General features: G+C 43.1%; 2 protein-coding genes across 2 annotated transcripts; one reads left to right on the top strand and one right to left on the bottom strand.

Annotated features, from left to right (window-relative positions):
• Positions 1-20,743: 20,743 nt before the first annotated feature.
• On the bottom strand, positions 20,744-21,226 carry LOC145417536 (uncharacterized). Its single transcript, XM_080286246.1, has one exon. The coding sequence runs from the start codon at positions 21,224-21,226 to the stop codon at positions 20,744-20,746; it is 483 nt and encodes a 160-aa protein (XP_080142372.1).
• A 1,333-nt stretch (positions 21,227-22,559) lies between these two features.
• Positions 22,560-59,252, top strand: LOC145417535 (uncharacterized). The gene is made up of 4 exons (XM_080286244.1): positions 22,560-22,698; positions 34,076-34,194; positions 57,116-57,199; positions 58,248-59,252. Exons 1-4 carry the CDS (start codon positions 22,560-22,562, stop codon positions 59,250-59,252), a joined length of 1,347 nt encoding a protein of 448 aa, XP_080142370.1.
• The last annotated feature ends 12,837 nt before the right edge of the window (positions 59,253-72,089 follow it).

Genomic DNA, 72,089 nt, shown 5'->3' with positions numbered 1-72,089 from the left:
GTGATGGGTTTAATTACGTACCAGTGTCAATTTGCATGACGTGTCCCTCTTACTTTTTAACGTCTTCAGCACGATGACACCGATCATAATTCATTAGTGGAACCATCATATTTAATCAGCTGAAGGGAATGTATCAGCCACCGAGGGAGATCATGAGACTATCTTTTACGCCATTACGTTTTTAGCTGACATACTATTTTCATCTTCGCAATTGCACGTTTATAATTTTTAAAATCTTACTTACACATCGTTTTTATCTTACGTACCATCTTCACCTTTGTAATTCTGAGTTTTTTTATTGCGAACGTTTATTTATTTTCTAAAAATACATTCTGTACTTTTACTTTCACCATATTCGTTTTCAGTCGTCAGTTTTTGCAATTCGTATCTGAGTAAAATGTTCACTGTTGATGTGGGAGAAGAAAAAAGCAACACTGAAGCCTTTCGACCTTATGAAGCTTTCAAGAGTGTACAAGAGTGAGGAGATTGAAAGAAGGAGAGGAAGAACGCGAACGAGGTGGAAAGGAAGGAGAGTGAGAAACTGACTGGGAGTGTGTGAGTGACGAGGTTGAAGGGAGAGAGAGGAAGCCGCGCACGATATGGAGTGGATGGCGAGTGTGAGACTGACTGGGAGAGTGAATGCAAGTGAGGTGTTGAAGGAAGAAGGAGACGGAGACCGAGACCGAGAGTGAGGTGGGCGGATGAAGGAGAGGGATTCCTAGGGATGAAATGTGAAAAAATTCGTAAGATAGTGTGTCATGTCTGGGTCACCCCTCACAGATCGAGGCGTCAGGCAATGAAAGAAAAACAAAACTAAAGGAGAGGATGAATCAATCTGGTCCCTATATTTCGATGCCAGTTCACTCTTTCTTTTCCATTTCTTTCTCATTTATTTACTTTTTCTATCCCCTGACTTTTTATCCACGTCTGGGTAGACCTTTCACAGTGAAGGAGTTATCGGAGAATGTGGAATTTCTAACCCCTGCACTGCCAGAGGTTTCCTGAGATTACACGAAAACGTCTGGAGGTGGAAAGACCAAAATATAAATGACGTCATTATTGGTGAAGGGATGAACAACACCTTTTTTATAATCGATTCTTGTTCTCTCCCTCTCTCTCTCTCTCTCTCTCTCTCTCTCTCTCTCTCTCCAAGGTGGTGAGGAGATTATTTAAGGCTACATCTAACATCCAGTCCCAAAAGCTAAAATAAAATCGTAGAACAAATACTAAAGGTGCTATTACAGATCAAGGGTTAATTAATTTCTCCTCAGCTCAAAAACTCGTAGCATAAAATACAAAATGCGTCATCGTGGTTCAGGGGTTAATGATTTCTTTTTTTTTTCCTTTTTTTTTTCTTTGGTTTGTTGTCTCCTGAAAAACTGGCAGTATGAGAAGACTATGAATTCGGACTTTGCAATTTTGGTACCAGGATATAACACTAAGCCTTTCACTGCCATTGCCCCTCCCCCTCCACCTGTCTCCCTCTCTCTGCCATCATCATTTTCTTTTCTCTCTGTCTGTCATCATCATTTTCTTTACTCCCTCTTCCTGCCATCATCATTTTCATTTCTTCGTCTTTCTGTCATTATTTTCCTCCCTCTCTCTCTCTCTCTCTCTCTCTCTCTCTCTCTCTCTCTCTCTCTCTCTCTCTCTCATCACTTTTATCTTTTCGGTCCTTTCTTCCTTTCACTGACAGATTTGAATTATAGCACTGCTAGAATTGATCCTTTCACTGTTTGGCTTTCTCTCCCCTGAACAAAGTCGTCTGTCGTTACCCTGAATACCACAGTCAAGTGTATCCATAACAGAGAGAGGTTTATAATACGTCATCGCGTTGTTTCGTCCATATTGCGATTTATTCAACCGATTTATTCAGCCTTGTTTAATTTGTGTCTACCATGGAGTGTCAACCTTATCTTATTTCTGTTTACCCGGAGACCCTGGCATTATGTACGGTTGGCAAATATGAAGCCTAGTGAAGGGAGGGAAACTGTGCGGTTTTAACGCAGTCTTTAAAGCATTTTCCTTGCAGTATGTTCCTTTCTGCTAGCCTTGGAGTGGTAAGGGTTTTTTTCCGCTAGCCAAAAATAAATGAAGTGTGTTGTTAAGTCAGAATAAAATACCCAAGAGCATCTGTAGTTGTCAGTGAATTAAATCTTCTTTTTCAAGGAGTCAGTCATTTACTCTCCGTCAGTCGATTATGTCATTACTATAGCTTTTTTACTTTCCTTTTTGTGTGCTGCTAAATTCTGACGATTATGCTGAGTTAAGGAAAGCTGTTAGTACATGAAGGGGCATGATATTTGTGAGTGTTGCTTGGCGGTTAATATTTACAAAATTAGCACTAATATATATCGTAATATAGGCGGGTGATTTGAAAGTATGACGTGTCAGATCCAATTAAGATTACAGTGACTGCCATATTGAAATAAGTTACCTTTCACTAGGAACATCACCCTTAACCTCACCATCACCATCACCCCCTCCCGCACTCCCTCCACTCAACACTCCATATCCTCAACCTCAACACATCCCCATCCTTACCCACGTCTTCATTTCATCTTGCTTTATCCTTATCCTGTCTTAAACCCACATCCACACCTACCCTCACTGCACTTTCAACGTTACCCACATCCTCACTCTTACCCTCATCCCCACTTTCACTTCATCCTGCCCACATCCACACCTTCATCCTTCACATCACTTCACCCCATCACCCCCCCTCCCCAAGGTCGAGTGGGCTGTGTGGCAACTTCAAGAGACATGAAGATTTTATTAACTCATTGAAATTTGCAAGTAAGGAGGGACGGGCAGCAAGCAGGACAATGGAGAAAGCAGACACCGGTGATATATTTGCCATAATTCTTTTTTTTTTTTCCCCTTCCCCTGCCGTCCTTGTGTTCTATTCCTGTCTTTATTTCTCTCTCCCTTTTCTTATCTTATTTCCTCTCTCTCACTCTCCTATCGTTACTTCTTTTTCTTATTCTCGCTCTTCTGCCTCGATAGTACAGCAGTAGAGTTATGATCAGAGGCAGCCTTGTTCTAACGCGCCACGGTTCAAATCCAAGAGATGGCTAAAGGTTTTTCTAGGATATAAACACTATCATGGATGATTGATTGGTGTGGTGGCCCAACCATGGAACCTCGCACACACCAGGCCCACCAAAGGGGTATTGAGCCATCCTCTACTGCCGTTCTTTTCTTTTTTCTTTTTTTTTTCTTTTTATTCCTGCTTCATCTCCTCCATCTTCTTCCGATTAAAATTCTCTGCATTCTCCTTTTCTTCCTCCTTTTGCCAGTTTCTTGCCTCTCTTCTCTCCCAGTCGTTTTATTGTCTTCTTCCTCCACCCTTTCGGTTAATCTTCAAGCGTCCCCCTCCTTCCTTCTCCTTCTGTTTGCATTTTCATCTCCCCCCCCCCTTTTTTTAATCTTCCACTCCTCCACCCCTCTTCGTCTTTCTCCTCCTCGTCCTCCTCTTCCACTTGCCGTTGCCTTTCCTGTCGTTCCATTCTTGTGTCGTTCTAACCAGCTTTCACCTGTTTTTTTTTTTTTTTCCTATTTTCATCATTCTTCCTTTCACTTCTCCTATCTTCGCATTCCCACTCTTCCTTGTCTCCTTCCATCTGGTTTTCATTTTCATATTCTCTACCTACTTGTCTCTCCTTTTCCATATTCTCTCTCTCTCTCTCTCTCAACTTTTTCTTTTCCGCTCCCACGCTCTCTGTGCCTTTATCAATTTTATACCATTTTTTTTTTTACCCCTTCCACCTTGCACTACCCCAGCACCCTCACCTCTCCTACCCCTCCTTCTTCCTCCCTTCACCTCTTCCTCCTTCCTCCCTTCACCTCTTCCTCCTTCCTCCCTTCACCTCTTCCTCCTTCCTCCCTTCACCTCTTCCTCCTTCCTCCCTTCATCTCTTCCTCCTTCCTCCCTCCTTGCTTCTCTTCCTCCTCCTCCTGTCTCTTCACTTCTTCCTCCTTCCTTCATTCCTCCCTTCATTCTTCCTCTTTCCCTTTTCTCTCCTTTCGCCTCTTCTTTCTTTCCTTCCTTCCTCTCTTCGCTTCTTCCTCCTTCCTTCCTCCCTCTCTTCACCTCTTCCTCTTTCGCTCCTCCTTTCTCCCTCCCGCCCTCCCTTCGCCTCTTCCTCCTCTTCCTCTCTCCCTCACGTCATCTCTTTCTCCATTCTCTCTTCCTCCCTTCCTCCACCTCTTCCTCCTTCCTTCCTCCCTCCCTTCGTCTCTTCCTCCTACATCTCTCTCCCTCCTCATTCTCCTTCCCCACATCTCTTTCTCAACTTCCCGTCACATCTTCCTCCACTTCCTCCTCCTCTCTCTTTTCACTTCTTTCTCCTTATCGTCTTTCCCTTCGCCTCCTCCTCCTCCGCCCTCCATTCATCTCTTCCTTCTCCTCCTCCCTTCATCATTTCCTTTTCCTCCTCCCTCCTTTCATCTCCTCTTCCTCTCTCCCTTCATCTTCTCCTCCCCCTCCTCCCTCCCTTTATCTCGTTCTTCTCCTCCCTCCCTTTACCTCTTCCTCCTCCTTCTCCTCCTCCTCAAACGATTACTTTGCGTCTGATTTTACAGTAGAAAACACCACCGGAAACCTACTGTTACCCACAAACCAAGCAAATAGCACAGTCCTTGTAACTATGCTATCCATAATAACGATATCCTTTCAGCCATAAATAGTACGAACATAAACAAAACCCCTGGCCCCGATAAAATATCACCGAGAATTCTCAAAGAAGCAAAACATGAGTTACTGCTGCCACTCTCTGTCTTATTCAATAAATCATTAAGTACTGGGAAAGTTCCATGCGAATGGAAACTAGCAAATGTAACACCAATTTTCAAAAAAGGAAATGAGTCGCACCCAGGAAATTACAGACCAATCAGCTTAACATCAGTAGTGTGCAAGTTAATGGAAAAAATCATAAGAGATAAAATAGTTAATTATCTAGAAGAAAATAATATAATTAAAGACTCGCAGCATGGATTCAGACATCGTCGTTCATGCTTAACTAACTTACTGGACTTCTTCCATGATGTTTACAAATCATACGATGACTCAAGAGCAGTAGATATAATTTACCTCGACTTTCAGAAAGCATTTGACACTGTCCCTCACAAGCGTCTCATGAGAAAAACAGAAGCACATGGGATAAAAGGAAATACGCAAAAATGGTTACAAGACTGGCTTTCAGACCGAAAACAGCGAGTTGTGATTAACGGAAAGGAATCCAAATGGCGTAATGTGATCAGTGGCGTTCCCCAAGGCTCAGTACTTGGACTGATACTTTTTATTATCTATATAAATGATATTGGTGAGAGTCTAAATTGTAAAGTATCCAAATTTGCAGATGATACTAAAATAACCAGTAAAGTCACTTCAAAATTACAGTGGCAGCAGTTAGAAAATGACCTTAATACTTTAGCAAGCTGGGCAGAAAAATGGCAAAAGAAATTCAACACAGAAAAATGTTAAGTACTTCATATTGGAAGTAACGATGTCAATGCGAATTACAAAATGAACAATATTCAGTTATCAAGTACAGACAGTGAAAAGGATCTTGGTGTGATAATATCAAATGACCTAAAACCAAGCAAGCACTGTACCAATGCGGTTAAAATTGCAAACAAGCTAGTGGGTTTTATTGGAAGAACTTTCGAGTTTAAATCGGAAAAAGTCATACTTGCCTTGTACAACTCGCTAGTGCGCCCCCATCTTGAGTATTGTGTGCAATTCTAGTCTCCGTACTACAGAAAGGACATTGAAAAATTAGAGAAAATTCAGTGAAGAATCACAAAAATGATACCACGACTTAGAAACAAACCATATGAGGAACGCCTTGAAGAACTTAAATTATTTAGTCTAACAAAGCGTAGGTTAAGAGGGGACCTTATTGAAGTTTTCAAAATCATGAAGGGATATGACAACTTAGACATGAATAAATATTTTGATATAGACCGGTCGAGTCAAACCAGAAGTAATGGCTGCAGATTTATGGGAAAGTGATTCCAATCCCACGAAGCAAAATACTTCTTCTTTAACAGAGTTGTAAATATCTGGAACAGATTACCCTCAGATACCGTGAACAGTATCTCAATTGAGACATTCAAAAACAAATTAGACAAGTATTTGCACGAGAATCCTCAGCTGACTCTTTTTCTGTCCGAATAACTTGCTTTTATAGCCACGGTACATGTAAGTTCATGCCCCTTTTGTCTACAAGACACCCCGTAAACAACGTACCCGTACATAGTGTTGCGTCACGTTATTATACATTTTCAATTTATTCAGTGCAAACAAAGCAATATAAGCACAGATTAGGATCTGCACAGATAACCCTGAGTTAACGGTCACTACTCTTACTTTCGACCTGTGATGAGCTGTGGATCACTGAGGGTCCCTGTTAGTCAAGCGACCACCATCAGGATTTTTTTAATGTACCAGGGGTCACTGCTCCAGGATGAAACTTGTGTACTTGTCCCATATGGGAAAGTTCCCTGTCTCAGTGGAGTGAACGGAGCTAGGGCCTGATTGACTGCTGCCTACCTTAAAAGCGCCAGGCAAGGCTGCCGCACCACCCCTAAACATCCACACTGTGCAGTCCCCTCGTGTCTACAGGACACCCCGTAAACTTAACATAGCGTCACGTCACGTCATTATATGTTTTTCGATTTACCCAAAGAAAATGAGGTAATATACAGTAAGCACAGATTAGGATCTACACAGATAACCCTGAGTTAACGGTCACTACTCTTACTTTCGACTTGTGATGGGCTGTGGATCACTGAGGGTCCCTGTTATTCAAGTGACCACCATCGGGATTTTTTTTAATGTACCAAGGGTCACTGTTTCAGGATGAAACTTGTGTACTTGTCCCACATGGGAGAGTTCCTTGTCTCAGTAGAGCGAACGGAGCTAGGGCCTGATTGACTGCTGCCTACCTTAAAAGCGCCAGCAAGGCTGCTGCACCACCCCTAAACATCCACACTGTGCAGTGTGTAGCTTCCACGTTATGTCCACAGACTTCCCATTAACTCAATGTACCGGTTTATAATGTCATGCCGTAACTATTATCTTATTTGTTTACTTTCTCTTTCAGGTTACTCAATCGGGTAGCTTATAGATAAAATATTATAGAATGTGACTTTTCCTTTCCAGTGTTTCCTATAAAATTTCCATGTCAGTTCTTCTATGCTGCATGGTGGTTTTTCTCACTTTTTCCTGGAGGGTTTGGTGGTGGGGGGAACCTTCTTGCTTTACTATCCTTATCCTTCAGCATGTAGAGTTAGATCTTGTAGTCATAGTTTTCTCTAACAAGCAGCCTCGAAAGGACCATAAGGTCTGTTGCTGTTTGCTTTCCTGTGTAATCCTGTGTAATCCTCCTCCTCCTTTACTGCGGCCTTCCCTTGGCCTCCACTCTCTCATTTTTCACGCTTTCCCTCCTGTTACTTTCATTTCTGTCTACTTTCCTTTACTTTCTTGCTCTTCTCCTTCCTTCCTTCTTTTTTTTTTCGTCCTTCAATGCCTGGAGCCGCAGTCGTGTATTAGATTTTTTATTATTATACAGCTACCACGCACTTCACATCCAAACGAGAGTGAATACTGGAGTGAAAGAACTTGAAAAGCAAAACGCTTTCTGACAGCAGTAAACTGCAATGGAGACCTGTTTATCCTGCAAATAAGAGACAGTAAAGTGTTAAGGGTACGCGTTTATCTTGCCAATAATGAACAATGAACTGCTATGGACACGTGTTTATCCTGCAAATAATAAATAGCAATCAGCTATGCAGACATGTTCTTCCAATTATAAACATGAGGTGGTATGAGGCCGTGTTGAGTCTGCAAATAACAGAGTAAACTGCGATGGAGACTTGTTTATCCTGCAAATAAGAGTTAAATGCTAAGGAAACGTGTTTATCATGCATATTATAAACAGCTATGTGCTACGGAGACGTGTTTGGCCTGCAAAGTTGTAAACAGCTATGAAGATTTGTTTATCCCACAAATAATAAATGATAAATAGGGATGGAGACTTGCTTATCGTGCAAATATTAAACAGTAAACTGGTACATAGACTTATTTATCCTGCAAATAATAAATAATAAATTGCTAGGAAGACTTGGTTATCCTGCAAATGATACGCAGCAAATTGCTCAAGATTCATTTATCCAGCAGATTTGTTAAGATCCTTGATTAATACGATCCCCGGTGGTGTAGTGGTTAGAAGGCGCTCACGGGCTCCAATCTCTCCGAGCTGACTGCATGGTGTTTTTCGGTGTTCTAACCCTAATCGTTGTGTGTGTGTGTGTGTGTGTGTGTGTGTGTGTGTGTGTGTGTGTGTGTGTGTGTGTGTGTGTGTGTGTGTGTGTGTGTGTGTGTGTGTGTGTGTGTGTGTGTGTGTGTGTGTGTGTGTGTGTGTGTGTGTGTGTGTGTGTGTGTGTGTGTGTGTGTGTGTGTGTGTGTGTGTGTGTGTGTTCTAACCCTAAACGTTTTGCACTGTGTGAGCCTAGCCCCGCGACCCAACACCTCGGAGGGGGTAATGGGACTGACAATTACTCTTTCCTGTCATGCTTTCTTTTTTTTCTTGATTCCTTCCTGTTTCCTTTCACTCTTTTCGTCTCAACTCTTCTTCCCTTCTCTCCATTATTTCTTCCGCTTCCTCCTTCCTTCTGTCAGATATCCTTTCCTCCACTCCCCTTTCACATTACCTCTAATCCTTTCCTCGTCTTTTTTTCTAACTTCTTTTTTCTTTCGTTATTTATTAATTACTTTATTCCTCTTCTACCTTACCTCTCCTCCCTTTCTCTCCACCTATTCTTTTTTTCCTTCCTTCCTTCTTTCTTTCTTTCCTCCATTTCCCTTTCACCCAATCTCTCTCCCTTCTCTCCATCATTTCCCCCCTCTCCTCCTTCACTCACCTTTCACCTTACCTCTCCTCCATTTCCTCCTTATCTCCCATCTCATCTTCCTCCCTTTCTTCAATCATTCATTCCTCGCTTCACTTTTTACCTTATCTCCCCTCCTCCATCTTTTCCCTTCTCTTCTCCCTTCCTCTCCTTCTCTCTTTCTCATGATATCTGTCACTTTCCGTTCCCATTTTCCTTTCCCATCATCATTGTCCTTTGTTTTCTTTACTTCATCTTCTCTGCCTTTTCTTACTAACCATCTCTCTCTCTCTCTCTCCCTCTCTCTCAACTCTTCTCTATCCTTCCTTTTCTTCTTCCTCCGTTCTCTTTTCCACTTGCTTTCCCATCCTTCCTTCACCCCATTCTCTTTCCTTCCTTCTTTCCTGTTCTTTTCTGCTCTCTCTCTCTTTCTCTCCGTCTCTCCTTTCAGTCTTGTCCCCCCTTGTCCCTTTTCATTCACGTTAGTTAGATTATTTCTTCAGTTATCGAAAAATTTATTGATATGTACCTCTCTCTCTCTCTCTCTCTCTCTCTCTCCTACCTTCATTCCTTCCCCTTTATCTCCCATCCCCTTTGCCCTTCTCCCCCACAGGAAACAGGTTGGGGGGATGGGTGGGTAAGGGGGGGCAGAGTGTGGGAAGGGGCTGGAGTGAAAGTGTGTGCCTGGCCTGGCCCGCTGTGCCTGCAGCCAGAAGGAGCGACTGATGGGCAGAAAAAAAAAAAAGGGTGTAAACAGACCCATGTGCTGCAGGGTAAACAAAGTGATGGCAAAGCTTATAGGCAGGGAAATGGTTAAAAGGTGTGGAGGACGACATGTGCTTGAAGGCAGCAACTGACAGGAGATGAAATGGGAGGTGGAAACAAGCACATGCAGAGAGTACCCCAGGCGGTGCAGGAAGCTGGAGATGCCGGGTGTGTTGGTATGCTGAGTGAATCAATGAGATGATTGAGGACAGGAATGAAAATAGTAATATGAGTCATGAATACTTAACAACATTTGACTTGTATTATGATTAACTGAAGAAAGTTTGTCTTTCTCTATCATGTGTGTGTGTGTGTATATATATATATATATATATATATATATATATATATATATATATATATATATATATATATATATATAAATCGCCACGCCCAGTCAGTCAAACAAAGGGGTGTGGCAAAAAGTGAGAGGAAGGAGAAAGACAATGGAGGAATAATTTCGAAGTACCACAGTGGGTTATGCTAAAGAGAGAGAGAGAGAGAGAGAGAGAGAGAGAGAGAGAGAGAGAGAGAGAAACTCAAAGAAAGACATAGAAGTTAATAGAAGCGACTAAAATAACACCAGCAGAAGCCGTAAGAGACAAAGGGAGTAGGCGATAACTCAAGGATTACGCAGCACCTCCCAGCTCACGCAACCCAGCCCATTCCCCCATCCCGACTTCCTCTCGCGCTGCTGTTACTTTTAATGCCTTGCTATAACGCACTCAGTTCCTCTTGCACGCTCCTTCACACGCACGCACGTATGGCATATATCAAGAGAGGAACTTATTCAATTCACGCTTACAAACCCAACACACACACACACACACACACACACACACACACGTCTATCTATCTGTAGCCAGACGCCTTTATCCCGTAAGGGGTGGCCACAAGTAAATCGCCTCCATATCGCCCTGGCCTCCGCCATTTCGCTGCCCTCCCTCCAACTTACACCTCCCTCTCTCATATACTTCTCTTCTCCATACCTCCATCTCATCCTCGATCCTCCCCTACCTCTGCCCCCCTCCATCTTCCTCACATACACTCTCAAAGTTAGTCTCTCACTCTCCATCCTCTCCACATGGCCAAACCACCTCAGTGAATTTCTCCTAACGCTTTCTATCACATCCACATCCACACCACAATGCTCCTTCACTTCCTCATTTGTTAGTCTGTCTCTCCATGTAACTACATATGCTCTTCTCAAATAACTCATTTCCACTGCTCTCACTCTTGGCTTGTGTCTTTTCATCAAGGTCCTAGCATCACTTCCATATGTTAGAGTGTGGAACACAATACCACAATACTCTCATGCATCGACTTTTTTCCTTCCATGTTCACTTCCCTATTTCTTATCACTGCTTTCAATGATCCAGCAACCTTTCTCCCCTGCTATACCCTTTAAAGCACTTCATCCTCCAACCTTCCATCCTCACTCACCACACTACCCATTGCTTAAATGGACCCATATTTTCCATTTCCTCACTATCCAGCCTCACTGTGCATACAGTGACTTCATCTCGAAGACAACAACTTTACTCTTCCCTACATTTCACCTTTAGATTCCGTTTCTTACATACTCTCACAAATTCATTCACCAAGCCTTGCAGTTCCCCTTCGTCTTCACTTACCAATACAGTATTATCTGCAAACAACTGAGCAGGAAGTTTCCAGACGCCCTCCTCTCTCATTAGGGTCGCTCCACCATCCACTGCCCTACCTAGTATCTCTATTATAATTCCATCCATATAAATCTGAACAACCATGAAGACATGACACATCCCTGAATCAATCAAACATTCAAATAGAAAAATTGACTTCGTTAATCACCTTCACGCACTGCAGCCCTAACATCCTCATTTACAATCTTCACAGCATTCAACAGCATCCCATTTTCTTCACATATTGTTAATATCTTCCACATTCGTCGTCTATCCATTCTGTCTTATGCTTTCTCCAATTTCATAAAGGCTGCACCCAACTTCTTTCCCATCTCTAGAAACATTTTCATTAAACACCTTAGGATGCATATCTATCTGATCTGCACAACCTCCTCCTTTCCTGAAACCTCCTTATTCTTCTCCAACTAATTCCTGTCATTTCCCCAACTCTGTCCATAAGTATCCTACGATATATTTTTCCACTTTTCCTATTACACTAAGAAGACAAATACCCCGATGATTACCACATACCTCATTTCCCTTTTTCTTTTATATAGGGTAATAATTATACCTTTTCCAATCCCCCAATACTCTGCTTTCTTCCCAGGTCAGTCCGCACGTCTTCCATATCCATTCTATTACTATATCTCCCCAATGTTTAAGCATTTCACCACACACTCCAACAATACCTGGTGCTTTCTCCAATTCGACCTACGTAATTGTTTCCGCAACTTCCATCCAACTGATCTCTTCCTCCCTTCACATCGCTCTTCTTCTAGTCATTCCCCATCCACCTATACTAGAGTTACTTTCATTCTCTGTGTTTAACAGTTCCTTTATGTGTTCTCTCCATCTGCCCACATTTTCTCCCTTCTCCACCAGTAATCTGCCATTTTTATCTTTCACTCCTCTCCTACCTTCATTATCGCTGTCACTCTCTTAACGTTCTTTCAAAACATTTTCTTACATTCCATCCATTTTATCCTCAAATTCCTTCTATTCTCCTCATGCACTCTCTTCTTACTCTATCTTACTAATCTATTGACCTTCCTCTTCTCTACATATAACTATTCCGTTTCTCAACTTCATGCCTCTGCTTCCCATCCACTCACATGCATTCTTCGTGGCGCCACAGCTTTTTCCACCTCTTCATTTCACCATGCTGTTCCTTGCACCTCCTTGCGTCTTCTTCTCACCCCTCACATCACCACATTTGCTGCAGAGATTTCTTCTTCAAATACCTTGCACACACTTTCCGCCACCTCCATCTGCTCCAGATCATATCTACTCAGTCGCTCCTACACATCTCTCTTATAGTCTGTCTTTTTTCATCCTTTTGCAACTCTGCAACCTTTCTACCTTGTTTGGTTGGACTGCTTCCTCCTGTCCTTCTGTCGTATTAATCCAGGGCATTTGTACCCTCACTCTCGCCACTACTAATTCATGGTCAGAGAGTCCTCATTTCCTTCCTCAGTATGCTCTTGAACTCAGTACATACCTTCTCGAACGTGCAGTACCATAAACAGATATTTATTTCAGCGTGCTATATGTGTGAAATCTCTCTCTCTCTCTCTCTCTCTCACGCACACACACACACACACACACACACACACACACACACACACACATGAACCCGCCATAAATGCACACACCTTACTCAGTATACATGCCAAAAACTCGCCCCAACTTATACAAAAAGTTGTCCGTCCTCACCTACGCGCAGAGCATCACACTGTTAGGGTTTCATCCTCTAACATTCTCTCTCACACACACACACACACACACACACACACACACACACACACACACACACACACACACACACACACACACACACACACTATATCTATCTATCTATTTATCGGTATACTGTATATGTATATATGTATATATGTATACACATACATACTAGCAAGGGTACCCGGAGTTGTCCGGGCCAAAAAGGTGAACACTCTAATCTTATTTGTTCTCGTTCAGTCTTTCTTTCTATTCCAGAGAGACCATATACCTCTTATGCTTTTGAAGAGGGATTGGAAGAGGTCCAGGAATTTTCTATTTCAGTTTTCACAGACTAACACACAGTATTTGTGCGCACTTGTTTACCATAACCAGTGACCTCAAATGACCTCCGACTGGTGACCTCAAACGACATCTTTTTATGTCCAAACTGGAGGTCATGTGAGTCTTCATGCCAAAAATTGGGCTGCTGGGTCAAGTCGTTCGAGCGTGTATTACCAGTAACCTTAAGTAACCTCAGACTAGTGACCTCAAATGACCTCGGAGGTAAACCTCACAGTCTATTTCCGAACTGGAGGTCATGTGAGTCTCCATGCCAAAAATTGGGCTGCAGGGGTACCCGGCGTTGCTCGGACCAAAAAGGCGAACACTGAATCGCTGACCTCAGATGACCCAGAACTTAATTTTGACCCCCCTAAAACCATCCTTGAATCACCCTGATTCAGAACATATATGGGTCTGGGGGTCTCTGGACCTCGGTTTGGGCGTGATTGAAGGACAAATAAACAAACAAACAACGAGGCTCATATATATATATATATATATATATATATATATATACTGCATATGTTACAGGGACTTTGTGTAAGCAGTAATTTCATGAAATCTCTAGGGAATTCGTGAAATGAGTTTAAATTAGGATGGGTTAAATAAGGTTAGGTTAAATAAGGCTGTGGTTAGGTTATCCAGGGGTAATCTAGGTTAAGTTTAGGTTGGGTCAGGCTTGATTAGTTTGGATAGGTTAGGTTACCTTAATTTAGACAAATGCTAAGTTTGTAAGCATTCATATAAATTAATCTAACCTAACTAACCTAACCTAACCTAGATTATCCCTGCATAACCTAACAGCGTAAATTAACTGAACCTTAAACTCATTTCACGAATTCCCTAGGGATTTCATGAAATCATCGGTTACACAAATTCCCTGTAACATATATAATATAAATCTATCTATCTATCTCTATCTAAATACTTATATTTACATACATATACTCGACTATATATATATATATATATATATATATATATATATATATATATATATATATATATATATATATATATATATATATATATATATATATATATATATTCAACTCACTTGATGTAGTGCTGCCTACTTCTTCCTTAGCCTGTATCATTCTTTTTCTGAGCCTGCCCTCCTCTCTTCCTATTTCTCCCATCTTTCCTGTCACTTCTTATTGCTTTTCTTTCCTTTACAGGTGGCTTTACATTGAATGAGAAGCCAAATGGTTTTCTGTAAGTCAAGAAACCATTTACAACGCTGGGTGGTAACCATATAACCAAACCATGCGTGCTTCCTATGTGTCAGCAAGTGTGTTGGTGGAGGGTTAGTGCCTCTCCCCGTAAAACAAATAAAGTCAAATGGCCATCTCTTACCGGATTATGGCGTCTGGCAATATATATATATATATATATATATATATATATATATATATATATATATATATATATATATATATATATATATATATATATATTTATATAATCTCATCGGCTCATCAGCCGTTTGAGTGTCCACTGCAGGACTGGCCTATCCTGACCAAAGTGGGGACGATACATCCAATGTATCTCTACCAAGTGGCTTAGGCTGTCTGGTAGACTGTATGTAAGGTGAGACGTGCTTGTAAGTGTAATTATTGTGCTGGAGTGGCTTTGGATGTGTGTGTAGTATGTGAACCAAGTGTAATCGGCCCGCGCAAGCTGACTGGGTGCAAACATACTTCACAGTATGCGACACTTGTTCAACCACAGCACCCCTTGTGTCCGCCAATGCAGTACGTGGCATGAAGAACGCTCCCAAAGTTTATTACCCTGGCGGGACACTAACCCTCCTTCTTCAGTGTACGAAAACGCACACATTTCTGCAACATTCGCGGCCTTTCCTCTAACTTTCGCTCTGTTGAGCACCACCTCTCCTCCTCTAAACCTCACCTTCTTTTTCTAACGGAGACTCAGCTGTCTGAGGCAACTGACAGCAAACCCTTTTCTGTATCCTCCTACTTTCTCTATACTCATTTCAAAGCCAGAGGTGGCTGTTATGTATATATACGCAACGACTTATCTTGCTCTCGTGTTCCTGAACTCGATTCTTCTGAATTCTCTACACTCTGCCTTCGGCTTTCCTGTCATTCTCTGACTAAATATATCTGTGCTGTTTACTTATCCCCTAATTCTACTGACTATCAAAAATTCTTCGACTATCTTATTTCTACGATGGAACACATTCTATCCATTTCTCATTTCTTTGAAATCTCCATTCTAGGAGAATTCAATGTTCATCACCACCTTTGGCTCTCCTCTCCTTTCACGGATCCACCTGGTGAACAAGCCTATATCTTTTCTATCCTTAATGACCTAGAGCAGCTTGTACAGCACCCTACCCGTATCACTGACCGCCTTGGAGAGAGCTCCAACATACTTGACCTCTTCCTCACAACTAATCCTTCTGCTTACTCTGTTAATCTTTTCTCTCCGTTGGGCTCCTCCGATCACAACCTTATTACCTTAACCTGTCCTATCACTCCGGTACGGCCTGTGGACCCTCCAGGGAAACGTCGTCTGTGGCATTTTGGAGCCGCGGATTGGGAGGCCCTCAGGCAGTACTTCTTTGATTTTCCCTGGAATGATTATTGCTTCCATGGCCGGGAGCCATCTGTGTGTGCCTTGTGCATTACGGAGGTTATTCTCTCGGGCATGGAAGCATACATTCCTTTTTCGTATCCTTTGACTAACGCAAGAAAGCCTTCGTTTAATCACCCTTGTTCTAATGCTGTCCGCAACAAGGAGAGGGCCTACAAAAGGTACCGGAGCCAACTCACCCCTGAATCACATCATCTTTACGTTTCTGCCCGGAATCGTGCTAAGTCTGTTCTTCGCTCTACTAAAAATAATTTCATCCATACTAAATGCTCTCAACTCTCCAACTCGAATTCTTCCCACTCCTTCTGGCACCTTGCCAAAAATCTTTCTAACAACTTTACCTCATCATCCTTCCCTCCTCTTTTCTACTCTGATGGTTCTGTAGCTATTTCTTCTACTGATAAAGCAGATCTCTTTGCACAGACTTTCTCCTCCAATTCCACCTAAGACGATTCCGGTGCTGTTCCTCCATCACTTCCCCCCTCTGACTTCCTCATGGCTGACATCAAAATTTCTCCAGTTGATGTATTTTCTGCCATCACTGGCCTCAATACTAACAAGGCATATGGGCCTGATGGGGTCCCTCCTGTTGTTCTCAAGAACTGTGCTTCTGTGCTTACACCCTGCCTAGGCAAACTCTTTTGCCTTTGTCTGTCAACTTGTACCTTTCCTTCTTGCTGGAAGTTTGCTTTCATTCAGCCAGTCCCAAAGAAGGGTGACCACTCCCAATCCTCCAACTATCGTCCAATTGCTTTAACGTCCTGTATTTCAAAAGTTTTCGAGTCAATTCTTAATAGAAAAATTTTAAGGGATCTTTCTTATCACAACCTTCTTTCCAATCGTCAGTACGGGTTCCGTCAGGGACGCTCCACTGGCGATCTTCTCACCTACCTTTCAGACTCCTGGGCATCCTCTTTTCGGGACTTTGGCGAAAGCTTTGCCATTGCACTTGACATCTCAAAGGCTTTCGATCGAGTCTGGCATAAATCCTTAATTTCCAAACTGCCCTCCTACGGTTTCTATCCTTCTATTTGTGCCTTCATCGCTAGCTTCCTTTCTGGTCGTTCTATAGCCGCTGTTGTAGACGGCCATCGTTCTTCTCCTAGATCTATCAACAGTGGTGTTCCTCAAGGCTCTGTCCTATCACCAACTCTCTTCCTTTTATTCATCAATGATCTTCTAAGCTGTACATCTAACCCTATCCACTCATACGCTGATGACTCCACCCTTCACCTTTCCATTCGGTTCCCACAACGCCCATCTCAACAGTTACTTCAACTAACAAGGGATGAGGCTATGGCACACCTAATGTCTGACTTGGCTCGTATCTCTGACTGGGGTAAAAATAATATGGTTGTGTTTAATGCATCTAAGACTCAGTTCTTACACCTATCAACCCGACAAAATCTTCCACAGGTATACCCACTAATGTTTAATAATATTCAGCTTAATCCTGCATCATCCTTGAACATGCTTGGGGTTTCATTTACTCTGGACTTATCTTGGAAAGATCATATATCATCTCTTGTAAAATCTGCTTCCAAGAGATTGGGTGTGCTAAGCCGACTCTGCTCTTTCTTTACCCCTGCACAATTGTTGACTCTATACAGGGGTTTTATCCGCCCCTGTGTGGAGTACAATTCTCATGTGTGGGGAGGCTCCCCACATACAGCTCTTCTCAATAGGGTGGAGTCAAAGGCTTTTCGTCTCATTAACTCTCCTCCTCTTACTGACTCCCTTCAACCTCTGTCTCTTCGCCGCACTGTTGCATCTTTATCTCTTTTCTATCGCTACTTTAATGGTCACTGCTCCTCTGAACTGTCTGCTTGCATTCCTCCACGTCTACGACGGGCGCGTAGCACCCGTCTGGCAGCAAACTCTCATCCCTTTTCTGTTCAACTCTCTAATGCAAGAGTTAGCCGTTACTCCCAGTCTTTCATTTATGCAACAGGTCAGCTCTGGAACTGTTTCCCTCTGTCTGTATTTCCTGCTTCCTATGATCTCCAGTCTTTCAAACGCAGTGTGTCCAGGCATCTCAAAATGATCGGATCTTGAATTTGGCTCTCTATTGTATTTTGTTTTTCTCTTGGAGGGAACTGTTACTGCGGGCTCATGGCCTTTGGTTCCTTCTTCCTCGCATAAAAAAAAAAAAAAAAAAAAAAATATATATATATATATATATATATATATATATATATATATATATATATATATATATATATATATCATAATTATTATGCACATGCAGAATAGTATCCTTAACACATATTGTACATGTGTCAGCAACATTATTCTTTTCTCTTTCACCCACTCCAATCTTCCACACGACCGTTTCCTTGCCTTAAGCAATGGACAAGTCTATCAATCATCTCTTAATTATCTGGATGTCTCGCATTCGTGATGTGTTATTGCAAATTCACTTTTCTTCTCTTGCGACATTATATTCTCAGAGGCTGTGTGCTGAACCTCTTCCGAATCCCACTCACTTGCTGACTGTGCAGGGGTCTTATTGGATCCCTCATAAAGGTCTTGTAGCAGCGTGGAGTAGAAGGCTTTTCATCTCTTGTACTCTCCCTGGTATCTCTCTCTTTCTCTCTTTCTCTCTCTCTCTCTCACACACACACACACACACACACACACACACACACACACACAATATTGCACCGCTCTCTTTGTTATCACTGTTACACTGCACGCTGTTCAATTGAACTCACTTCTTGCATGCTTACCTTAACGGCAGGCACACGATGCCTTTTTATCCATATTCTTTCATCTCTTTTCATATCAGCATTATGGTTCAGGAATAATGCAGTATTCTAACATACAAACATCTACTGAATTTTGGAAGACTTCTCGATGTATTTCTACTTGCCTTCGATCTCCAGTCTTAAGCGCAATATGCTAAAGTCGATCTGAATTAATGACTTTGTTTTTGACTCTCGTACTTGTGTTTCTTTGGAATGTACGATTATTGCAGTCCTTTAATTTTCGGTGAGGGTGTATACTGCAGCACTGTGAGGACGAAAGTCTGAAAATTAACAGCTTCGCCCTCTCTCTCTCTCTCTCTCTCTCTCTCTTTCTCACACACACACACACACACAAACACCCACCCACACCCACACACCCACCCACACACACAAACACCCACCCACACCCACACACCCACCCACACACTTATTTATAGCTGTCCTTCTGCTACAGGGCAACAACTACTATGCCCAAGGTTGGCGTGTTTCTCAGTCTTTGGTGCCAACGTGTATGTATGACTATGCAGACCAATACTGGATCCGCAAACTTTTCCACACAGTCGACATGTCAAGTTCGGGTTTGCTGGGAAGTTCTGTTTTGGTTGTGCTTCCATTGTCTAAGCTCTTCTCTGGCAAGATTCTGAGAGATGAATCGTTCCAAGGCTGCAGAGGACTCGCTAGTCTTCTGTCCGAGGCACTGGTTTCTTTGGTATAATGTTGTATTTCTTCAGTGTTGTCCTTACATGGTCTTTAAATATCTTCTTCTGTCCCCCTGGGTTGCGGCGTGCTGCAAGGAGTGGGCCATACGCAACCTGGCGGGGAGGGCAGTGCTCAGGCACGTGGAACACGTGTCCGACCCATTTCAGTTGCCTTTTAGACAGGAAGGTTTCTATGCTGGTTGACTTCTCGTGCTGAAGAAATTGTGGGTGGGGGATTTTATCTTCCATCTGGGTCCTAGGATGCGCTGTAAGCATCGCATGTGAAACGACTCCAGCTGTTTGATGTGACGCTGGTAGGTAGTCCAGGATTCACACTGTATAAGAGGGTGGAGAGACATACAGCCGCATATAATGATACCTTCGTCTCGATTTTCAGGTAGGTGATTTCAAAGACTCTGGATCTGAGACGTCCAAAAGAGGCTGAGGCGTGGTTGTTTTGTGCACGGACTTCTGCATCAGTGTTATGTTTATCTGTGAGCACATTTCCAAGGTAGGTAAATTCTCCACCTGTTTACATTTCCGCCATTTATCTGAAATGCAAGAGGCTCTGGAGGACTATTTCTCTGATACGTTTTTTCTGTTTTACTGACATCTATTCGCAGCCCCATTGCATAGTATATGTTGGAGACGATGGTGTGACTATGTTGTAGGGATTCTGGGGTATGTGAAAGGACAGCACAGTCATCAGCATACTGCAGCTCTAGGAAATGAGCCATTTCAGTTTTTTTTTTTTTTTGTGCTTGAGAACATCTTAGATCAAATAAATTATTGTCTAGACGGAAGAGGGCATTTACTCCATCATCAGGGTTCATTTGTTGGAGACTTAAAATGGTGACTGCAGCGAGACAGATGTTGAAAATGACAGAAGCCAGGACATATGCATGCTTTACTCCCACGTCCACGTTGAAGGGTTCGGATTTGCTCCCACCTATGGACACACAAGCGTTCATGTCATGCATACTCTTCAGGATGGTAAGAAATTTGGAACCCCAACAAATTTTGAAAGAGCATTCCATAAAAGTTCTCCGTTGACAGTGTCAAATGTTTTTGCAAGATTGATGAATACAGTATATAAATCAAGGTTCTGCTCGTGGCATTTCTCTTGTATCTGATGGACAACAAAGATCATTTCACAAATGCTTCATTCCTTCCGAAATCCACATTGTGTTTCAGGAAGTGTTGACTTAGCTGTTTTGTCAGTCTGGATAACATTATCTTGGCCAGTGCTCTCCTAGCATTTACAGGAGAGGAGATACCTGTTCTTGTCACAATTTCAGTGGTGTTGTAGATCAGAAGTGAGAAATTCAGATGGAATTCGTTCTTGGTTCCAGCCAGTCTGTGTGAGATCATGAAGACGCTGGTGGAGTAACTGGCCACCCTCTTTGATTAGTTCAGGCAGTGTGCCATCAGGGCCAGGGGGTTTGTTATTTTTTATAGATCGGATAGCATACACAGTTTCTGCAAGTGCAGGTGGGACATCGACGTCTGCTGCCTGATGAGCATTTGGGATGTCATCAAAGATTTTATGCACCACCAGGTTCCTTCGATTTAGTAACATAGTGAAGTGTTGTGCCCACCTTTCTAGGATTGTTTGCTTGTCTTTCAGGAGGAGTCTTTTGGGTGATCGAATAGGGGCTATGTTGTGTTCGGCTGGTCCATAGATGTTTTTTATGGACTTACAGAACCCCTGTTGGTCGTTAATATCAGCCACTCTTTGCAGCTCTTTTGCTTGCTCAGTCCACCATTTGTTCTTCATGTCAGCAGTTTTCTCTGAGTTTCACTTCTGAGATTCAGGAATTCTGTTTTTAGGGTTAAGGAGCTAGGATGAGCCGACCAGTTGTTATATGCTTTGTTCTTCATTGCAAGAAGGCCATGTAGGTCCTCAGCATTTTCATCAAATCAGTCTTTATGGCAACAAGTGATGCCTAAGATTTCTCCTGCAGTGCCTTGAAGCAGTGTCTTAATGTTCAGCCACTCTGCATCTAGGTTTGCTGCATTGTTGTTTGGATCAAGTGGTGGACATTGAGATAACTTGTTTGTTACAGTGCTATGGAAGGTGTTACAAGGTGCCGCATTCTTTAAAATACTGCAGCTTAGATTCTTGAAGGATGGTCTACGATGCGTTTGTGGGCGTATGACTAGTTGCAGTTTGGTGAGTATGAGGTTATGATCTGCTGAGCACTCAGCACCTCTCACAGCTTGGGGTATAAGAACTTCTCTTCGGTATCGCTGCCTTACAATGAAATAGCCAATTAGGTGCCAGTGTCTAGACCGTGGGTGCATCCATGTGGTCTTGTGTTTAAGTTGAAGAATGGTGTTGATGATGATCAGACTGTTTTAAACATAAGGAAAGCAGTCTACGGCCTCTGTTGCTCATGGTACCAACACCTTGGGAACCTATAATGCCTTGCCATAGGTAGGCCTAATTACCTTTTCCTACTTTGGCATTAAAATTTCCATGCAGGATGAGTTTGTCATTATGTGGTACTGAGCAACTGGTTGCATCCAGAGAATCATAAAAGGAATCTTTGATGGTGTCCTCAGAGTCAAGCGTTGGGGCATAGGTGCTGATGAGTGTTGCAAACTGACCTTTAGAGAATGGTATGCACTAGAACATCAGCCTCTCTGATATACCCACAGGTGATTCTTGGATCTTCAGTAGTTCGCTGCTTTGGACTGCAAAGCCAATACCATGGTTTCTTCTTACATTGTCTGGGTATTCCCAAATAGTCCTTCTGCTTCAATTAGGTTGCACACAGTTTCATACAAGGCAACAATGTCAATTTTACATCTTTTCAGTTTTCATGGGTAATAAGGGCAATTCTAATGGCGTGATTGTGTGTCTTGGTCAGTATCGAGCAAGGTTCGTATATCCCTGATAGTAAACGTCAGGGTAATCTTTTGTTTTTTCGACCGCAATGTGGGATGCCTTGACTGACACGGTTTCCTGCCCAGGTGATATGGAACAGCAAATGTTCAGGCTACCTTTTCTAAACCCCTCACCATCAGAGGTAAGGAGTTGGGCGTCCTTTTCCAGCTGCTTAGTCACACTATATGCTACTGAAGGCTTGACCTGCTTTTATGCCATCATGCCAGTGATCACTGGGCCAGCGAAGCCTATGTGCAGGACTCGAGCTAACGACTTCCAGCCACATCCAGGACCTGTCACCGTTACCCTATCCGGTCGTCATAGGTCTTTTGATTTTGATGAAACGGTGAAAATGGGAGGTGAGTATAGCAGTGGGCTTGCGCATTGAATGGATTTGGAGTGATGATGAAGGTGCGCAGTCCTTACCACCACGTGACTTGGCCCTTCTCAGCCTGTGATGGTGGAATGAAGATTCACTACGACATTATACTGATCAGGACTGCAGGAATCTGCCAGCAGCTCTGTCTGTCGAGCCCAGCTTTCTGCTGGATTCCTCTCACGGATTTTTCGTTCGGGATTTACTCCCGTAGCATTAATCCATCCAAGGGCATCCCACAAAGCAGTGAGTCTAGGAACAATTAGTCTCACCCCTCACTGATGGCCCCTCTAATATGGGTAACCCTGTTGTGGTGGGTCCAGGGGCGTATCTCCCTCCGTTGGTATGGCCTACCAGATTTACGGGGTACACGAGTCCCCCACCATGACAAGGTGGTTCCCATGGGGAACCACACACACACACACACACAGGAATATATATTAGGTCGTTCGCAAATAGCGCTCTACTACAAACTCACCTGGTGGTATTCTTTGATCTGCGGGGATGGTTTAGTCTGCTGATGTGGGCGTGGGTGTGGCGGTGGGAGTAGGAAATAAATAAATGATGCAGGGTAACCAATGATAACGCTGACTGGATACACAGAAATACAAGACGTATACTCACAAAATATACTGTATACCCCACCCTCACCACACACACACACACACACACACACACACACACACACACACACACACACACACACTGACATACTTTAAACAGGCAAATCTTGAGGGGCTTCATCATGCCTGTTGTTTACCCCTTCAGCAGGCTAACAAAGAAGAAATCACATGGCAGAGTGGAGAAGGAGCATTATATATGCAATACCCTGCATGTTGAAAGAATATTATAGTCTCCCCCCCCCCCACACACACACAATAACACAATTCAACAAATACGAGGACACACAGAAATACAAGACGCATACTCACAAAATACACTCTATCTCCCACCCTCACCACTCACACACACACACACACACACACACACACACACACACACACACACACACACACACACACACACTGACATACTTTAAACAGGCAACTCTTGAGGGGATTCATCATGCCTGTTGTTGACCCCTTCAGCAGGCTAACTGGTATGCGGCGGAGGTGTAGGTAATGAGGTAGCGGTGTCGGGTGTGTGCGAGGGAGAAAAGCGCTCTAGACCAATACAGTAAAGTTATGTCGGGTTTCAAACATGCTATATAGTTTCGAAAGTGCTATATCGGGTTTTGGAAATGCACTACCAGGTTTCGAAAGTGGTATATCTTCTTTTGGAAATGCTACATCGGGCTTCTACCGTGTTATATAAGGATGCGGAAATGCTATCTTGTGTTTCGAGAATGGTGTAAATGTGTTGTTTCTGGCATTCAAATGGTGGGAGTGTGTTATGTCGGGCTTTGAAACTACTATACTGGTCTCTCTAATGCCGAATAAAACCGTCCTGAGGCAGCAAGAACAAACTATAATAAGACTCTGGTACTGAAGGGGTAAGGAAGTGGTACAGTAGGTTAAGTCGTAAGTGGAGGGGGGAGTGGTCAGTACTGAGATAACGGGGTGTGGTGTGATGATGAGGGAGAAAGGCAGACTCACCCACTACGGAAATACCAACATAGGGTTCAGAGAGGATGCACAGGGTGTCAGAAGTTTTATGCTAGGTTCAAAATAATGCCATACTGTGTTTCGAGAATGTTATATTCGGCTTCGGAAAGTTATATTACATTTCAGATAAGCCATGTCCGGCATCAAAAATGCTGAGTTTGGACATTTTTCATCGGGCTTCGAAGAGGTTATATCCGGTTTCGAAAATGCAGTATAGGGTTTCCAAAATCTGACATCAATCTTTGCAAATGTTATACTGGCTTCAACATGGTACGATAGTTTTACATCCACCTTCCAAAGTGTTGACCAGGCTTTAACAACATTATACCATGATGCGATAATCTCTCAGCAGATTTCGAAAACTCCATGGCCTCGAAAACTGTTGGGAACTGTTGTATCGAGCTGTAAACTGATATACTGGGTACCTAAAGTGCTATACTCGGCTACAGAAATGTTGTCCCGGGTTTCAAAAATTGTAGTATTTTATCCATTTCTGAAAATGTGTGTGTGTGTGTGTGTTTTTTTTTTTATATGACGAAGAAGGAACCAAAGGCCACGAGCCCGCAATAACTGTTCCTTCCAAGAGAAAAACAAAATACAAGAGAGAGCCAAATTCATGATCCGATCATTTCGAGATGCCTGGACACACTGCGTTTGAAAGACTGGAGATCATAGGAAGCAGGAAATACAGACAAAGGGAGACAGTTCCAGAGTTGACCTGTTGCATAAATGAAGGACTGGGAGTAACGGTTAACTCTTGCATTAGAGAGTTGGACAGAAAAGGGATGAGCGTTTGCTGCTAGATGGGTGCTACACGGGTAGCACCCGTCGTAGAGGTGGAGGAATGCATGCAGACAGTTCAGAGGAGCAGTGACCATTGAAGCAGCGATAGAAAAGAGATAAAGATGCAACAGTGCGGCGAAGAGACAGAGGTTGAAGGGAGTCAGTAAGAGGAGGAGAGTTAATGAGACGAAAAGCCTTTGACTTCATCCTAATGAGAAGAGCTGTATGTGGGGAACCTCCCCACACATAAGAGTTGTACTCCACACAGGGGCGGATAAAACCTGTGTATAGAGTCAACAATTGTGCAGGGGTAAAGAAGAAACGGAGTCGGCTTAGCACACCTAATCTCTTAAAAGCAGATTTTACGAGAGATGTAATATGATCTTTCCAAGATAAGTCCTGAGTAAATGAAACCCCAAGTATGTTCAAGGATGATGCAGGATTAAGCTGAATATTATTAAACATTAGTGGGTACACCTGTGGAAGATTTTGTCGGTTTGATAGGTGTAAGAATTGAGTCTTTGGTGCATTAAAAACAAGATTATTTTTACCTCAGTCAGAGATACGAGCCAAGTCAGACATTAGGTGTGTCATAGCCTCATCCTTTGTTTGTTGAAGTAATTGCTGAGATGGACCTTGCGGGAACCGAATGGAAAGGTGAAGGGTGGAGTTATCAGCGTATGAGTGGATAGGGTTAGATGTACAGTTTAGAAGGTCATTGATGAATAAATGGAAGAGAGTTGGTGATAGGACAGAGCCCTGAGGAACACCACTGTTGATAGATCTAGGAGAAGAACGATGGCCGTCTATAACATCGGCTATAGAACGACCAGAAAGGAAGCTAGAGACGAAGGCACAGATAGAAGGATAGAAACCGTAAGAGGGCAGTTTGAAAATTAAAGATTTATGCCAGACTCAATAGAAAGCCTTTGAGATGTCAAGTGCAATGGCAAAGCTTTCGCCAAAGTCCCAAAAGGAGGATGACCAGGAGTCTGAAAGGTAGGTGAGAAGATCGCCAGTGGAGCGTCCCTGACGGAACCCATACTGACCATCAGAAAGAGGGTTGTGATAGGAATGATGCTTTAATATTTTTCTATTAAGAATTGACTCGAAAACTTTTGAGATACAGGATGTTAAAGCAATTGGACGATAGTTAGAGGGTTGGGAATGGTCACCCTTCTTTGGGACTGGCTGAATGAGAGCAAACTTCCAGCAAGAAGGAAAGGTACAAGGTGGCAGACTAAGGTGAAAGAGTTTGCCTAGGTAGAGTGTAAGCACAGAAGCACAGTTCTTGAGAACAACAGGAGGAACTCCATCAGGCCCATATGCCTTGTTAGTATTGAGGCCTGTGATGGCAGAAAATATCTCAGCTGAAGAAATTTTAATGTCAACCATGAGGAAGTCAAAGGGGGGAAGTGATGGAGGAACAGCACTGGAATCGTCTAAGGTGGAATTGGAGGAGAAACTCTGAGCGAAGAGATCTGCTTTATCAGTAGAAGAAACAGCTACAGAGCCATCAGAATAGAAAAGAAGAGGGAAGGATGATGAGGTAAAGTTGTTAGAAAGGTTTTTGGCAAGGTGCAAGAAGGAGCGGGAAGAATTCGAGTTGGAGAGTTGAGAGCATTTAGTATGGATGAAATTATTTTTAGCAAAGCGAAGAACAGTCTTAGCACTATTCCGGGCAGAAACATATACAAGATGTGATTCAGGGGTGGGTTGGCTACTGTACGTTTTATAGGTCCTCTCCTTGTTGCGGACAGCATTAGAACAAGCGTGATTAAATCAAGGCTTTCTTGCATTAGTCAAAGGATATGAGATAGCAATGAATGCTTCCATGCCTGAGAGAATAACCTCTGTAATGCACAAGGCACACGCAGATGGCTCCCGGCCATGGAAGCAATAACCATTCCATGGAAAATCAAAGAAGTACTGCCTGAGGGCCTTCCAGTCCGCAGCTCCAAAGTGCCACAGACGACGTTTCTTTGGAGGGTCCACAGGCCGTACCGGAGCACTAGGACAGGTTAAGGTGATAAAGTTGTGATCGTAGCAGCCCAACGGAGAGAAAAGATTAACAGTGTAAGAAGATGGATTAGTTGTAAGGAAGAGGTCAAGTATGTTGGAGCTCTCTCCAAAGCAGTCAGGGATATGAGTAAGGTGCTGTACAAGCTGCTCTTGGTCATTAAGGATAGAAAAGGTGTAGGCTTGTTCACCAGGTGGATGCGTGAAAGGAGAGGAGAGCCAAAGGTGGTGGTGAACATTGAACTCTCCAAGAATGGAGATTTCAGAGAAAGGAGAAATGGATAGAATGTGTTCCATCGTAGAAGTAAGATAGTTGAAGAGTTTTTGATAGTCAGTAGAATTAGGGGATAAGTAAACGGCACAGATATATTTAGTCAGAGAGTGACAGGAAAGCCGAAGCCAGAAAGTAGAGAATTCAGAAGAATCGAGTTCAGGAACACGAGAGCAAGATAAGTCGTTGCATATATATACACAACAGCCACCTTTGGCTTTGAAATGAGTATAGAGAAAGTAGGAGGATACAGAAAAGGGTTTGCTGTCAGTTGCCTCAGACAGCTGAGTCTCAGTTAGGAAAAGAAGGTGAGGTTTAGAGGAGGAGAGGTGGTGCTCAACAGAGCGAAAGTTAGAGGAAAGGCCGCGAATGTTGCAGAAATTAAGAAGTAAGTCAGACAGTGGTTCCAGGGAACTCGAGTCGTCACCGGGAAAGGGGTGGAAGGTGGGGGCATTTATGGTGTCCCCCCTCCTGGGGACTCCGAGGCTGTGTGTTGTAATTCCATGATTTTTGAATTTTGGAAAAGGAAGTGTAGTGTGTACTGTGCATGTAGTTTGGTGTTGACAGTTAGAGAAACTTGTATTGGAGAGCATGCTGGCCTACTGTCTGTGTTACTGAGACACTGAAAAAGTTCAGCAAAAGGGGATGGTCGGGAACTAGTCCCGAGGGCTGATGAAACGGGAGCTCCAGCTCTCCCTGTCATCAGCTTTCCATCCACCTTGGGAGTACTGCCCTGCCCGACTGGTGCTACAGTCATACCTGTTTTACCGTACGCTTCTTCCCACTTCTAATTTAACCCACTAGCACCAAGGTTTTCCGGATGCATCCTGATGTTCATGGAGAAAGTAGCCCTACCAGACTTCTATCCATGCATGGTATCATCTTCCCCACGACCGGTCATAGGCAAAGAATATTTGCGTTATCTTCTTCCTTGTTTGCTGACGTCACCGCTGCTACATACTAATAACCCTGTCAGTACGATAGGGGCTCGTATGCTAACCATATTTTCTGGGTAGCTACAGTAAAAGAAAGAACGTCGTCGTGTGGAAAGGGTTAATGTTCTTCATACCTAACTCTCAGTATCCATCCTCTACAGGTATGTATCCTCCTTTCCCTGCTAGTGGGGGAGGAAGATTACCATAATTAGTCTACCTTAACTAGGAGGAGATAATGGTCTCTGCAGCCTATTTCCCTTAAGTCAGTGGTAGGGTAGGGTAGTGGATGTTGGAGTGGCCCTGGTGAGAGAGGATAGTGTTTGGAAACTCCCTGTACTGTTGTTTGCAGGATACTGTGTTGTTGAGTGAAGACGAAGGGGAGCTGCAAGGCTTGGTGGATGAGTTTGGGAGAGTGTGTAAGAAACAGAATCTAAAGGTGAATGTAGGGAAGAGTAGAGTGATGGTCTTTGAGAGAGGTGAAGTCAGTGAATGTACAGCGAGGTTGGATGGTGAGGAATTGGAAAATGTGAGTGCGTTTAAGTACTTGGGTAGTGTGATGAGTAAGGATGGAGGTTTGGAGGGTGAAGTGCTTGAAAGGGTACAGCAGGGAAGAAAGGTTGCTAGTTCTTTGAAGGCAGTGATGGGAAACAGGGAAGTGAGCATGGAAGTGAAAAAGTTACTACATGACATTATTGTGATACCAACTCTAACGTATGGAAGTGAAGCTTGGACGTTGTTGGAAGGACACAAGTCAAGAGTGAGAGCAGTGGAAATGAGTTATTTAAGGGGAGACTGTGGAGTCACATGGAGAGACAGGCTGACGAATGAGGATATAAAGGAGAGTTGTGGTGTTGATGTGGATGTGATAGGAAGCGTTATGAGGAACACACTGAGATGGTTTGGTCATGTGGAGAGGATGGAGGGTGAAAGACTGACGAAGAGAGTGTATGTGAGTGAGGTGGAGGGGGGAAGAGGGAGGGGGAGGCCGAGGATGAGATGGAAAGATGGGGTGGAGAGGTATATGAGAGAGGGGGGTGTGAGTTGGGAGCAGGGCAGTGAAATGGCGGGGGACAGGGCTACTTGGAGGCGATTTGTTTGTGGCCATCCCAAACGGGATTGAGGCGTCTGGCAATAGATAGATAGATAGATAGGTTTGACACTGCTACGGCTCTACATTACTTACACATCACTTCTCTGTGATTAGCAACATATTCTAATGCAAATCTCTTATTACATCTCGACACTGAAACTGGAGTGATGTTACTTTTGGATCAAGTAAAAGTGGATAGAGTATACCCACACTACCCCTGCGTGTCGCAAAAAGTAAATAAAAGGGGCAACAGCCGGGCAGAAACTCATTTCCAACTCGCATTCCTTTGTGTTGACACTGGGTTGTGTCGATCCAACGTCCCACCACTTGTGTAATAAACAGTCCACGGTGTGTGTGTGTATGTGGGTGACGAGAAGGGTTGTATTTTCGGGTAAGTTTCTTTACTGACACTTACAAGTGTAAGACAGAGCAATTAGTCTGTCGAGATTGTCAACGGTGTAACAATCTACCTACCAAGTGCACGGTACAGTCGTATCGATCACCTTAATCCTCTGATACAAAGTTACATTTTTGTTTTTTATTTTTTCTCTGTAAACCACTTTGTTAGCTTTGAAGAAACCATTTGTGGTGATGGGGTAAGAAACCGCTTCCATTCGCCCCTCCACATACTGATCTATTTCTTTAGCTGAATATGATCGTTTGAAGTTGGTCTTCGGATTGAAGGGGTTAAGCCCGTCCTGCGTTTGGAAAAAGGGTGTATCAAACTACTTTCAGATCAGCTGACGCGTAATACCAGCAAATATCCATACAATTCAATCAGCCAGCTGTACCTAGAGCTTCTCACTTCTGATTCACGTCATGAGATGTCAAGGAACCTTACTCTAGCTTTCCCATCCCCACGTGAATATGGAAAGCAAAATACCAATAACAATTTACAGTATTTGTCCAATAAATAGATTGCTGAGGATTAGCTACAATGCTTTTAACTGGGCTATCTTCAGTCGATTTTACTTGCTTTAGGAGAAACTGTGGGCACCAAAAATGTCATAGCTTTTCTCAATTAATGTTCTGGCTGAGATTAAAGAACTTCATACTATACTGCAGCTTACGACGGACGATTATATTCGACTCCTTGACTTTCACAGGAGTGAAGAGGTTAAAGGGCACATTTTCTCCTCTTTCGATAATTACCCACTAGGAGGAGGGAGATTTTTATTTCATTCTTGCTATCTCCTGACTCATTCAGCCTAAGGGATACTTTCCGAACTGGAGGGGTTACATGTAGCTTTAATTTGCCCAGTTATCACGGGAGGCCTACTATTAGTATAAAAGAAAAAAGCTAAGTGGTAAACAAAAAAAAAACACTGCATAAACCATGTTACACTAAGACGCAAACACAACAACGGTGTAAGGAACCGATGGGACAACCCATAGGATCGGTTGTTTATCTGCGGTCAACGGGTCTGCCAGTCAGGAGGGCCGGTGACTGACCTTGTGACTGAAAGGCAGACTACGTCAGGTTACCGGTAATGAAAAATTCACTTCAAGGACAATTTTTCATATACTATTCATATTACTACAAAGCGCTCTCACTAAGTCCTCGGGAGACCTGCAAACGGAGGAGTTACTAACACCCTTCATTACCCATTCAAGAGAGGTCTACCGTTAAATGAATAAAATCGGTCGGGGACAACAAGTACCGGTATGAACCATAAAAGACGTCATCACGGTGCAGGTGTTGAAGGGCACCGTTTCTCCACTTTAGAACGATTACCCCGCAGCAGCCAACAGGTAGACTGCACCGGGTAACCAGTAATGGATAAATATGTATGGATAAATTCGTATTTTCGTAATTTACTCTTACTGCTGTGGGACGATTTTATTAAGACTGGGTGAACACTTTACAAGTAACGGGGTTGATGAAGATTATGTCTAACAGATCCATTTTGAGAAGTCTCTCCAGAGCTGAATAAAAATGCTTGTTGGAAGAAAAAAATAAAGTATAAAAATCGTCATTATAGTGAGGATACATATTTACTTTGGCTGACTACCCCCAGCAGGTGACAGGTAACCGGAAATGGGAAGTCACTTATTAAGCCTTTCAGTACATACAGTATACGTCTGTATATATTTTAGCATTACTTTTTTTTTTTTTTTCAGATTATTCTTAGTAGAACAGGTTATTCTATTTAGCCTAAGTATTCGTTTAAACTGAGTATAATCACCTATTGATAACAAGAATGAAATATTGACATTGTCGTAGTGAATAGGCTGGAGGGTTAATATTCCCCACTTTCAGTAATTATCTCTTCACTACCAGGACGTCTTTTTATATTATATTCTTACGGCTATCAGGTCATTTCAACCCTCCTGTCCAATGGTATTTTTTCCCAATATTTCTGGCTTGAAGCGATTTTACTTGGCTTAAGATTTACTTTTCGAACTGTGAATATTAATTACCGCCTTCACTACCTTCTCTACTACGGGGCTCTCATAAACTGAATCAGATCGAGAGCTGACAGCAAAAATAAAATAACCCTGACTTCCTCTGGCTGAAGGGGTTATTTCGCCAACGCAGCATCTCATGTACTGTATTGCTGGAAATATTTCCCTCTTCCGATTCGATATACCTACACTAAACTGAACAAACTGGCCTGGCCAGGAGGATTAAAAAAAAAATCATATTAGGGAAAAGGTTAACTTTTTAAGTATAAAGACACTGTTTTCATTCTATTCTTACTATTCAGCTTAGGAAAGCACCCCAACTTTGAAGGAATTAATGTAGGCAATTATCTAACCCACACAGTTCGAAAAATTTGAGCTGAATAAAACTGTCCGGAAACAGCAAGAAAAATTCATTATGGTGAAGGAAGCAATAAAGTCTGTATCTAACCTCCTCCAGCTAGAAATGTCTAGGTTGAATAATAAGAGTCTCTGGATAACGACAGTAAATGAGAAAATTAGGATGTCATCGTACTGAATGGATTAATTACACTTGTATTAATGAGCAATCTCTCAGGTTACCACACAACCTACATTAATTCCTTCACTACCATGACCACCTTATTCTTGATACCGCCAGTATTAATTTGTTATATTTTTTTCAACTTGAAAAAGTCCCTTTGTAATGATGAAGTTAATGGAGGCTCATTTAGCACGTTCAGTTCGAAACGTCTCTCCTGGGCTGAATAAAATGGTCTGGAGATATGAACAGTATAATATAAAACAGCGTCATCGTAGTGATGATCATAATGAAGGTTACTTACTACCCTACCCGGGTTAGTATCAAAGAAGTGACACTTCAAAGGAGTGACAAATAAAAAATGAATTTCAAAAGAGTGGCACGAAAACTGCTGTATCGAAGCAGTGGCAGATCAAAGGAGTGACAAATAAAAATCAGAGGAGTTTCAAAAGACAAATGTCATATAAAATGCTTGTTAAGTATCTTTATGCATGTTATGTAAATCATGTTTACATGACATGCTTCTGAAGCATTTGTGTTTCAAACAAGCTGATGTCTCCATGACAAGTTTCTGAAGCATTTGTACTTCAGATAAACTGATGTCTCCATGACGTTTCTGAAGCATTTATGCTTCAAACAAGCTGTGCTCCTATCAACAGCTGATGGACAACTTTCGGCAGTGGCCGTCCTATCGGTGCGAGCAGCGTCTTCTTCATTTGGAGCCATAATATAGTTTTTAACAATTTCAGCCCCATAATGGATGATTATCTGTTTGCTCAATCCCAAATGAGTGCAAAAAAACTAGCATTCAGAGGACACATCTACGACACCAATGGTTCCGAAAAAACAAGCGCAATTTTCGGTGCGAGGACAAAAACTGTAACGGTACCGCAACCCTTCGTCGTGTACTAAATTTAAATAACTTGGTGCATGAGAGAGAGAGAGAGAGAGAGAGAGAGAGAGAGAGAGAGAGAGAGAGAGAGAGAGAGAGAGAGAGAGAGAGAGAGAGAGAGAGAGAGAGAGAGAGAGAGAGAGAGAGAGAGAATGTCACAAAGAGAAAAACCCCATTCCAAAGTACAGTAACATTTACTTCTCCCCAAAATGCCTTGGTGCACACGTAGTGTACGTACACGCACATGCACTGACACAGACACTGAAACACATCGAGTAAAAAGGAATGCAATTTATCTACTTGAGTTTCATATACACAAGCGATCGCGAGCGTAAAAAAAATACCTACTTTCTTTTCACGAGTAGACACACACACACACACACACACACACACACACACACACACACACACCTGTTTTCTTCGGCCGAGTATTTACAGCTCATAGTTTTTTCGTATGTTTCCTAATGCGGTCGTGAGAGTCCTTAGTAAGTGCTGTACCGGGGACCACAAAGAGCTTCTGCAGGTGAACGTGTTTCGCTTAAGTCTGGGTTTAGGAGTTCCATATACAGAAAAGTGTGTGTGTGTGTGTGTGTGTGTGTGTGTGTGTGTGTGTGTGTGTGTGTGTGTGTGTGTGTGTGTGTGTGTGTGTGTGTGTGTGTGTGTGTGTGTGAGCTCTTGCAGAAGCAGAGGAAATGCTTGAGTAACACCATAAACTAAACTCTGTTAACACTCAGGCTTCTAAGAATCACTCTCAGGTAAATAAATTGTTTGGTTATGGCTGGAACAGAGACTACAGATATGCCGACCATGAGAGGTTGACTGTGACAGTATTAACTCTCTCAGATTCCTTTGAGTTGGAACCTGATGAATATAACCGTCTGAGGTCAGCTGGAATGCTTGAGAATACAAAAGACGATGAGACCACGAGAGTTAAGAGATGGTTTCCGGTCGTTCAGCCTGATGTAGAGACGAAAGAGATAATCGCTACTGCTCCCAGCAGACAAAGCCACAGGCCAATCGTGTCTTTCACTCTCCGTTGTCTTTCTCATAATCTTACCAAGCGCACAGTCACCCCGTCTCTCTCTTCTGGCGCTTGTTTCTTCTTAAAGTGAATGGGACGTTTACTGAGCCTGGCGTTATCAGTTGTTGGGTTGGGAGAGGGAATACAGATTTTTGTTTTTGAGTGTATCGTACAGAATCTCATAAATATGATAATATCTTAAGCACAATAACACCTGCTATACCACGGACTTATGAGTTCAACTTTATACCCTTAATGCACGGATTAGATTTGCATTAATTTCAGTACGGTATGGTCTTGATTAACCTCTCCATCCGATGGTTCTTAAACTGTAGAAATGTGAGGTCTGTTTCTTATCGTATTAAAAAAGTCAAATAAATAGTCCATCTGTGAATAGGAAAGGTGCAGACAATAACACTTAGGGTCGTCACAGCAACAAAATCGTAGAGTCCAGCGTAGCACAGGTGTCACTTGCTCCTATCTTGCATCATTGAAAGGGAATGATACCGGGCATTAGCTTTACACAGGAGGCTGCCCAAGTCTCTCACTGCTGTAGGGCACGAGAGGTGTGGCACTGTGAGGTGCGTGGTATGACAGTGTGTGTGTGTGTGTGTGTGCGTGAGAGAGAGAGAGAGAGAGAGAGAGAGAGAGAGAGAGAGAGAGAGAGAGAGAGAGAGAGAGAGAGAGAGAGAGAGAGAGAGATGGGACGGAGACGTGTCCTGCATGCCTGAGCACCACCTACTCCATGTGGTGCTGTACAAACAGAACTGCACGCACTGGAGGTGTGTCCACTGACTCAGCACATACGTACTGTACAAGATATAACTTTACTTCCCAGAGTCAAATCACTGGTGACGATGCTTAGTATCCTGTTGAGGAGATAGTGTATATGGTTTTTTTCTGTTTTGGCTGGTGTGTACTATAATGTTTATCATAACCTATGTTATTCAAAGTGTATTCATTTTGAATGTTTTATTCTAACCATGATAATTACGATTAGGAAATCTTTTGTAAAAAACGTCTATCTCTATCTATCTATTGCCAGACGCCATAATCCTGTAAGGGGTGGCCATTTGACTTTGAGTTATTTGTTTTACGGGGAGGGGCACTAACCCTCCACCAACCCACTTGCTGACACGTAGGGAGCACGTATGGTTTGGTGATATGGTTACCACCCAGCGTTGTAAATCGTTTCTTGGCTTACAGGAAACCATTTGGCTTGTCGCTCAATGTAAAGCCACCTGTAAAGGAAAGAAAAGCAGTAAGAAGTGACAGGAAAGATGGGAGAAATAGGAAGAAAGGAGGGCAGGCACAGAAAAAGAATGATAAAGGCTAAGGAAGAAGTAGGCAGCATTACATCAAGTGCGTGGATGATGGTCGCCACCACCTGTAAAAAACGTGATTGGTCAAATTGTAGTTATGTTCCTATTCAGAAATGTAATGATATTTCCTGCTTTCATTAAGGATATATATATGTGCAATGATCAATCCTTTAATACTTCGCTTGTTTTATGGACCGTAATTGTTTGCTAATATCTGATGTGCCGTTTATCATGTCAATGATTATTGTTGCTTGAAATATTGTATGTGTAACTGGATATTGTGACCAATAAATACTTACTTACTTACTATGGCCAACTCCCTGCAGAAGGTCGCAACTCAGGGGGACAGCAGAAGACATATAAAGATCATATACGGTAAGGACAACTGTGAAGAAATGCAACATACCAAAAGAAACCAATGCCTCGGACAGAATTCAGTGGCGAGCCCTCTGCAACGAGGGAACCATTCATCTCGATGAAGCTTGGAGCCTGGCCAGTGAAGAGCGCGGACAACGGAGCAACAACCAAAACAGAGTTCTCCCAGCAAACCCAGAATTAACATGCCGACTGTGTGGCAAAGTCTGCGGATACAGGATTGGTCTGTACAGTCACACACGTTGGCACCAAAGACAATCCTAGTGAGTATAGTAGCCGTAGTGTTCTGTAGCAGAAGGACAGCTTTATCTAAGTAATTAAGTAAGCAAGTGCGTGTGTATGGGAAGGGGGGTTGTGTGTGTGTGTGTGTGTGTGTGTGTGTGTGTGTGTGTGTGTGTGTGTGTGTGTGTGTGTGTGTGTGTGTGTGTGTGTGTGTGTGTGTGTACCATCGCATGACAGAGGTTATGAAAGAGTACATCTGTGAATAGGAGGATGCGGGGTCTTCACAGCAACAATAGCATCGTAAAGAAGGTTCACTAGGGCACATACGCCAGTCGCTCCCACTCTTACCTTCAAAGACCACCAAAATCATCTTATACTGAAGGTTGCCAGTGCCTCCTTAGCTGCTGCAGGGAAGAGGATGTGGCTATTGAGGGTGTGGCACTATGATGTGACGCGGTAGGATGTGGCGTGTAGTGGTACTGTGGTGTAATAGTGTGATGTGATGTGGTATGGTAAGGTAGTGTGTGTGTGTGTGTGTGTGTGTGTGTGTGTGTGTGTGTGTGTGTGTGTGTGTGTGTGTGTGTGTGTGTGTGTGTGTGTGTGTGTAGCGTGACAATGAGAGTTGCGGCCGTGTGATGCATGATAATGTTTGATGTGGCAATGCAAGGTATGGCAGCGTGTGGTGTGACAGTATGAGATGCAACAATGGCAGTGTGAGGTATGGCAATGTGTGGTATGGCAATATACGGCGCGCCATTGTATGGTGTGGTAGTGTGTGTTGTGGGAGTGAGAGATGTGGCAGTGTATGGTGTGGGAATGTGCGGTGTGACACTGTTTTGTGTGGCAGTGTGCAGTCTGGCAATGAGAGGTGTGTTTCTAAGGTATGGCAATGTGTGGCATGGCAGTGACACGTGTGGCAGTATGTGGCGTGGCAGTAACGTATGGTAATGTATGGTATGGAGCGTGTGTGGTAACTATGTTTCCTACCGTCATGATTTTGTACCCTACTGCTATTTGTGGTGTTATAGACTGAACTGTTCTATGTCCGAGGGTGTTGTTGTTGTTGTTGTTGTTACCCCAGACTCGTCTGGACGTAAACACAATGAATTGCGAGAATCCCTTACTTCAATAGGGCTCTCCCAGAGATATTTAGCTAAGATTATGTTGAAGGACCGTCTGTGGAGTTCATTCAAGTATGGTCGTAAAACACACTTTGTGGCAAAATGTGCCTTAATAGCCATACATAGACCACACACTTTTAAAGTCTATTTAGTGGAGTTAGTAGCGGCGCGGCGGCAGTCCTGGCGTCTCAGGCTTGGTTCCACGTCAAGGCAGTAATACTTTCCCTTAGCCACTTCATTTAGATGACGTTTTCTTTATTTGTCTTACTGTAGTCGGAAGAAAGACTTAAGAAAGGCTTTTCGGACCACAGAAGTTTGATGTAGCACTCATTAACCCCACTGCAATATGAGGTCTGTGCTGGGACGAATAAAATCGTTTGGCACGAATAAACTCCTGTGATGAAAAAGTTCAAAACTTTGACTTACTCTAATATAACAACATCTTTCCCGATACCATGTCTGTATTTTGTTCTGCACGATTAACTTCCACGATACATTTTTTGTGTTTCTAAACTGCCATGATGAACCTTCTGTGCTTCTATGATTTCACATTTACGTGTCAACAAATATCATTATCCTTATACATATGTTCTGCAGGAAAGGCTTCTGTGATCTATAACTGACATTTTTGCTACAAAGGTCTATCGTATGCAGGAAAAAAATCTTCTAACGGCAGCAAAAATAAAATAAGACATCATCGTACTGAAGGAATTAATAGATAGTGTCTAACCCCTTCATTATGAGGGTCTATCCTAAATTGAAGAAACTGTCGATAACATCAAACATGACGTTATCATGCTGTGGATGTTAACTCTTGTAAGACTTTCGCATACCCTATTTCGAAACATATATTATTATCTACTTATAATTTTTTCTGCATGAGAAATTTTGCTGCCGAATACTGTACATTTATATGAGTTTTGTATTCTATATCTGAGAACTCAAATCACTGTCCTTATTTAATATTTTCTGAATGGGATACTTCGCTGATTAATGGTTTAAGCTTCTGTGAATTCTTATTTTGTATTTCTGATCTCGTATGCATATGCTTAAGAAAATCAGACTGTATTTGTATTTTGTACTGTAATGATATTGTATTTGAAACTGTGCAGTATTTAGTCATTCGTGTTTTGTCATTTCGAATTTGCTATCTGCATTTAGCATTTATGTTTACCTGTCTCGTATTTTTTTCAATGTGTATCATATATCCTTTTCTTTTTTTAAATTTTGTATTTGAATTATGATTGCTTAATGGGACAGCCTCTTGGTTCACTGCACTGCCACAACGATAACCACATTGAAATCTCTCTGTCTCCACCTCCACACGATCTTAATCTCCTTAACCCTTTCACTGCAGCGACGTAGTATAGTCTTGCTGCCTCTAGACAATTATATTCGGCTAAGGAAGGACTTTTCAAACTGGAGAGGTTAGGTATCACCTTCATACCTCAGGGCACAGGCCTCTCTTAAGCTGAATAAAATCATCTGGAGGTGGCAAGAATAAGAACTGATCAAACGAACAAAAAAATAATTAAATGGGAGAGGTTGAGATCTCTCGCAATGAAGAGGTAACAACCATTCATATTAACTCTTTGAGTACAAGGACGTATGTATTTACCTCCTTCCCACTCTCCCCACACCATCGTAGCAGGAATCACTTCTTCTAGTGAAAGGATTATTCGCGGCGCCTGGACACTTTCACTTGCTTATTTCTGTCTTTATTGGATTTTACATTGACCTCGGGAAACTTTTACGAGCTACGACTGTGTTACTAGCCATTTCTAGGTATCAGGGCGCGTTAAACAATCAGTCTTTTCACTGCGACGACGTGTTTCGTATTTCAGCCTTGCTTCCACCGGATGGGAGAAGGAGGGAGGTGAGAAGACAGGAAGAAATCAGTAGGATAGAAGTTGTGGAAGCAATGAAGAAAGTTAAATCGGGGAAAGCCCCAGGAATTGATGGAGTGTGTGATGAAATGCTGAAGCATGGGGTAGAGATAGTAGTAGAATGGATGTGGAAGATGTGCAGATTGGCCTGGGAGGAAGGTAGAGTCCCGGAGGATTGGAAGTCAGGTATAATTATTCCCTTGTACAAAGGAAAATGGGAAAAAGAAGTGTGTGGTAATCATAGGGGCATTTGTCTTCTTAGTATAATAGGAAAAGTGTATGGTAGGATACTTATTGACAGAGTTAGAGATAGAACAGAGAAATTAGTTGGAGAAGAACAGGGAGGCTTTAGGAAGGGAAGAGGTTGTGTATATCAGATATTCATTCTTAGATCTTTAGTGGAAAAGTTTCTAGAGAAGGGAAAGAAGTTGTATGCGGCTTTAATGGATTTGGAGAAAGCATATGACAGGGTGGATAGACAAGGATTGTGGAATTGTTAAAAATATATGGAGTAGATGGGAAGTTGTTGAATGCTGTGAAGAGTATGTACGATGGTGCGAAGGTTGCAGTGCGTGTGGATGGTGAACTAAGTGAATTTTTCTCTTTGAAAGTTGGGTTGAAACAGGGATGTGTCATGTCTCCATGGTTGTTCAATCTGTACGTGGATGGGGTAATAAAAGAGGTACAAGGTAGGGTAGTGGATGTTGGAGTGGCCCTGGTGAGAGAGGATAGTGTTTGGAAACTCCCTGTACTGTTGTTTGCAGATGATACTGTGTTGTTGAATGAAGACGAAGGGGAGCTGCAAGGCTTGGTGGATGAGTTTGCGAGAGTGTGTAGGAAACGGAATCTAAAGGTGAATGTAGGGAAGAGTAAAGTGATGGTCTTTGAGAGAGGTGAAGTTAGTGAATGTACAGCGAGGTTGGATGGTGAGGAATTGGAAAATGTGAGTACGTTTAAGTACTTGGGTAGTGTGATGAGTAAGGATGGGGGTTTGGAGGGTGAAGTGCTTGAAAGGGTACAGCAGGGAAGAAAGGTTGCTGGTTCCTTGAAAGCAGTGATAAGAAACAGGGAAGTGAGCATGGAAGTGAAAAAGTTACTACATGACATTATTGTGATACCAACTCTAACGTACGGAAGTGAAGCTTGGACGTTGTTGGAAGGACACAAGTCAAGAGTGAAAGCAGTGGAAATGAGTTATTTAAGAAGAGCCTGTGGAGTCACATGGAGAGACAGGCTGACGAATGAGGATATAAAGGAGCGTTGTGGTGTTGATGTGGATGTGATAGGAAGCGTTAGGAGGAACACACTGAGGTGGTTTGGCCATGTGGAGAGGATGGAGGGTGAGAGACTGACGAAGAGAGTGTATGTGAGTGAGGTGGAGGGGGGAAGAGGGAGGGGGAGGCCGAGGATGAGATGGAGGGATGGGGTGGAGAGGTATATGAGAGAGGGGGGTGTGAGTTGGGAGCAGGGCAGTGAAATGGCGCGGGACCGGGCGACTTGGAGGCGATTTGTTTGTGGCCACCCCAAACGGGATTGAGGCGTCTGGCAATAGATAGATAGATAAAATTATCTCTAGTAGTGAAGAGGATTATGAAGTCGTATCCAATCCATCCAAAAAACTCTTTCCTAACCTGAGTAAAACTGCATGAAGATAGGATGAAAATGGAAAGAATGGAAGTCATCTTGGTTAATGAGCAGTGTATTAGTTATATCGAGACTCTTTGACTAGTTGTTTCTAAGTAGCTCTTTCTGTGACTGAGTAATGGAAACCTGGTTGTTATTTTTTACAAGGCTGGAACAACATTAACGTCAGACGATTCTGTTCAGACGAGAGTGAGTCATAGATGCCTGAGAGTGTTAATACTGTCATCAAAAAATCCTCTCATTATCGGGACAACTCTAGTCAACGCTAAGCTTTTTCATTCAGCTGAGACTAAGTGTTGGTGCCTGAAAGTGTTAGTAATGAACCTCTATAAATTTTTACTAACTTCATATTCTATAAAATTTCTTCCTAAACACTCTAAGCAGCCATTTCTACGTTTCAGATACTGGGTACTAGGACAAGGCCAGTCTGTCACATCTATAACCATTATTACCCTTTTCTAAATCTGTTTTTCACACTAGAACTAAGTAAGAAGCGGCGCCAAGGCACAGCAAGCCCCTCCCCGGCGGTCATTTTAGTGGTACCGTATGAACACAACAGGATATCTAGTCAAAGACGTCACATATCAACTTTGGAGGAAATCGGGTGAAAATTGACGATTTTATGTTCATTTGCAATTTTAGGCCCGACCCACCTGATACTGACCCCCCTACCGCTAACTGGGGGGTGACCCCCCTGATGTAATGAGGGATGTTATAGGATGCAGATTTGAAAGATGCACCATTAGGTTTTGGTTTCATGTCGATATGACGAATCCGAAAGGAGTTATGGCGAAAAAAAAAAAAAAAGCTTTTTTTTTTTACCTTTTTATTTTTTTTTATTTATTTATTTTTTTTTTTTTGGGGGGGGGACGACAGCCTGGGCCTTGGCCCAATTTGGCCCAAATTTCATCAGGTGATCAGAAGGTCATAGCCCATCATCCCTGTAATTTTAGTCAAAATCACACTAGTTCTCGAGTAAAGTTTTTAACAGACAGACAGGCAAACAAACAAACAAATAGACAAACCGAGTGAAAACAATACCCGTCTCCGAGCCCCTCCGGAGCGGGGACGGGTAAAAATAAGCTAGGCAGTCTCCTGTTCACATCTGGAAACGTCATTTGCTATCTCTACGTTTCTAGCAGTTTCCAAGCCCGTACTCTGGACGTCTTCGAATGCTCGTCATAAATCATTTTATTTTTTCTTTACATGGCTCCAGTAAATGTTTTGTGCAACTCATATCGCGGCTGATATGATGTACTTAGCATACAAGAGAATATATACGCCTTTCACTCAGAGGAAGTTTTTATGATTTATTCTTTCTCTCTCCAGACGATTATATGCAACCAACTGAAGACTTATTACGATTATCTTATATTTCATATATATATATTTTTTTTGTGCAAGCCTCTGGACATAGGCGTACGAATCCGTTCCCCGAGGCCTAGCAATCCTCCTATATACCATACACTTGCACATGTCACCACTTCGGCGCTAACACCCACCATCCATACTAAACACATGTTAGGGCTATCTCATATAGGACTGGTGTATTGGTATTAAAGGGGGTAATTTTACATGTCAGCGGGTGTCATGGTGGCACAGTAATCGACATTAATGAACTGGAGGGGGAGAGATCGATGTCTAGGCTACATTAATCCCATGACTATCGGAAGCTCTCCCTAAATAAAGTAAATCGACTGTTGAGAGCCTGACTAAAACTACGTCATGGGAGTGAAGGAGTTAAGATGCAGGTGGCTAGATAAGCTGTACTCTTGTTTACTATGACTAGGCGTAAAACTGTCATCTCTCCACCTTAAATGCTGAGCTATAACAAGAGAATAACACTAGAATATGGCGCTAGTCAGGAAGAAGCTTTGTGGAAGGGATTTAGGGCTGTAGTATCATCTTTTTCTGCCACTGAGGTACGAGAAATAAGGTGCAAAAGGAAAAAAAAAAATCTTCGCCCACTTAAAATGAAAAAAACAATAGTAAGGAAAGGAAAGTCTAAAAAAAAAAAAAAAAAAAGGGAGAGGGGAGTAGAGTCCATTACATTCATCGCCAGAACCACGACTGACTAACAACGCCCAACTTTCACACATGTTAATTTTTACAAGCGGCGATATTCAACGCAGAGAAACAATGTCTGGGAAGAGTGAGTGGAATGCTGGTGTGGGGTCGGATGGTGTTTATGATGAGGAACTGGCAAGAGGGGGGCGGGGAGAATGAGAAGGGGGAAAGTGAGGGGGGAGGAAGAGGTGGGCAAGAGGTAGATGAGGAAATGAAAGGGAATGGGGAAAGGGGGTAAAGAGAAAGGAAATGTGAGGAGAGGAGGGGAGAATGAGAGGGGGGAAAGGGGTGAAAGAAGCAGGGAACGTGAGGGGAGGATAAAGGAATGAGAGGGAATGGAAGGAGGGGTGTGAGGGAGAGAGGTAGGTCACAAAAGAGCCATGAGAAAGGGGATGAAAGAGTAATGGGGAAATGAGAGGGCAGAAGAATGAAAGGGAAGGGAGGAGTAATAGACAGGGGGTGGGACAGGGGAAGGGTATGAAACAGGTAAGGGAAAGGGAAAGACGGGGTAAGGGGAATGGGGAAGAGAGGGTAAGGGGAATGGGAAAAAAAGGTTAAGGGGAATGGGAAAGAGAGTGTATGGGGAATGGGAAAGAGAGGGTATGGGGAATGGGAAAGAGAGGGTAAGGGGAAAGGGAAAGAGAGGGTAAGGGAAATGGGAAACAGAGAGTAAGGGGAAAACGGGGAAATGATGGGAGGGTGGGGGAAGGAAAGGGAGAGAAGTGGGGTGGGGAAAGGTGGTGAAAGTGCTGCTGCAAGGTGGGTAAAAGGATAAGGAGAAATGCTGTGAGGATAAAGGAATGAGGGATGGGTGAATGATGGGGTGGGTCAGGGAAATGGGAGAGAATGGGGCTGGGATAGGGGGTGACAGGGTAAAGGGAAATGAGTGAAATGAGGGGATGAGGGGGATGAAACTGAAGTAAAGAGTGTACGAGAGGATGAGCAAGGAGGGGGAGGGGGGATGAAAAGGCAGGGAAAGGTGAAAGGATAAATGGAAATGGGAAGGTGAGGGTAGGAAGGGAAAACGAGAAGGATAAGAGGAAAAACAAGGAAGGGAAGAGGTGGAGGAACGGAGGTAAAGCGTGAGGAGGAGGTAAGGAGGGGGTGGGGGTGTGGAGAGTGTTTGTTGCGGGCTGGGTGGAGATTAATGATGAAGAGCTGCAAAAGAAGAAAGTTGAGCCTACTGCCTTGTAAGACATGCTAATGGGGGGGAGGGAAAGCAGCAGGAAGGAAAGTGAGAGAAGGGAGGAAGAGAGGGTGGGGAAGATGGGACGAGGCGTGAGAAGGGAAAGGGGAGGAGAGGGAAGGAAAGATGGGAGGTGTGAAAAGGGAAAGAGGAAGGGAAGGAGAGAAGGAGGAGGGAGAGAAGTTGTAAAAGGGAAGAGGAAGGTAAGGGGGATTTGGGAAGGGATAAGAATGGAATAAGGGGAAGAGAAAGAATGAAAAGGTAATGGAGGTAGGGGAAAGGAAAAGAGAGGTCTGAGAGAGGAAAGAGATAAAGGGGAGAGCGCGAGGGTGAGAGGGATAAGAAGGGGAAATTATTAGGTAAGTTGGGGAGATGAAAGGTAAGAGGGTTTGGAGGGTGAAGGGGAAGAGGAGAAAGAGGTTAAGGGTAAGAGAGGAGGAGGATGTGGGAGAGTGTAAAGGTTATTGTGAGGGGAGGGAGAAAAGTAAATGTAAAGAGATTGGAAATGACAGGAATATTTGACGGGGGAGAGGAAGTTCGGGGGATAGAGATGGGGGGGGGGGAGTTAAAAGGCGTTAGGGTGAGAATGAAAGGGGATCGGGAAGGGGAGTAAAAGGGATGGGGATGAGAGTGAAAGGGAATGGGGGTAGGGGGGAAGGATAAGGGAGATTTTAACACCCCAAATCAAATGTGTTTTACTGGCTTGTTCTTGCTACTCCCAGACGGTTTTTATTCCGCGTAGGGAGAGCCGAAATGAAGGAGTTAGGGACAGTCTTAATCAATTCCTTCAGTACTGGTTGAATATAATCGATGAATAAAATCGACATGCTACCATTCATGAAATGAATGATAGCATGTCCTCGAGCTGAAGTGTTCGGAGGAGTATGAGGGGTTAGACGGAATGAGTAAGAAAAGAGGAAGTAAACAGTGAGAAAGTGTGGAAATTAGAGGATAAGGGTAACGGGCTTGGGTGTGGGGGGTTTGTGGGTGAAAGAGTACGGTACGTGAGTGGGCCGTACTACTAAAACTGACAGCGTGAAGGTGTGAATTAGTCTCTAGTTTTTGACGATAATTTCTGAAGCATGTGATGATGACAAAGTATGTGTGGCCTTTATATGTTATTGCTGACCACGCACTGCAGTATGGGATGGAGGCTAATCACATCTTACAACTGCAAGTGTTTCATGGCGGTATGCGGGGGCCCCCATCATCCACTCATTTGATGTAGTGCTGCCTTCACCTCTATTTTTTTTTTTTTTTTCTGTGTCTAACCTCCCCTCTTCATGTTTTCACCCATCCTTCCTGTCACTTCTTATTTCTTTTCACCTCATTTGGCCCTACACCGAGTGTCAAGTCAAATGGTTTCCTATACTTCAGGAAAGCGTTTACAACGCTGGGTGATAATCATACAACCAAGTAATGGGGTGATGCGGAGCTGACTAAGGTGCACCTGTTAACTGGGTGGCTACATCCAGGAATGCGGCGTCCATCCAGGAACCAAACCTCATACTAATCGCCGCCTTTCGTTGTGGCGAGGCGCTGTCTACCAGAAGGGAACATCGGTTTACTGTGCGGGACGGCCCTGCAGGGGCGAATGCTTGCCTGCGATTGATGGGTCTGCTCACCTCAGACCGGGGTTAAACAACAACAACAACAAGTGTTACATGAAAGACTCAAAAATTAGGGTCTTGGTTACACTTTCCAGCTGTCAGTTTTAATAACTGGGTCGTAAGGTGTTTTGGATGAGAGGAAAAGTGAGGTGCAGGAGGGGTGAAACAGTAATGGGATACTGGGTAGGTTAAGAGAAGTGAGGCGAATAGGGAACAGGTGATACGGCTAGTGGAAAAGGAAGGTGAGATGACGGCGTGAAGGGAGTTAGGGAGGGGGTGGAAAGGTACGGAGTGAAGAGGCGGAAATGATAGGGGATGAGGATAAGGGAAGTGAGGGGAATGGGGAAGGGATGAGATGGTAAAGGAGGAAAGAGGGACTTCGGGATAGAGGGTGAGGGAAGTTAGGTAAGGGGTGAAAATGTAGTCTACAGAGTGAGAGGGAAACATGGAGAAGGGAGAGGGGAGGGTAAGTGAGGGTGTATGGGGAAAGTTAATAGGATAAGAAGAGGAAAGTAAATTGACAGGGTAAGGGAACTAGGGAAGAGACGATAGGGTAAGTGAAAAACAGGGGTTGGGGTGAGGAGGGGATGGAGATGACGATAATCTATGGGGAAGAAAAGGTTACAATGGAAAGCCAACAGCAACAAACCAACTGGTCCTTTCGAGGCCGTATGTATCGTGAGGGTGAGGGATGGGGGAGGCTGGTCAGGTGGTCGAGGGATGGGCTGCCGTTCAATCACTCATGTCTTCAGGTATCTTTAGGATCATTCAGGGTTTGTTCGATCACTGCAAGGCCAGGTGCGCCGATTCATGTCATTTAGGACCATTCAAGTCTTTCATATCCACTCAGGCTGTCAGGCCAGGTCAGGGCTTCTCAGGGCCATTCAGGTCCAATTAGGTCAATTCTCTGCCTTCGTAACTCTTAAGGCCCAGTCATATCAATTCATGTTGTCACATCCATTCATGTAATTTTAGGTCCATTTTAGTTGTTGTAATTAATTTCAGCAGTGCTCAAACCCAAACAAAGCAACTGAGGACAATTTCAGGCAATTAGGCCCTTTAAAGTCACTTCATGCTCATCAAATTCACTTAGGTCAATCGATTCAGGTCATGGCTATGAAGATGTGTTCCAAAAATACCATCAATCTGTGCAATGGTTTTTGACATAAAATTATGACAATTCACATCTTACAGTAATGTGTGAGGTGAAGGGCAAAGAGTGTGCCGGATGGGCTGAGATGGTGCAAGATGGCGGGAGGAAGTACGGCCTGTGAATATAAGTGTTGTAGTCGGCTGGTAGTCGAGGCATTCATCATCATTATCACCATCACCAAAACTTCCTTTCCTACCACAAGATGGGGTGAGGTATGATCCAGAGAATCAGAGGAAAATTATATAATGGAATTTACCACAACAGTGGGGAAGTGGGTGGGGTGGAAGGGGAGGAGTGGGCTGGATGGACCGGGTTGGAGATACATAGTGGAGCCTACCAGGGGAAGTACGGTGTCTGTTGCAAAGATGAGTGTTGTAAGGTTGCCGGTAAGGTGAAAATCAAAGGTGAGCAAGGGAAGAATTATGAGCGGAGTGGGCAGAAGGGTGTAAGTGGGGTTGGCAGGATGGGTTAAGTTGGTGTTGGTTGATGGGGCAGGGAAGGACGAGTACACCCAGTGAAGCTAAATGTTGTATGGGGAGCGATTTTGGTGGTTGGAACAAATTATTCCTAAAAGACTGGTGCTGGAGGTGGTAGAATAAGTGTGGGGTGTGTGGAAAGGAGTGGGTGGGATGGATAGGGATGTTCGTGAGTGATGGCTCTGTGTGGAGGTAACACACCCGGTACAGATGGCCACTTAAGAACAGCAGCAACAACAACAAAGTATGCTGGAGTTGCTCTCATATACCCGGGGTCTCACGACGCACGTCAAAAAAGTATATAATTACGAATGGGGTAAGTGGGGTGAGGGATGAGAATGAGAGAGGTGAGGAAGTGAAGGGTGAGAGGGGGGGATGGGGGAGGAGTCACGTTTAGCTATACCTATGTTGGGAGGGAAAGGAGACTGAAGTGGAGGAGGGGGGGAGGAGTTGGAGGGTGGAGATGGTTGTGAGAGATGTAATGATGAATTGGAGAAGACAGGAAGGTGTAGGAGAAAAGGGTTGAGGGAGAAGGTAAGGGGATGGAGAAGAGGATCTAAAGTGAGTGGAGAAGAGAAATGTAGTAAGGGTACAGGACAAATGGACAAGGGACGCTGAAGAAGGCAAAGAGGATGGAGGAGAGGAAGAGAGCATGGGAAGATGAGCAGGTGGATGGAATGAGGAGATGAGTAGGTAAGGGAAATGAAGGAGGGTGAAAAGGTAAGAAGGATGGGCAGGGGGAAGGAAAATGTGGATGGGAGGGAGAGGGGATGAAGGGGAGGGGAAGGGTGTTTGATTAATAGGAATAAGAGGAAGGGGAAGGACTAGGGTGAAACTCAGTTAAGATGGGAAAGGATGGTGATTGGTAAGGAGTGAGGGATGAGGGTAAGGGAAGGTGACAGTACTGTGCAGGGAAGACTGGGATGGCGGGAAGGAAGAAGGGAAAGTGGGATGGCGCTTGGGAGGGGGAAAGGGGAGAGAAGGGGAGGGTCACGTTTAACTCTAACTGTGTGGGAAAGAGACGAGGGGGAACGGAAGGATGGAAGAAGAGTGAAGGTAAGACTGAGGGAATGAAAGAGGATGAGGATGAGGGGTAAAGGTGATGAGAGGGTATGATAATGAGGGACCTATAAACCATACCAATGTATACTTAGACTGTTTTCCATTTCACCATCTGTGCATCGTATCTATCCACCCCTCCTCCTAACCCCCTATGACTACCTCTTTTAATTATGGGTCGAGGTCAAGAGTCAGTCACATGCTGCAGAAGGAGGGGAAAATTGCATGAATGGAAGGGTGGCCACGAGAATGGGAAGAGGTGGAGGAGGATAGGGAGAGAAGGGGTGTGGGGTTGAGGGTCACATACAACCATTTGTCGGGTCGGGGTCATCCTCACCTGAATAGCCTCGTCTGGTGATAACTAAGGTCAAATACCCAAGAATCAACCACACTTGTGTTGGAATGGAAAGACTGCAGGGATGGAAGGATGATGAAATTAGAAATGGATGGATGGAAGGATGGGATGTGAGTGGGGAACAGGCAAGGAGAGGAAGGATGGTACGATGGGGAAGAAGGTAAGAGGGGGTAAAAGAAGGGATGAACGAATAGGGAGGGAGAAAGGGGAGAGTACGGGGGGGGGGGATAGGAGTGAAAGAAGGACCAGGATGAAGAGGCAAGGGGGAATGGAGAGGGGCAGGAAGGATAGAAAGGCTGGGGTAAGGTGGGGGATAAGGGTCAGATTTAACAGCCTGTGTGTGGGGAGGGAAAGGACTGGCAGGGTAGGGTAGGGCAGAGTGGGGGTGTGGAGGAGCGGGGTGCAGGTATAAAGGGAAGGCGTGTGAAGCGAGAAGGCACCACACACTCTCTTCCCACCGCCATGCAGGCACTGGTAAGACACCCAACAGGCACTAACTTCACGCCTTGTCCTGCCATACACAACCACCTACCTCTACTATCATTATCCTACCTTCATTCGTTTGCTACCACTACTATCGTCATCGTCCCTTCATTCGTTTGCTACCACTACTAACATCATCGTCCTTTCATTCGTCTGCTACCACTACTATCATCATCATCCCCTTATTCGTGCGCTACCATTACCATCATCATCGTCTCATCGTCCCTTCAGTCATTATTATCTTTAATTTGTTCTCTAATTATCCGTCATGCATTTTCCTTCATTCGTCTGCTACCACTATCATCGTCATTGTTCCCTCACACCTCCGTGATTCGTCCACTACTACAACCACTACTATCGTCATCTCTTTAATTTCTTGTCCTTCTTTCGTCTACTATCACTATCATAGTCATCATCCCTTCTTTCGTTTTTTGCCTTGATTCTTTCTTTTCTGCAGTTCGTACTTTAATTTCTTTTCCTGCCGTCCTTCCTTCTCCATCCAGTACCATCGTCATCTTCCCCCCGTCCTTCCCTAAGTATATCTGCAGCCGTACCACCAGACAATATTATTCAACTCAGGAACTCTTCTGAAAGTGTTCAATCGTCGACTTTTCGCCGTCTCCCTCATCCCCTTCAGTACAACGACTATTGTTGCACTTTATTTTAGCTACCATTATCTGATATTACTAAGCTTTGGGAAGCCCTCATGTTGTTACAGGCTTCCAGCCGTCTCCATCAATTCCATCATTACCAGGTCTGGCCTATAACTTAATAAAACATTCTGGAGGCAGCTTGAACACGTTAGCCCGTTGACTGACATGACGATTTTATATCTACCTCCGCAAACGAAGCTGAAGGAGGTTATATATTCATCCTAGTCTGTTTGTTTGTCCACAAGATATCTAAAAAGTTACTGATGCATTTCAATGAAAATTTGAGGATATGTGGGTCATACGCCAAGGAAGAGTTGATTATATTTTGGTGGTGATCTGAGTTGTCTGGTATAGGGGTTGGCGGAGGAATGTGCTCTCTGACTGCAGTCTACTTGTCCTCCATTCTTGCTACCGCCAGACGATTTTATTCCGTTTAAGAGAGAGATCTTACAGTGGGGATGGGTCAGAAATTACCTCTAACTCCTACACAATGGCGCCACCATCGTGTTATTCTCACTGCCACCAGACGATTATACTCAATGCATAAGGGGACACTTGTTGTAGGGGCTAGAAACAGTCTCTATATAAACTCCTGTACGATGACGTCTTCATTATTTTGTCACCACCCAACGATTTCATCTGAGTCAAGAGACCTCCCGGGTTGAAGATGTTAGTCATCGAAGCCATTCCTCTGTCATCACAATTAACTCCTTCAGTATGATGGCGTCTTTAAAGCTTTATTCCAGCTGCTACCACTACATGCCTTTATTCAGCTTAGAGAAGACGTCTGGTGGTGAACGAGAGCAAACTCCATTAGTCCCTTTATTATGTGGTCTGTCCTAAGCTGATGATATCTAGTGAAGGGAATTAAAAAAAAAAATAAAGACTTCATTGTATTCAAACGTTTAACTCGTCGGCTTCCCTCATCCGTCTTAACTATACATTTCCATCCTTCACCTTACAATCGTCACAGTCTTAATTCACTCTTCTTATTTTTACCTCTTATTTCGTCCTCCTTTCATCACCCTTTCACTTGAGTCGTCACCTATACCCTCCCTTCAATCGTCTTATCGTCTCATCAATTCCCTATCTGTTCTTCTTTAATCCTTGGTTTCCTGGTGGCGAGCAAAAATTGTATGACGTCAGCTTTAAAGGTTAACGACCCTTTGCCTTTAATCATCACCTATTCAATCCACAATTACCTCTGCCCACCTCAACACAACTAGAAAGCACTCAGAGAGCGCACACCTCCGCCAATGCCATTGCAGGATCCGGACCCGGATCCGGATCAGCCCCAAAATTTAATCAATTCTTTCTTGGCCCATGGCCCACTCTTCCACAAATATCATTGAAATTCATTAAGAACATTTGGAGATATCGTCTGGACGAACAGACAGACAAATATAGGTGAATACATGACCTCCTCCAACTTCGTTGGCGGAGGTAATAATGAAATACATATCATCGTAGTGAAGGCATAAATCTCCACCTACTTTAATTCAATCCTTCCTAAAAACTCGTCCACCTCAATTGGTCGCTCCCTCTCATTCAACCCCCCCCCCCCACCGTGCCGTCTGTGTGGTAAGCTAATCCCCGTCACCTGATGGCGTAACTCAGCGTGAGATCGCAACAATAAGGGATGTCGGTGTCACTTATCCACAACAACTACATTAATCAGCGCTACAACGTACACAAAATATCTGCTTTTAACCCACATGATGATGATGATGATGATTAAACCTGTTTTGCCCAACCATCTCTTGCATTTTGCTCTTGCTGACAGATGGAACATAAAGGAAATAACCCCTGTCAGGCCAGATACTTATGTAACGTCGATCTTTTTATATTACATTATGTCTTTACTAAAATAACTCGTCCGCCCTAACTTTGCGGGAATTTTCGTATTTTGCAACTTTTATTTCTTGTTGCAGACACAATACTACGGCTCTACATGCTTTCCATAGCACTTCCCCGTGACTAGCATCATAGTGTGCTATTTGTAACTTGCTACAGCTCAGTATTCAGTAGGTACAGATGGCAAGTTTAAGCCAATTAAAAGCAGACGGAGTACAGCAAGTCAAAATTTTGTTCTAACTGGTGAGTTGGAGATAAAGGAAATAACCGGTTGCATGCGAGTGTTATGTAAATTTTACTACTACTACTACTACTACTACTACTATTATTATTATTATTATTATTATTATTATTATTATTATCAGTATCTTAGCTCTTCTGTAATAGCATAACTAGTATTTCGTTCTTGCTGACAGGTGGATGATGAAAGGAAATAACTCTTTTCACACCAGCTGTTGTGTGATGAGGAGTCTGGTGCAGTTAAGACGTTAGTAAAGGCCGTATCTAACATCTGTTCGAAGGTCCCTCCCGTGCTGAATAAAAACTGTCCATCATTAGCAAGTCTGTAGCATAAAACACGTCATCATTAACCCCTTCATTACCAAAAGGCTCTTCCTGTTCTGTTCTAGTTAGGATGTGCTGATTACCAGGGTAGGAACAGGAAATGACTGCGTACATGCGGGATGGTGATGTAATGTGTTTTCCCGTCTTACTCAACACTCTCAGTACCAGGTTGTTTTTCTTTTTCCTTTTTTTTAATCTTCTTTTTTTACTTCTGTCTGGCGATTTCATTCTGGTGAGGGAATTGGAAGTAGTCTCTATTAACCCATTCACTAATATAGTTCATTCACTTTAAATTGACCCAAATCTTTCTCCTTTTTCAGCCTACTTCAAGAAACTCATTGACAGAAAAAGACAATACTAGGGCTCTGCAACCTTTCTGTAGAACTTCTTCGTGACTTGCTCTAGCATTATATTCTAGTGCTAATCTACTGCTATAACTTGGCATTGAATATGGAGGGATGACAATTTCAGACCAGCGTAAAGTGATCAGAGTATAGGATGTTTTTTGTTTACTTCTTGCCACCGCCTGAGCATTTATATTTTATCTTTGCTACAATCTGAAAATTTTGTCCAAGTGAGAGTTAACCCTTGAGTACTAAGGCGTATTTAGTGTTTTGTTCTTCCTAAAGCCTGCCAAATCTATTCATGTGCAGAAGTTAGAAGCAGTCTCCATTACCCCATTCATTACCAGGGCCACATTTGTATTTGGCTTTTGCTACCCTCTGGCCATTTCAGGCAGACCACAGAATTAACAGCTCTTCATATCCAGTACCTTTTTTTTTTTTTTTTTTTTTTTCCAATGTATTTTGTTCTTGCTACTGTCAGGGTATTGAATTCAGCTTAGGAGTCTTCTGGCGGTGAAAGGCCTAAAACAACTTCAATTATATCCTTCAGCAACTAGACGTCTTTTGTGTTTTTTCTTTTAACCGTCTCACGATTTTATTCAGGTGTATAAAAAAACTTCTCACAGTGAGGGCGATAGGAGGAATCTTTCTTAATCCCTTCAGTAGCAGGACGCCATTTTCATCTTCTCTTTCCCAGACAGTTTCAGAAATTTCATAAGGCGTGGTAGTGGACGGATTTGAATTCACTCTCCAGCAACGCCTTCAGAACCAGGATATGTTATATTTGGTTCTTGCTGCCCTCAGGCGATTATATTCATCTGAGGAGACGTGTGGTAGTGAAAGGGTTAAGTAGTATTACATAACTTCGCTTAACAAATTTGCCATTCAGTACGAGAGGCCTCACTACAGGCGATTAAAATCGTCCTTCTGTTGCAAGGTTTAAAGAAAAGTAATCACGTTGGAAAGATTTTTGGACTTTTTAACTTCATTACAAATGGTTCCCTAAAGTTAAATAATTATCTATCAACAAAAACAAATAAATAACTGGGTAAATACCGGTAAGGGGATAACAAAATAATAAATAAATAAATGGTGAAAGGGTTAACTAGATGATGACAAACAGTGCTCGTGCTAACATCATAAAAACAATCAATCAGTGACATAAATGAATCAGGAAATATAATAGAACAGTCGTTATACTTAAAAAGGTGTACAATAAGCGATCATGCTAACAATATAAAAACAACCAGCCAGCAGCAGAAGTAAATCAATAATTATAAAAAAGAACAGCCGTTGTACTACACGATGCTGTCAGTGAGTGGTGGTGGGGTTTAAAATGAGAATGATTCAAGTCACTGTTGCTGCTGCGTCGTGTTCACAGCAGCGAGTACCAGTTAATCTGACTAATAGCTCCGTACTCCCTTCACCACAAAAAGTATGAGTAATCATCACTAATAACGGTCGTCATTAGGGATATTTAGGAACAGTTACTCTATTACTTTCAGATGTTCACGAAATAATGACAAAAAGTCAACCCGTTCCTGCCAATTAGTATTGGTAGCCGGAAACTAAATGGGGACCTGTCATCTTACGGCTAATGACAGTGCTTAAGAGAGATTGGATAGCTTTATCTAAGAGGCTCTCAAACGCTGTATATTCTCTTAAGCTGAGAAAAAAAGAGACTAAATAATCGTCATCATGCCACCCCTACTGACCCTGATAACTGTAAAAACGAGCGCTACCCTCGTATTTCCAGTGTGTTGTAAAGTGGGAGTGGCCATTTTCCCACCTTCTTCGCATTAATGTTAGGATACGTTGACCTCTTTGCCCAGCACCTGTGGTAAAAGCAGCCTTTCACCTTTGATAAATGTCCCGAAAAAAATAGAGCTGTGCTTTAGAACCCCTGAGTTCATGTGTTTATTCCATGAAGTTTGCCGGGTATACCAGCTCTTCTGCTTCTTATATAGCTCTACTGGCTGATGTGGGTGTTAGGGAGGAAAGTGACGGACAGACCACACAGACAGTAGCTATGTAGACACAGTGCAACAACAATAGGTGAACTTTTGACCCTGACTGTACACCAGGAATTGTCAGACTGGTAGTAAAGAACAGACAAGGGAATTAAAGGATTGCCTAATGACCCTCTTTTGTTGTGTAACTGGGGTATAAGGTTATGGTGAGCAGACACTTTTCAGCTTGCACAAGAAGTGAAGGTTAGTTAAGAATGAAATACTCTTATACCATACTTTTCTACGCAAGGGAATATTATCTGTAAATGCCAGGGGTAAGTTGTTTCTGCATAACCTCTCGCACTCTAATGAGGAAAAATCACCACCTTAACCCTACTTCCTACCATATAATGGGGTGCGTAGGATCCAGAAAGGGGAAACAGAAATCACAAAAGTAAGCAAGCATCATCATCATCATCATCATCATCAATTTATCTATTTCCTATTAGACAACAAAGTAGGTAGGATCCAGAAACAGGAACAAGAGTACAGGAGGTGTAGAACTCTCAACAAAATGACAAGTGAAATACGACACAATCATTCAGTTCTTCGAAATCCAGACTGCAATACGTATAAAATCTGGAAAATGTCCCAACTTTCTATATGAGCCAGGACTATGTCAGCCACTGCCATGTTAACCCCTTCTACCCGGTGTGTGTGTGTGTGTGTGTGTGTGTGTGTGTGTGTGTGTGTGTGTGTGTGTGTGTGTGTGTGTGTGTGTGTGTGTGTGTGTGTGTGTGTGTGTGTGTGTGTGTGTGTGTGTGTGTGTGCTATCTCCAAACTATTTCACAGGAATCAAGCGAGATATTTCGAACTGGAGGTGTTATAGGTATCCTAGATTAGCCCCCTTCTGAACGAGAGGACTTTCTCAAAACTAAATAAAGTCGTCTTGAAGTAGTATAAAACAACGAATGATACGTCGTCAGAATGTGGCAAATGCTGCATTCCCTTCTATCTCGTTTGTCTGCCTCCTGTCTTGTCAATTAATTCCCTGGGGATTGTCAGTTACTCTTTCACTGTGTTACCTTCTCTTCTACTTACGTGGCCCAATCACCCCCATTTCTGCTCATTTCTATTACTTTTATATATCACTTCAACTTGAGGGCAAATTGGGTGAGAGAACCGATAAGAGAAGGGCTAAATGGAACTACTATCATATCATGCTCAAGATAATCGCATACTCATGATAATACACGCTAATTACATGCGTGTCGTAACAAGCCAATTAACCCTTCACTTCGCTAGGTTCTTCCCGAGATTAACCTTTTCACTATGATGACGATGCATTTATTTGATTCACGCTACTGTCTGTTGATTATAGTTTGCTAAAGGGCAACCTCTCGTAGCAGAAGGAGCTAATGGAGTTTGTGTCTATTCCTCTACCATCAAATGTTTCTTGTAATCAAAATAAAATCATCTGGTGGTTGCAAGAATAAAACAGAGAAGCCATCATCGCGGTGAACAGCTGATGAAGGCTGTTCGTAATTCCTTTTGTTAGGGAGATATTTTTTCCTACATTTAATCTTACGGCGGTGACATAAACACATAAATAAATAAATAAATAAGACATAATCGTACCGCTACGGTACGTAAAGTTTCGCCCGACGGCAGAAGGCACCGGTCACTCACAGTCTCACAGTTGTTGCAGATAACAGAGTAATGTAAATCTGAAACCTTCACAGCCAGGTCCCGCTACCACTGCAGTCTATCCCGATTGCCTGTTTTCTTGCTTGTTACGCACTATTTGCTGCGACTCTCGTCCATCCCCATAGCCTATACAATTTATGAACACTCATGATCCTGCATCTCATCTGGCGTGTTAGTTGGAACAGAATTCTAGAACTCTACCCACCATGGAAGGGCTGATTATCACAGAACCAACACTTTAAGGTCCCAATGACTCACTCTCGGCCGATTAAAATCGTCTGTGTTGGTGGGAATAGAACTGTAGAGTTGTGCCGCCCATAAGAAGGTTTACTCTTTCACTCTGATAACACCTTATACACCAAGAATGCTGAGAAATATTCCCATATGAAGTGTAAAGAAGGCAGATAATCAACTCTCTCTTGAAAACGTAAATAACGTTGAAACCAACCTTAGCTGACAGATCTATCTCTCTATAGCAAGACACTTTCATCCCTGAGGGGGTGGCCATGATCAAATCGCCTCCACCTCGCCCTGTCCTCCGTTATATGGCTGCCCTACCTCCATCTCATACCCCCATCACTCATGTCTCCACCTCATCCACTCCCTGTGTCTCACTTACATACACTCTCCTAGTCAGTCTCACGCTCTCCATTACCTCCACATAGCCAAACATTTCCCGGAGAGTCCACACCAACTCCACAATTCTCCTTAACTTCCTCATTTGTTTGTCTTTCTCTCTGCGCAATTCCACAAGCTCTCTTAAATAACTCATTTTCATTTCTCTCACTCGTAACTTGTGTTCTTCAAACAAAACCCATATTTAATTCCATAGGTTATCGTAGAGATCAGGGTACTGTCATGCAACGAGTTCTTTACTTCCATGCTCATCTCCCTGTTCTTTGTCAACGTCCTCAATGTACTGTACCCGCAGACAATTTTTCCTGCTGTATCCCTTTCTCGTACTTCATCATCTAAACTCCCATCCATGCTCATCACACTAACTACAAACTTGAAGATGATCACGTTCTCCATTTCTTGATCATTCAGTCTCACTACACACACTGCGACTCCATTTCTCTCAGACACCATAGCTTTACTGTTTGCTACATTCACTTTCATATTTCGTTTCTTGCACACACACTCTTAATCTCATACGTCAAGCCATGCAACTTCCACCCGATTTCACTCACGAAAAGAGTATTATTAACAAACAAGAGTACAGGAAATCCCATCCCTTAAAGTGTCTAAGTAGGGACACCCTAACATCCACTACTCAACCTTGTATTTCTTTTAGAACACCATTAATATATACTGTACTCTAAATAACTACAGCGACACGACATGGCCCTGTTTTAATCCAACATTATATAAAAGAATGTGTTTAGTTCATCTTTCACACGTGCTGCCATCCTTGCACCCTCATAAAGACTTTTTATAGCCTTGAAAAGTCTCCCATCCACTTCATATATCCTTAGCACCTTCTGTATCCCGTATTGGTTCTCTGTTATATGTTTCTCCGGATCCATGGCGGTAGAATATACCCTCTTTCCCATCTTTAAATAATTTTCTGTTGGAACAATATCTCGTTAAAGAATATCAAGTCCACCTAAGTCCACCTAATTCCTCTCCTACTTTTCACTTAGTTCTCTCTCTTCCTCTACAGACAATTATCCCAATATTTTATCTTTCTCCTACGTTAATAATAAAACCCCTGTAGCTGACACGTACTCCTTTTTCTCCTACTACAAAGCAACTTTTTTACGTGATTTCCAGTTTTCTAGTACTTTTCCATACATACATACAGGCCAACCTGCACCTTTTCCACAACCATTTTCATTACCAGTCCCTTATATTTCAACACAAAACATAGGCATTATATTTTGGTTAATTCCAGACGAATCTATTTTGCAGACAGAATCCCTACGCAGTCTAAAAATTAACCCTGTCCTTCTCTCCCTCGACAGGTCCTCGCTACTGTGGTGGTGGCCGTGGGGGCGGGAAGACTCGGAGGAGGATACAGCAGCGGGGGATCCGGAGGATTCATCTCCGGAGGCTCTAGTGGAGGCCTTATTTCCGGAGGCTCTAGTGGCGGCTTTATTTCCGGAGGCTCTAGTGGCGGCATTATCTCTGGGGGTTCCAGTGGTGGTTTTATCTCCGGGGGTTCGAGTGGAGGCTATGGTGCTGGTGGTTCAAGAGGTGGTTTCATCTCTGGTGGTTCGAGCGGCGGCTTCATCTCTGGGGGTTCTGTGATTGACTCATCTGGGGAGTTCATTTCTGGTGGTTCAGGTGGCTTTACTTCAGGGGGCGCAGGAGCCATCATCCACGGGGGCAGCTGCGGGGGTAATCTTGTGCGTCATGCTGATGGCAGTTGCGTGTCACCCCAGATAACCCGCAATATCTACGTTTACGACGCCCCACGGGTTCCTCATACCGTTGGACCAGCTCCTTCAATCCCAGCACCCAGAGTCGAACACAACATCATTTTCATCCGCGCTCCTGAAGCTGGATTTGGCCCTCAGCCCATCGTCATTCCCCCAGCACAGCAGAAGAACATCGTCTACGTCCTGAATAAGCGTCGTCAGCAACAGCAGAACCTGGTTCATGTCCCGGCGCCAGCGTCCATCCGCCCAGAGGTGTACTTCGTCAACTACGGCGATGGTGACAACCCTGCACTCCCTACTGGTGGAGATCTCAGCTCGGCTCTCAGTCAGGCAGCTCAAGGAAGTGGCGAGTTGATCGGAAGTGGAGGAGGTGGTGGATTCATCGGTGGAGGAGGTGGTGGAATTATCAGTGGAGGAGGTGGATTTGTTAGTGGAGGAAGCAGTGGAGGATTTTTGGTTGGCGGGGGTGACAGCTTTGAGGTGGGTGGCGTAAGTCAGGGTGGTTTGGTGGTGGATAGCAGTCACGAGGTGGGTGGTGGCATATCCATTGCACCATCCCGTGGCTACTCCGCACCCTCGGGTAAATAACTTCTCTCCAACGCTGAGATTCATAAGGAATTTATAATCAACTTCTAGTCGTAATCAGGGTCTGTACGTACAAGAAGACAACACAGAGACAAATCCCCCACTTTCCTGTTCCTTGTCCCACAGCAAAAACAAATATTAGTTACGTGAACGTACCGAAGCTTTGATTTTGCAATGAGAACAAGAGACAGGGGAGGATTATGCACTTTGCGTTCTTCATCCTTCCTGCTAAATCCAATCACATTTACGACAGGGAAAGATAGTAAGTTTCTTTGTGAATCTCGGGTCCAGATGTAGTTACAACTTTCTCTTAGCAGTCTCATCTTCCTCCATCATTCCTCTCACCATGACACATTTTAGATACTTCCCACAGTCTTTCAGTTCTCTCGTGTTTCTCCGGATAAATTTTACACTTTCCCTTGGGGTCACATTTTCCACATTGTCCAGACAAAATTCTCTCTCTCTCTCTCTTTTTTTTTTTTTTTTTGGCAATACTATCTTATTCCATATTCAAGTGGCACATATTCTTCCGCAGATATTCTCAACATTCTCGTGACTCTCTTTACGTTATTTGAACACAAAATTTCAACATTCTATCGGATCTCATGTTTTTACAAGCAGACTCTCAGTGTGCCCTTGAGTTTATCATTCCATATCATATTCTCCACACTGCCTCGGCCTTGTCATTCCTATATAGTTTCTCTTACCTTATCTACAAGACCAGATATATTCCACGTTCACTCCGCTCTTACTCTGCTACAGCAAACCATACCTTTTCCACCTTCCCTTCCCATTCTCATTCTCCCACAACACTTCCTACCTCCTCCAAATCCCTTTAGCTCTCTAACTCTTCCACAGTATTATCTTCTCACTTCACGTTCTTCCACACGACTCCTTCCTTCCCTTACATTCTTTTGGCACCCAAGATCGTAGTATCGTTCGGTTCCCTAACACCTCTTCCTTACCAGTTTACTTTTGCACGCAACACGTTAATGCTGTCTACTATGTTATATGCCGGTAATGAACAGGATATGAATAATATAGAGGAGAGTATTAAGGTGTCATATGGAAAGAGAAAGATGACAAATGGGGTGCTGGAAAATCCTCAGCTCACGAGAATACGGTCCTACGTCTACTTCAGTATTCCCTACCTACTCCCTATCGACTCCAGGGATACCATCCACATCTGATTCTCCCCTCATGAATCACTCAGTTGTACATAATCAGATGGTAATTGGATATTTATATGTCATTACAATTTATTTTATGAGGTATTCCAGTCTGTAGTGATTTCAAAGATGTCATTTAAATAAATATTCTCACAGCTGGCATGTTTGGTTTTACTGACCCTTTGTGTTTTGCTATGGAGGGTGGTGGGTTGTGGGAGGGAAGAAGTGGACCAAGATATAACTGGACGAAGGCGTGGACTGGAAGAAGAGACAAACAAAGAAGGAGGTGGAGAAGTATATGAGGAAGGCAGCCATGAAACCATTTACAACGCTGGGTGGTAACCATATAACCAAACCATACGTGCTCCCCACGTGTCAACGAGTGGGTTGGTGGAGGGTTGGTGCCCCTCCCTGTAAAACAACTAACTCAGTGTCAAATGGCCACCTTTTGCGGGATTGTGGTGTCTGGCAATAGATAGACAGATAGAGAATAGGTGTGTGATGCGGTGCACTGGAGGGAGAACTAAAAATATACGAAAAACCGAACGTGATGGGAGACTTCGGTATATGGAGGGTGGTGTTTCAAGCAATGGGAAAAAGAGGCAGCCCATGAATGAGGTGGAGGAGAATAAATGAGGGAGGGTGGTCTGTCGGGTCGAGGATTGGAAGAACAAGTAGACCAAGAGGGAGATGAGGGAGACTATGTGAGGGAGAGTTGTGTAGCAAGCTGTCATCTATCTATCGGTCTGTCTATTCATCGTCTGAAGTCGTCTGCTGTATCAGATCGTCTCAGAAAAGAAAAGGAACTCTGAGCCATTTCTGTCCTTCCCCATGTAACGAGCCTTTCTCTCACGACCCGCACCGCCCTCTGACATTATACTTTCCCACCTTCTTTGTTCTCGGTCTGCCCTCTCCTCCTTCCACCAACACCACTCACACACACACACACCTTCCCTCATATATTATCATTTCTCCTTTTCTTCCCACTTCGTTCTTGGTCTGATTCTTCTCCTTCCAGCCACCCCACTTATGTACCCTCTCTCTTCCCCACCTTGATCTTCATCTCTCTCTCCTGCTTCAAACATATTCCCTTTCCTATTATCTCTCATATTTTTCTTTAGTCTGCCTCTTCTTGTTCTTCTTCCATTCACCGCATTCATACCCCCTTCCTCAACTTAAACTTTTTCTTGCTTTGCCTCTTCTACAGTAATACCCTCCTCCCCCAGTTCACTCTTATACCGCCTCCCAGTCACTCTCACTTTCCATTCGTTCCACACGGCCTGGATAATATGTAACAAATCCATTACTCGTTTAGGGCAGACTGTACCATTAAACGTTATTTGAAGAGCTGTTGCTATATTCTTTTCTGATCCCCTTTAGAACGATGTCATATTTAGCATCTGAGTCTTGCTACTGCTTTATAATTTTATGCAGCATCCGGAAGTCCTCTGGTAATGGAGTGAGGAACAATGTTTATAGATATGCCTTTTTCTTGCCACAGCCAGGCGACTTTGTCCAGTTTAAGAGAGATCTCTGTACGTGAAGGAGTAAATCTCCCACAGATGATCATGATAAGAATAGCACAAAATACACACGTAATGTAAGGAGACAAACTAGGAGGATAAGATGATAGATAAGGTGCCATGAAAGATAAAGTGCCCATAACCTAATGTAATGAAGTCTTAAATAGGAAGTATGGGTTATCTATGAGGAAAAATACAGTCTTACCCCTTTTGTTACGAGAGGAATTTCTTAAGCTCGGTGACGTCATCTGGATGAGGCAACATTAAAACAGCTAAATCATCATCATGGCGAAGAGGCTGACAGCTTTTTTTCTTTTATTCACTTAGTCTGAGGTTTTTCTTGATCTTAAATTAAAATCATCTGGTGGTATTAAAACAACAAATGGCATCGTAATAAAGGGGTCCAGTTTACCACAACATTATGAAAGACAGTGAGAATGTCAGTGGGATTAGCCTACGAGGGTGGGCTGGGTGGATGAACAAAATGAGACCAAGCGGGAACAAGGTAAGGGTACATTATGAGAAGACAGTGTAGAGCGGAGTGGCCATTACTAAATAGGACCAGCAAGGCAAGGTGTCAGGCAATACACAGACAGACAGGTTGATGGATACACAAATGCCACACTTCCAGAAACCTACTAACGCCTGAAAAATAACTTGTTCCGGTACTCTGAACCGTTTTAGTACGATGACATGTTTTCTTAGCCTCTTCTTGCTACTGAAGGCAGCAATAATATAATCTGAAACGTCCTCATGGTAAATGGGTTAACACCAGCTCCTGAAGTCACCAGGGTCTGTTTACATACTTCCAACTAATGGACACTCAGGACTGGCATGAGTACAATACTGGGTTGGGTGCTTTTTATGACATGTCGGTGGACTTGTGAAAGATTTGTGACCAGTCTGGGAATGAACTCGCGTCCCTTCGGACGGCAGACCATTTTTACAACCACCTGACCACAACTGAAATTCGGAAACATGACAAACACTCTCATCGCTGTTTTCGGTGCAAAAAATAGACCAAGAATCCAGGAAATGAGCTACGGTATTTGCACATTGTCTACTAAACCCCGGAAAAACATTGACTTACCACTGCACTGCCTTGGCACCGCCGTAACCCGCCAGACCAGTATACAACCCCCCGCCAATTTTCTGTAGCATCATCCAGAGCACGGGTCGGAAAAACGAGGTGACAAAAAGAGGAAGATATCTGGATTCGAGTTACTCCAACCTGCTCTCCTCGCTCACAAAACTGACCTTAAACTTGGTCGATCTGGTCTACTTTGGTGGTGAAGAACGGGGCTAATGAGCAGAGAACGGAGAACACAGCTACATACTACACCTCAGGAGCAGGAATAATAATTTGTGGACTGCATGCACGATGGTCAAGCACGTGATTCTGGATATTTTTTTTTTTTTTACATGTATGATGGGGTTACTCTACATCTGAAGAAGATGAGATGGTGGTATCCTGAATACAGTACAGACACCTGGACAAGGGTGTCATATCTATCTATCTATCTATCTATATCTATCTATCTATCAATATATTGTGTATACAGTTTATATATATATATATATATATATATATATATATATATATATATATATATATATATATATATATATATATATATATATATATATTTTGAGCCTCTGTGGTACAGTGGTAAAGTGTGCATTTTCGTACACTGAAGAAAGAGGGTTTGCGCCTCGCCAGGGTAATAAACTTTGGGAGCGTTCTTCATGCCACGTACTGCATTGGTGGACACAAGGGATGCTGTGGTTGAACCAGTGTCGCATACTGTAAAGTATGTTTGCACGCAGTTGGCTTGCGCGGGCCGATTACACTTGGTTCACAGACTACGCACACATCCAAAACCGCTCCAACACTACAATTATTACAAGCACTTCTCACCCTACATACAGTCTCTACCAGACAGCCTAAGCCACTTGGTAGAGATATATTAGCTGTATCGTTCCGACTTCGGTCGGGATAGGCCGGTCCTGCAGTGGACACTCAAACTGATGATGAGATGAGATGATACATATATATATATATATATATATATATATATATATATATATATATATATATATATATATATATATATATATATATATATATATATATATATATGTATATATATATAATATATATATATATATATATATATATATATATATATATATATATATATATATATATATATATATATATTGAGCCTCTGTGGTACAGTGGTAGAGTGTGCGTTTCGCACGCTGGTGACCGCGGGTTCTCCTCCCGCCAGAGTTGTGAAAACTTTGGGAAGCGTTCACCAAGCCACTTGCTACTTTGGCGGGCACAAGGGGTGCTGTGGTTGAACCAGTGTCGCATACTAGTATGCTTGCACCCAATCGGTTTAAGGCGGGCCGGTTACACTTCGTTCACAGACTACGCACACATCCAAAGCCACTACAACACTACAATCACACTCACAAGCACTTCTCACTCTACATACAGTCTCTACCAGACAGCCTAAGCCACTTGGTAGAGATACATTGGCTGTATCGTCCCTGCTTCTGTAGGGATAGGCCAGTCCTGCAGTAGACCTGAACGGCTGCTGCTGCTGATATATATATATATATATATATATATATATATATGTAGGTAGGTAGAGAGACAGATAGATATATAGATAGATATAGACAGATATACGTAGACAGACAGGCAGACAGACAGGTAGACTGACAGACAGAGAAATAGACAGATATAAATAGATGGGTTGATGGATAGGTAGACAGATAGACAGACAGACAGATAGATATGTATATAGATAAACAGACAGACAGACAGGGAGATGGAGAGACAGATAGGTGGATGTGTGTTAAGGTTATCGTAATGCCGATATACTAAAAAAAAAATTACGTAACCTGCTATAAACTCGCACTCTGTTACTTAAACTACACCCTGGGTACAGTCAGGTTATTAACACATTTACCCTACACTTACGGCCTTTAAGCAGAGAAGCAAACCCACCTGATCATTGCTGATTATATATGGAAAATTTTACTAAGCTATGATACTGTCTAGACAAGGTAAACGACCAACTGGCCTCGGCTGTAAAGTGGAGAAGACTGTTTTTACAGATACGAAGATTCACAGCATGAAAGTGAAGACGAAAAAGGAATCCCTTAAACCGGCATGGCGCTGATAATTATTCTACTATATAAAAAAATCTGTCGACTCATTTACCACTTGCCAAGCCAGTGCGGGTTTTGAAAGTCATAATGCGGGAGAAGCTTTGCCGGCCAGGAGAAAGGGAGGGAGAAAAAAAGAACGTATGATGTTCAGTTGAACATTGATGTCCAGAAACTTGGTGTTTCACTCCCGTAGACTTAAGCGACTTTTGCAAAGCCCCTTACCAGGGCTCTGAAGGTCCCTCCTCATACCCGTAGACTTTACCGAACTCAGCGAACCCTCATATTAGCGCCATAAGGCTACCACAGCTATCTTGTACTTTTATACTTCATTGATGAGATTAAAGGTTGGGATGATGATGTTGTTGTTGCTGCTGCTGCTGCTGTTGTTGTTAGTGTTGTTGTTATTGTTGTTGTTGTTGTTCTTGATGATGATGATGATGATATTTAAGAGGGTGGGTAGGATCCACCAACACGAAAAAAGGCTCATCATAACGATTTAATCGTTGATTGAGGCGAACCTCACACAGTGACAGACGACGTATGTACCCCAAACAATTTTGGTGACAACTGACGCCAGTATAATATGATACCCATGCTATTCAAGTCTTACAAATGCTTGTGTAAACCACTTGAATCCAACGATTTTTTTTTTTCTTTAAGCTTGATACCCTCATAAAAATGCCTTACTGTCTTTTTAAAAATGTTTCGTCCAATTGCGTCGCCACATTAATCACTTATTTTGGCTGCAAAGTGTTCGATTTGCTGTGAAATGAAAATAAATGTAAACATGTAGTTCTACACACAAGAAACTTTGGGAACATGGCTCCTAGGCAAGCTTGTTATTCGGGTGTAAACAGGCGAACAGTTGACTGGTATAGCTAAGTGGTACGACAAAGATGCTAAATTACCGTGGCACTTTCACTAGAATGATGTATTAGTGAAGTTTATTCATACTACCTCCAGCATTTGACTTAAGTATGATGTCTAGCAGTGCAGGGGTTACTAAAGACAATATGTAACCATTCAGATTTGCAAAGTCAGTCCTAAGTTGACTACGAATGCTTGTTAGTGTTAAGAATAAAATGTAAAATGTGTCCCCTGCTGGTGGAGTCAGTAATAAACAGGTGTCGTGGAATCTCGTTTCATTAGTTCATAATTCCATTTGGTGCTGGCGAGGGACACCTTCATGTGGTGGTACTGATATAGCCGAGCTGCTCAACTGCCTGGTTATACTAATGCCCCTCATCCACTTCTCTATCCCCCAAAAGAAGGATGGTAGACTACGGAAGGAGGGGGGGATATCTTCAGCATGCAGTCCACTGGGTTCACATTTCAGATGAATCTGAAGTTACAACAACAACAACAACTACTACTACTACTACTACTACTACTACCACTACTGCTACTACTGCTACCACTGCTACTACAATCAGGTATGATAAGGCGCCAACGATCCCAGGCAGCTGTACACATGAAGGAGTCACTGATTTCCAGATAAAATCAAGGGAAAGTTGAAGCATCCCTGGATTAGAAAGTGGCTTGGGTGAGGAGAGTGTGTTGGGGGGCAAAGCAAAAACTACACCAAGTGGAATGAGGCACCCCGCGCACACTCGCCCAAACCACTACCTTCACAGTGTTGTGCATGTATTTTAGCGGCCGGCATGCACACGCTTGATAAGGGCAAGCAACTCTAATATGCGCATTCATGTCGTATTTTGTATGTAGACTATTTACAACTGCGAAAGGTAATGAAGTTCCAGTTCCAGTCTTTTTTTTATCCCCCGATGGTATCTAGTCTTCGGCTGTGCATCCGCATATACATGAGAGAAAGTTTGTCTCTGTCTGCCTGTCCTCTATTGAAATGGTGGGGGATGCAAACAGAACTCTCTATACAGCTCTCACAGGAAGGACTGGCCGAATCGGTAAGGAGGTGGACAACCTGCAATCCTAATGGACTCAGGTTCGAATCCTCACTGGGACAGGGAACAGTTTAAGGATCTGAATTTCATAAAGAAGAGTTTACTGATCTACCAGAAGACCCGCCGACACGTCGTAAAAGCACACCCACTAAACCCAGTACACCAGTACTGCATACGACAGCCCAAGCATGTATATGGACGGTGGGTGTTAGCGCCGAAGTGGCGACATGTGGAGGTGTATGGTATGCAGGAGGACTACTGAGGACTGGGAATAGGCTGTGAAACCTATGCTAAAGTCGGACACATAAAAGAATTTTTCTTAACGACGAATTTAAACATGTATATTACGGTTGTTAAAGTGGGGCCCCCGATGGCCAAGGTTAGAAACTAGAGGAGCACTCAGTGGAGCGCATCTCTACGACAAAGGCAACGTAATTTCCAAACCACTCTCCATAATGGATTAGGGTTTCTCATCACTGATTAGGGTTTCACCAAAAAATGTTTCCCGAATCCAGAATCTGTAATAGGATCCTGATCGGTCCCAGAAGTTAATCGATTGTTCCCTGGGACATGGGCTATCTTCCCACCAAATTTGGTCCAAATCTCTCTTTTAGATTTTGAGTAATACTGCTATCAGACAAATAAACCAACAAACAGGCAAACAAACAGGGGTGAAACATACTCTCCTTGTCGGGGGGAATAATTACAAAGGACAAGGGCAACATGATGGAGACATGGTAGCCAAACACCGTAGAGTTATTTTTAAACGCCTAAAATCATATTGTTAGTTACAAAGGTCGGATGGGTGGACGGACTGGCGGGGTGAGCAGGGCGGGTAAGGTGGATGGACAGGGTTGGTGGGTAATGGGGAAATAGGTTCCTGGCAGGAAGTGGTCCATGGGGAATATGTCCCTTGGGAAAAAGACCCAAGGAGGAACATAGATTCAGTGGGTTAAATGAGACGCCGGGCTTGGCCCTCCATGGCCCAGGCAATAGTGGTAAGCATGATCATTGTTTTATCATAGCAATGCAGGTACTGCTAAAACATTGTATATATATATATATATATATATATATATATATATAAGAAGCCTCTCTGGTACAGTGGTAGAGTGTGCGTTTCCTACACGGGTGGACCAGGGTTCGTGTCCCGCCAGGGTAACAAGCTTTGGGAGTTTTCACTCGGCCACATACTGCATTGGCGGACACAAGGAGTGCTGTGGTTGAACCAGTGTCGCTTACTATAAAGTATGCTTGCACCCAGTCGGCTTGCCCGGGCCGATTACACTTGGTTCACAGACTACACACACATCCAAAGCCACTCCAACACTACAATTACACTTACAAGCACTTCTCACCCTACATACAGTCTCTACCAGACAGCCTAAGCCACTTGGTAGAGATACATTGGCTGTATCGTCCCGACTTCGGTCAGGATAGGCCGGTCCCGCAGTGGATACTCAAACGGCTGATGATGATGATGATGATATATATATATATATATATATATATATATATATATATATATATATATATATATATATATATATATATATATATATATATATATATATATATATATATTTTTATATACACACACGAGCCGAGTTGTTTGTTTGTTTGTCCTTCAATCACGCCCAATTCAAGGGCCAAAGACTCCCAGACCCATATATATTCTCAATCAGGGTGACCCAAGGATGGTTTTAGGCAGGTCAAAGTTCAGATCTGGGTCATCTGAGGTCACCGGCGTAGTGTTCGCCTTTTTGGCCAGGGCAACACCGGGTACCCCTGCTGCCCAATTTTTGGCATGGAGACTCACATGACCTCCACTTCGGACATAGGCTATGTGAGGTCGACCTCCGAGGTAAAATGAGGTCACCAGTTGGAGGTCATTTGAGGTCACTGGAAATAGTAAACAAGTACGCACAAGTACTGTGCGTTAGTCTGCCAAAGCTGAAACAGAAAGTTCCTGGACCTCTTATAATCCCTCTTCAAAAGCATAAGAGGTACATGGCCTTTCTGGAGCAGAAAGAAGGATGGAACTAGGACAAATGGAATTAGAGTGTTCGCCTTATTGGCACGGGCAACGCCGGGTACCCCTGCCAGTGTGTGTGTGTGTGTGTGTGTGTGTGTGTGTGTGTGTGTGTGTGTGTGTGTGTGTGTGTGTGTATATATATATATATATATATATATATATATATAGATATATAGATAGATATATAGATATATATATAGACAGATAGATATATATATAAATATATATGTATATATATATATATATATATATATATATATATATATATATATATATATATATATATTATACTGTATATCCATCCATCATCCAATCCTACATTGCCCCATGAGGATCGTAGGAGCTCGGGGCTAAGCAGTTGGTCCCTGCATGTAAGATGAGAGTGATCAGCCTCACTCATCCCTGAGTGGCATTACATGAGCAATCAACCCCAACCATCCCTTGGATATAAACCTTCACCGGTTCAATCCGATTGGAGCGCAATAATTACTCACTAAACCATATATATATATATATATATATATATATATATATATATATATATATATATATATATATATATATATATATATACTGCAGATGGATAGATAGATAGATAGATAGATAGGTAGATTAAGACAGGCAAATAGGTAGGTAGGTAGATAAATAGACAGACAGATAAGTAGGGAGGTAGATAAAATACATAGATAAATAGATATACATTTTTCCTGGATCTAACCTAACTCTTTCTCATAGGCAGAAATTAGGGATAGGATGGGATGATGATGATGATGATGATGATGATGATAATGACATTTGGCTAAACTCTGGTAAGGAACATAATATGGTTACCGTTGCCTGAGGTAGTTTCAGTGCAGGGAAGGCCTCCGAGGAATGTTTATAGCAGACCGTGCACAGCAAAAATCCCATCACCATTAATGCGCGTTTTAGATGTTTCGACTTTTTAATTTCGGCAAACACTAATCTCGCTGTCTGTGCCCCGGGAAACAATGACAGCGGCGTTCTGAGAGTCATTGTGCGCCATGCGTCAGGGGGGAATCGCGAGGTGAATTGCAGGGTCGAGACGAGGGCGGGCGAGGTGATGTGGTGACGTAACGGACCGACAGGAAACTGGCAGAATGAAGAAGACACGGAGACTGGAGAAGGGAAGGGGGTGGAAATGAAGAGGAGGGAGAGAGAGAGAGAGAGAGAGAGAGAGAGAGAGAGAGAGAGAGAGAGAGAGAGAGAGAGAGGGAGGGAGAGGGGCAGGCTAGAGAACTAGGAAGCACAGAATAAAATGAAAAGAATGAAACATGGGAGGTGGGGAGAAATAAAATGAAAAATATTGACCGGTTTAACAAAAGGGAAAGGAAAGGAGGGAAGAACGGGAAGAGGGAAGTGTGGGGGAGATGAGAGACGAAGGATGAAAGAAAACGAGTAGGACCGAAAGGAGAAAGGAAGGGAGAAAGACTAGTAGACAGAAATACAGATAGTGATATAGACAGTTAGACAGATATTATATATATATATATATATATATATATATATACATAATCTATATATCTGTATCTATATCTGTCTATCTATCTATCTATCTATCTATCTATATATACAGAGAGAGAGAGAGAGAGAGAGAGAGAGAGAGAGAGAGAGAGAGAGAGAGAGAGAGAGTGAGGTATGAGCAGACCAGTGTGGCAAAGGAAGGGAAGTGGAGGGTTCGGGGAGTGGAAAGGGAGTGGGGGTTAGGGAAGGAAGAGCTGAGTGGGGGGAAATGGAAGGGGTTGACGGGGGAGTGGGAGGGGTGGTTGAGGGGGGAGGGACTAACCTGTAGTGTCAGGGGGTTAGAGAGGGGGAGGAAGGGGGTCAGGCTGGGGGGAAAGTGGAACCCTCTCTCATGCGACTGTGTGAAAAAACTCGACCCTGCTGCTTTCAGCCGGGTCCCTGATGTTATTAAGTCACAGCCCCGGTGGGTCTGATGCGAAGGGGGGTTAGTAGTGGCCGAACCGAGTACCTGAGTCATTGTGGCTATTTTTTTTTTTTTTCTGTGGGAGGAGGAACATCATCATCGTCATTATTATCATCCTCGTCATCAAATTTCCGAGCGAAGATAAGTGACCATTTCATGAAATTCCTACTAAAACTCATAAAAACATGTTAGTAATCTGCCTTACTGTCCCTATATGCAGTCAATATGCAAAAATCTATAACTTGAAAAGAAAAGAAAAACAGAAAAAGCAAAATCAGTGTGATGAAATAGAGTAACACAAAATGCAGTATGATACCAGTAACTACCATCCTCTGCCATTATTATCCCATTTTCTACCAATAAATCAGATGGATAATATCCAGTAAATATGCAGTAAACATGGGTTCTTGCAGCTCAGGTAACAATAAAGCAAATGACCCTCCCTTTCGCCCTCCACTTGTTTTGCGTATAATCCTAGTCGCCGAATTTTGTGCCTCTGGCGGCGACGAATATAAACCTAACAGCTACTATTATTACTTTTTTTTTTTTTTTTTTTTTTTTTTGTAAGTGGCCTCCCTATTCCCGATAGCCATAATCCAACTATCATGTTATTGCCTTGCAACTATGACGGCTACACCAGCAACAACAAAAACTACTACTGCTACTACTACTGCAGCAGCTGCTGCTGCTTATGATAATAAAACCAGTAAAGTGCGCTTTGTGACTGCGTGACGAGCGAGCGAGCGTTTATACATACGCCTATCATAATTTTATTTTGGCGTAAACATTCAACATTTCTGGTGAGGTAGTTGAACAATAACGGAAGAATAATTGCGCTAAAATATTTTCATTCTCATGTTCTCCCTCCCTCTCTCTCTCTCTCTCTCTCTCTCTCTCTCTCTCTCTCTCTCTCTCTCACACACACACACACACACACACACACACACACACGTTCTCTCTCTGGATGTGCATGTAGCGAAGCGCCGTGGACTTTATCACACGCTCAATGTTCAGTTCTCTGCTCCCTACCTACCGTGCCAACGAACTGCGTCGGTAAACGCTTGGA

The sequence above is a fragment of the Coenobita brevimanus genome, chromosome 110 (genome assembly GCF_032717465.1).
Source record: "Coenobita brevimanus isolate Jiangsu-jjx chromosome 110, ASM3271746v2, whole genome shotgun sequence".
Classification (NCBI taxonomy): Eukaryota; Metazoa; Arthropoda; class Malacostraca; order Decapoda; family Coenobitidae; genus Coenobita; species Coenobita brevimanus.
Note: the sequence above shows the minus strand (reverse complement) of the source record. Positions and strands in the feature narration are given on the sequence as shown.

Coding starts and splice junctions, on each gene's coding strand:
- LOC145417536 (XM_080286246.1), bottom strand. CDS start 21,226: ATGAAGAACAAATGGTGGACTGAGCAAGCAAAAGAGCTGCAAAGAGTG.
- LOC145417535 (XM_080286244.1), top strand. CDS start 22,560: ATGCCAGTGATCACTGGGCCAGCGAAGCCTATGTGCAGGACTCGAGCT. Junction 34,195..57,115: donor TTCCGGTCGTTCAGCCTGAT/GTAGAGACGAAA, acceptor TTAATTCCATAG/GTTATCGTAGAGATCAGGGT. Junction 57,200..58,247: donor TCTTTGTCAACGTCCTCAAT/GTACTGTACCCG, acceptor CTCCCTCGACAG/GTCCTCGCTACTGTGGTGGT.